Source organism: Tetrao urogallus, assembly GCF_951394365.1.
Source record: "Tetrao urogallus genome assembly, chromosome: 6".
In the NCBI taxonomy this organism is placed as follows: domain Eukaryota; kingdom Metazoa; phylum Chordata; class Aves; order Galliformes; family Phasianidae; genus Tetrao; species Tetrao urogallus.
Genome location: NC_136819.1, coordinates 22,502,053 through 22,574,141, shown reverse-complemented (window position 1 = coordinate 22,574,141; position 72,089 = coordinate 22,502,053). Strand labels below are relative to the sequence as shown.

The 72,089-nt window shown below is 38.3% G+C and overlaps 2 protein-coding genes across 2 annotated transcripts in view; one reads left to right on the top strand and one right to left on the bottom strand.

The window, feature by feature from the left end:
- Window positions 1-37,474: 37,474 nt before the first annotated feature.
- On the bottom strand, window positions 37,475-53,167 carry LOC306947970 (astacin-like metalloendopeptidase; the record flags this gene model as incomplete). The annotated part of the gene is made up of 13 exons (XM_079537432.1): window positions 37,475-37,584; window positions 43,172-43,397; window positions 43,832-43,947; window positions 44,963-45,090; window positions 45,622-45,706; window positions 45,826-46,004; window positions 46,771-46,888; window positions 47,561-47,695; window positions 48,501-48,572; window positions 49,513-49,537; window positions 50,233-50,249; window positions 52,844-52,868; window positions 53,099-53,167. 13 exons carry the CDS (start codon window positions 53,165-53,167, stop codon window positions 37,475-37,477), a joined length of 1,305 nt encoding a protein of 434 aa, XP_079393558.1.
- Window positions 53,168-69,603: 16,436 nt separating this feature from the next.
- The window catches only part of SYT13 (synaptotagmin 13), a gene marked incomplete at both ends in the record, with an annotated part of 12,163 nt that continues 9,677 nt past the window's right edge, over window positions 69,604-72,089 (top strand). The window contains one exon of the mRNA XM_079537431.1: window positions 69,604-69,786. Coding sequence (XP_079393557.1) covers window positions 69,604-69,786 — 183 coding nt within the window. The remainder of the gene's footprint in view (window positions 69,787-72,089) is intronic.

The following is a 72,089-nucleotide window of genomic DNA, read 5'->3' as shown; positions in this document are numbered from 1 at the left end:
GGAATAACTCCATTTATTGTACTAAGAGTTTCTCTAGAATCAATTAATGGCAAGTCCCTTACTATTTGCTTCCAGACAGCTCTTGTCCAACAAGTATTACCTTGCTAGTAATTCAACATCTTGAATTTATTTGCTGACATGTGTGCTCTCATGTATTTTAGTGTTAATTGGCAACTTGTTCATTTTCCATTTCATGCTCAAAATAATGTATTTTCTAATAAGTGCTATGTAATTTTTCTGAATACAAAGTACATTTGGCTTAGTGAATATGTGAATACAGTTGCACAACCAGGACAAAATACAAGAGGATTTCAGACTATAAAATAATTAGATATGGATGACAATTAAGGCTACCATCATGAGTATACGATAATCTTAACCCATATGCCACAAGAAGGTAGATGAATTGCTACCTAACTACAAGAATGAAGAAGGATCTGATCAGAAGTCTATATTGAAAGATTAAAAGAGGAAGAATGACCTACTACAAAAATCATAGCTTTTAATAAACCATAGCTATCATACATAAATATATGTGTCCTAGCAGAGTACAATACAGGATGGCAACATTCAGTTGTTCCTTTCAAAAGGCTTCTTGTGGTAGTCTGGCTGAGCCACGTACTTTGAGCAGAGTGAACTTAACTACATTCACTATGTGCAGAGCAGCAAAAGTAGAATGGACACATGAGAGCCCTAGTAGGGAAACAGGAAAGAAAGCGGGGGAAAAAGAGGCATGCATTTAAAAGCCACATGTTGAAATGTAGTAGCAGTGTAACATAAATGAACAAGGTTAGCGTACTGTAATTTGAAAGATTCTGAAATAAAGGGTTTTGAAAACTCTTAAAGCTTTTTTGTTTTTGATTTTCCATAATGGAGTATTAGACCTTCAGCAAAGGCTTTCTAGATGTAAATTCAAAAAATATTTGCTATTAATCTTAAACTTACTAAAATTACTCATTAAAATTACCAAGATAATTCCAAACATAAAAGAGGTGAGGAGACTGGACAATAGATTTATTGTGAACACAACCGTATTTACAAAGAAATTAAGCAGTCTTTAGGCACTGACAAGTTGAATGTACACGGTCTAATCCACATCCACTGTTTAAACAATGTAGATGGTCAATCCAGTTTCCCCAAAACACAAAAATTTTTTTTCAACACATTTTGTAGCAACTAGTGAAATACTTCCATAGAAGAGGTGAACTTGAGAGCTGTTCCTACCTGATTGCTCCTGTTCTGTCAGCATAAGAAAGCAGTTTTTGGCGATCTGTTATTGCCATCACATTTGCTGAACTTCCATTAGGTACTCCTTATAATGTCTGGCCACAGAGGCTGGAAGCAGAATAGAAATGGGTCAGGAAGTTAGAAATCAGGATACAATTTTTACCAATCTTCAGAGAAGCAATAAGTAGTGTCTCTAGGGTTAATTGATGTTGATATACTTCTGATATGCTATACTATTTGAATAACTAAGTTAATGAAAAATATTCGAAGTAAACAGCTCGACTATCCAGCACAAGTAGAACTTAAATTGTATTTTCATTTTTCCAATTTTAACAGGAAAGTTGTAATAGTTGAAAGACAATCAGCTTTGAGGTTGATTTTTTTTTTTCCTGCTGTTATTTATTAGTTTATTCCTAACCTTGATTCTAGCTAGTGGTAGGGAAGCAGTCTGGCATTTGCAAACTGCGAAGAACTCATTACAATCTTGTCATGGTTTTATGATATTTGGTTATTGGTATTCCACATCATAGCATCACGTAGTGCTGCACTGAGAGTTGAAGTGTTAATGCTCCAGTTAAGGTACCTGTTCCCAAAGAGAAAAAAGGACTACATTTCCCAGAAGACCGTTCACTGCGTTGCTATCATTTCTGCTTGGGGAGGAACAGATATAAAGCCTTGATAGGTCATCTGACAGCCCTTCTTCATCAGGCTTTTTTCCCTGCTGCATCTCACCTCATTGTTATGGTGAGGTCTATCCATCTCTCGGACACTTTCTCTCATTATATATGTTAGCTTTGATTCTTATTATGTTGCATTATAGTATGTTATCTTGCATACCATATTTAGCAAATTAGTTTATTTCTCCTCAGATTGTTGCCGCTGTTTTTAATTATTTTGGGGTCCCTTGTTTCCCTTTTTCAGAGGTGCAGATTCACAAAATCCCTCCACCCTGCTAGTCATGGAACCAGGCCGAACCAGCCTGTAAACCACTGATAAGTCTAATGATGCTTTAGGAATCTCCAAATCAATATTTTTTGGCCTTGATCAACAATTTTCTTTAAAACTAAGATGTGCCTTCCATTATGTTGGATTTCTACTGCACATGAACACACATTCAATACTGTATAAAAGTTAATAAGTACTGAATAAACCTTAAATTTTATCTAGATACAGCAGTTTCCTTCACTACTTGCCTTAAACAGCTCTCATTTCTCACCTAAGAAAGGTTGTTTTTTAGTTTTTGAGATAGTTCATGAATACAAAATACTTTTGACCCTTAGGGAAGAAAACGTGCACACGCTGTGCTACATACACATTAAACATACCACATGCTTTAGTTCTGTAGTATTTCTGTTACAACTGACTGCAGTTTTCCTCCTGCCTGCTTTGTCTGTTTCAGACTGCAGAGAAAATTAGCACATTCTGAATATCTAGCCAGTCTGTCACTTCGTCTTTTGCTTCTGCACATGAAAGTGAACAAAACCTGACATGTATTTGTGAAGACAGTTTACCCTGCAGTGCATGTTTGTTCATCGGCTTCATCTGAGCCACTGGAAAACTCCGCCTGTTGGAGAAGGCATTCCTCTCACTTGGCTGAGCCACCGCCACAAAGCAGGGAAAGCCCCAAAGCACAGAAAGAAAGGCATCTGACAGTGCTATTGCAATCAACGGCAACTACCCTGAGGAATCTGAAACATGGTACATGTCTGAAGAAGCACAGAAGCTGCTATTTCTTGCAGGCTTTGTGCTCAGTATTAACAACATCTAATCAAGTTTCAGTAAGGAGCTGGAAATACTGCTGTGGACATCAAGAGCAATGGGATTGAATACAAAAATGAAATTGGGATTAAGCAGCTGGAATTTATTCCGGATATTAGCAAATCTTTTGAGTAGTGAAATTAAGAATGGAACTGTGCCTCAAGGATGTAAAACATTAAAAAAAACTTGTATTGAATGACAAAAATTGAACCTAGCACACAATATTCCTATCAGACAGTAGTTTATTTTTCTCTGCATAAACAGATTGTACGAATTAAGAGGCTTCTCAGTCTACACTTTCTAAGATTAACAGCCTTATTGCTCAGAAGCAAATAGGGATGTTTTTGTCATACAAAGACAAAAAGTAGAGGAAAAAAAAACCTTTAATTTCTTGTGATATTAAGTATTGCTGTTTTAAATGTTCATTATTGGCTTCCAATGACACATTTCCACTCACTAAGCTTGACTCTTTCATGAGTGTCTTTCTTGGGTCATCTCCTCAAATTCCAAATTCTCCTCAAATTCTCCTCTTGCTTTGGTTCAAATATTAACAGGATAAACTTTAATTTACTTTGAATTCTCAAGCTATAAAAAAAAAAAGTCCAGGAACATCCAAAGTTCAGAAAATGCTTGGGATAGGGCACATTAAATGGACCTCTGGGTTTCTAAATGGTAGCAACAATCAGATTAGCAACATGGACCATTTTAGCAGAATTATGTACTTCAAATGCAGTTCAGCCACCTCAGCTTGGAAACTCTTTGTGAATATACATCGTACTTAATACTTAAACCTCATCTTTCATCAAATAATTGGACTGGTGATAATGCAGACTATTAGTAATGCATGTGTATGCAAATTTAATTGCAGAATGCTTAACCTCACTGCCAAATAAATTATCATTGAATTGTATAATTTTATTGTTTGAAGTATATAATCTCCATAGAAACTGGATATGCATAAACACTGTTTAACTGCAGTATATTTTGCAAAGGTTATTTCACAGACATGAGAACACGTTTCTTTTGAACCTGTTCTGTGTTATCAATATGGACATTCTGCTGAATTCCTCTTTTATTCTTTCAAGTGAGAAGTCTTCAAAGCTTCCTATGTGTTGGTGCTCTTCCATTCACTTTTTGGTCCTCTGATGATTTTTGTCTATCTTTTTCAGTATCTTATCTAATGATCACATCCTGGTCCTGAGAACTCCAGAGACTTATTTTTCAAAGGGTATGAATCACAGGCTTTTCTACTTTTATTCTGTTCTCTTTAAAAAGCCTCCTGATTTCTGACACATTTCCATTTCTGATATTTACTTCAGTTTTTCTAACTTCTTCTCTTTCAAAATGTAATGTCTTAATGAATTATACATCTTTTTCTATGTAATCTGAAGAGCTGAATATTAAAATATTTGCTATTTACTCATGTAATCACTTTATCCTACTCCTTGGCTAACTACAGTAAGCCTTCATGTACACAAAATCTTCAGTTTTTCTCCTCCACTGCTAATATTTTCTGGTTGACTTGAGCACTGGTCTCCAAATTTGTCTGCGACTACCCACTCCTTCTCTGAGTATCCATATATGCAGCGGTACTCTTGTCAATCTTCTCTCATGCTGTGGGCATAAATTATCACTGCTTATTATGAACTGTTACTGCATTTGCCTTGCTTTTCCAAATAATATTCACTTCTTCAACTTGTGACATTTGTTACAAGAAGCATAATTTACTGTGCTGATTTCTGCCTTCAGCTTCTCTTTGCCTGTTAGCTCAAGGTTTTGCAATTAGTTGTTTCATCTGTGCTACAGTTAGCTCCCTAAATGCCTAGAATGTTCTCACTAGCTTTGATAATTTTCATAACCTTGCATGTTTTCATTTTTTTATATTCTCCCATACACATAATTCATACATTTTAATATAGCATGCAGTGCTCCATGCAGTTTGATTATACAGTCTAATAATAGCAAATTTTAATGGAATTAGTGGAATACTAATGAAAAGATCAAGCACTTCCAAAACAGTTAGTATCAAGAATCTGAATTCCCATTCTTTTATGTTGCTTTTTCTCCCCCAAATTATATACTCAATCCTTTTCCAGCTACGCTTCACGAGTTTTTCTTACCAACTCCATGGCCCATTTCCATGAATAATTGGGTGGAGGGACCTGCAGACCCACACCCTGGGAGAGGGAGAATGGGGTAGAAAAAAAACATAGGGAAGTGGATCTAAAAAACAAAACAGCAGCAATGACCTACAAGAGAAAACGAATTTACTAAATATTGTAGTGAAACGTGAAACGTACCTCAAACTGTTTTCCCAGAGCAGAAGAGAATGAAAAAGATGTTTTAATTCATCTGCAACAAACATTCATTTGTTATTAGCTTCACCCCCAAGCTCTCGTATGTAAGAAGGATGATAGGAATTTACAATTCTTTAAGTACAAGAATTACGTATAAGTTTATGAATACAATAAGTTGCAATGGGAAATCATATCAAATCCAGATGTGCTCTTTCATATAATATTGAGAAAGTGTATTTTTTAGAGAAATTTTGAACCTTATTTCCTTAATGCTAACAATAAAGAACATCTCAAATGTACAAGACAGAAGAGTCTCAACAATGCATAAGGACTACACTCTCATTAGTTTTTATTCACAAAGATAATAAAGTAGGAAACACCACGTAGTTGAGGATTTACAGTCCTAGGAAGGTAAATAGAAGTAACAGTTTAGACCAATATTATTGAATTCTGCCATTTAAAGTCCTTTCTGGTGGACTTAATAGGCAACATACATCATTTTTAGAAGAGGTGTTAGAATGATTACCATCTAAATCAGGAGCACATTTAGTCAAGTAGGCTGATACAAATTCATCTTTTGACTTGATGGCAATAATGCATATAAAATTTGGAGAAATTTATGCCAGGACCCAAGGAATATAAAATTCATCTTGAATTAACTAATTTTTGCCATAAGCATACTGTGAGTGATACAGTGCTGCCAGGAAAGATTTGTGGCCTGTCTAAGCTACCTTCTGTTCTCTACAATAAAAACGTCTAGTAATAGGAGTGATAGCAGCAAATTTTACACATCACTAACGATGAAAATGAATATACTTTCCATCATGCCTTGGAACAAAATTGTAAATAGTGTAACGTAAAATGTAGGAAAGAAATCAGTGGGTTTTGTGAAAGAAAACTTCATTTAGTATTTTTACATACTTGAATTTTCTTCCAGTGACGCTTCCCATCTAGACTGATTTTTTCAGTCAGGTTACAATAGAAAAATCATTCTTGGCAGATCTTAACTGTCTTTGAATAAAAGGTAAGCCGTGGTAGCATAAGCTTAAACCAGTCCAGTATGAGCTAAAAATTCTTTCTAAACCAATGCTTCAAAGCTAATCAGATCACATTCTTGGCACATGGTACTGTAAGTCTTTCAGCTTTCCCAGGATCAGTCTTATGTTGCCGAAATTTATCACGTATCAGGCACTGACTGCAAAACTCTCCCATATGATCCTCTCTCATACACTCTAATCATAATGGTTGCAAATAATAGATTCCTAACACAACCAGTGGTTTTTGCCCATTGCCCCTGTTCTGCCTCTACACACCCATTGAAAAGAGCCTATCTCCATCCACTTGACTCCTGCACTTCAGATACTTATAAAACAGTGATAAGATCACCTCCTAGTCTTCCTTCCTCTCTCTTCCTTCAGTTATGTCAACTGTACCACTCAACTTGGTGTCATCAGCAAGCTTGCTGAAGGTACACTTGATCCCGCTGTCTATGTCACTGTAGGGGGACTGGAGCACCTTCCCTACAAAGGCAGGCTAAGGAAGTTGGGCTTGTTCAGCCTGGAGAAAAGAAGGCTGCAGTGTGACCTAATTGCAGTCTTTCAGTACCTAAAGGGAGCCTACAAACAGGAGGGGAATCAAGTCTTTGAAAAGTTAGATAACAGCAGGAAAAGGGGAAGTGGTTTTAAGTTGAAGGAGGGAAGATTTAGGTTGAATGTCAGGGGGAAGCTTTTTACAATGAGAGAGGTGAGGTGTTGGAACAGCTGCCCAGAGGCTGTGGATGCCCCGTCCCTAGAGCTGTTGAAGGCCAGGTTGGATGGAGCCCTGAGCAACCTTGTCTAGTATTAAATGGGGAGGTTGGTGGCCCTGCATGTGGCAGGGCAGTTGGAGATTCATGATCTTTGAGGTCCCTTTCAACCCAGGCCATTCTGTGATTCTGCAATAAAGAGGTTGAAGAGAACATCTCTTGGTTTTATTTCTTACAGATTGCCAGAAGGTGTTCAGCGCAGACCTGAAACGGTAAATGAGCATCTGGGGGTGAGAAGAGAGTATAACTACAACTGTGATACCTCTTTCATAGGCAATATCCTCATGCATAACACTGAGGTGATACTGAGCTAACCTGTGGTTGCACAAAAACTTCTTCCCTCTCACATTTTTAAGTGCACATATATATTGTTTACCATAATGTAAAAATGCAATCTTTACATTTTTTCTGTGGCCTCCTGCTAGGGTCAAAGAGTTTCTGTGCTTCAGCAGTCACTGGAGTCCTCTGCTCAGAGAAGAACTCAGTATGAAAGAGATACATAGTGGGATACAACTTCACATGCTACTTCCATGTCACTTCAGTTGTCCTTGAGACATAGGAACAGGTAAGGCAGCACAGAGGGGAAGCTGCTGTATAACACTGGCTTTCATGGACTACTACTGGAAGAAGTTTCATAAACAAATTTGACACAAGGAACAATGATCAGAAAATCTACACATTAGATCCAGGATCTAATTATAGTAAGATGAGGTTAAAATAAAAGGAAAACCTACAGCTGATTGTTATGGGATGCACAGTTCAATAGTCATAACCTGGAGATGATGGAATTTATAACTTTTTCAAAAAAGAAAGATCTGACAAGCCAGAGACCCTAACCTTCAGTCTCAGCTAAATTTCCTTACAGAATAGATAATACAGTTGTTTCAGAAAAAGTCTTAAATGCCTTTTCAGCCCTAATTATTCTACTTAGAGGCCAGAACTAAATGATAAGTGAAGTATATCTTCCTTAGTCGCTCAGTGGGTAACTGTGTATATGGAAATCAATTATAAAAAAAAAAAAAAAACAATTAAGATAGCGCGGAGCCAGCTGACATCCTTCTACCATGCTAGAAAACAGTTAATAGCTTGTAAAATGTTTCACTTATTATTGCTGTTACCTGATTTAACCTTCCTTAAGCTTGGAAAACAAAAGGCAGAAAACACCTCTTCATCGAGGTGTTACAAAAGCTTTATTGATTTTGACAACTTGATACTCTTGACACTATGAGGAGTGAAAATGTGGCAGAAAGTTCAGCCTGAAAGGCCAAGGCATGCCTTAAGATGTACAAGAGGAAAGGCCTGTAATTGACAACAAAAGATACCCGCAGATAAATCATGAAGAATTAAAGTTGATGGAATGTGCCATGGAATGTTCTTCCTGGGAGAGAAGGCCAGTAGAAACACTCATGAAAATAATTTCTGGAAGAATTCTATAATGTTGGGCAGGGAGAAGGTATTTTCTTTCTACTGTACAATGAAGTTCATTGTGCTGATATTGGTGGAAGATAAAATATCAGATTTTCCACTCTTCTAAATTTTCTGGAGTCATTTATGACCACGCTGATTCTGTAGCATTTTATAGCTACTTTGCACTATTATGAGTTACAGGCAATGGAGAATAATGGAGAGCAGAAAGTGTACACATACTGCAACATTAAAAACCAAGGTGAAGTCTGTTCTGCCTCACCTTCAATATCTATTAATATTTTTGTGTAGGTAGCTATAGATCACAACCAGCCTGAGGGGATGAAGTAACATCACAAGCAGGCTAGCAACACCTATCTCTCTATTCTCTTTTCCATAATAATCAGCAAACCAGAATAAGCGTATCCATATGTACTTTAACATGCACACCCAAACTGGGCTACATGAAAGAAAACAGACTGGATTCTGCTGCATCATCTGAATTTCCTGTTCCTATCTAAATAGAGTACTTTAGCCAGGAACACTGTTCACACATACAAACTAAGCAGGCTGATCTGTGCACAGTTACTGTTGACAGAAGAAAAAATTCATAGAATGAATTCTGATTGGAGGGTGTTTTTTAATCCTTTGTTCTGCTGTAGTTACATTTTCATGTCTGCAGATAAATAGGTGTTTATGTTCCATCCATTCATCTCACAGATGTAATGTGCAAATTGGAAGTCACTCTCATTTACTTGGTGACTTACATCCTACAAATTCTGCTTATGAACTTTCAGGAAGATAACTTTCTGTGGTACTGCAGCATTACTTTCACTTAAATTTTCTTAAATATTCTTACCCAAGTATTGGTAAAGATTTATGCACTGTCTGTTTTGTGTTGGAAAAAAAAACAAAAAACAAAATCTTGCTTGTGGCAGAGAACTATGCAAATGAAACCTAGACTTTTTTTTTAAAGCATGCTCATATCAGCATCTATGGTCCTAACACCAACACTTATTTATTTCTTTAGGACTAATTTTGTTTTCCTCTCTCCATCAGAAAGGGAGCTGGGGACAAAAAAATAATGGAATTAACAATGTTTCTGAAATATTACTATCCCACAAATCATATATTCCAGGTACTAGCTTTGCTGAACAGAAAAAGAAAATGGCATGATTTCAGTCCTTTACAGTTATCTTTGGTTATGAAAAGATAAATAATTGGTTATGCAGCTGTTTTTCTTTTCTTTTTGAAACACAAATTCAATAAATGTGAAGGTAAGTTATGTTGTTGGGAAAAAAAAAAAAAACAACAACAACAGAATTTCTCTTTTCTGTGCTCTCGCCTCTCTCAAGTGGTGTGAATAATAGCCAAGCATTTGCTTACACGGTACCTGAAACAGATCATCATTACACAAAGATTGGAAAATTGAATCAAAACTGTGTCAAATTAAGCTCAATGGACTCTGTAGCAAACTTGAAGTCAGATGGATTAACATTAACCCTTCTCCAACTTAATTTACAGCTACACATGAAATGTTACATAAAAACTTCTTGGTATGCATTATAATGAGAAGTAAAACAGTTCACTCGGTTATTATCAGTACTGACAAACAGGATCTGCACTAGCATACACAGTGCACAATTCTCACGTACGCTGTAATTTTTCTGAACAATTAAGGCCTTGGGTCATGAAGGCAATTTGCAGCCTCATGTCCAAAGCAATTAACGATTTCAGAGCAAGTGAAACATCAAAACTTTCAGTGTTTGCCATCACTGGAACCCTGCTTGGAAAGGAGCAACAAACAGGCATCCTCAACTTTTCAATCAAAGCAGAAGTTGACCTTGCTCCATGTCAAACTCAGTCAGCTGAGAAGTCCAAATTTCAAATGCTTCTGTTATTTTCTGCTGGCTCTGGTAAAATTAGGGCAGCAGACTTTACCTATCCAAAGGTAAATTACACTTCTTCATGTAGAACTGTGTAATTTCATTTATTGCTAATGTCTGTGTAGTTCTATTTTTTTTTCTCTACTGTCCTAAGTGCCACATTATAGCTCTCAGGATTATAGTGAAAATGATCTGGCCTTCACAACCAACAACATTTATATATTTCCCTCTTATCTTCTCCCTAACCATCATTGCTTTTGAACCTTTCCTTCCGCCCAGCAGCAATCTGCAGTCTGGATTTCACATCCAGTATCTTTTTCCTTCCTTCTCTCAAACAATTAGCCATTAAAATTTTATGTTTAAAATCTAATGAGCATTACTTTCCAAGGAGATAAATAGGGAATCAGTGCATTCATATTTCTGAACTGTTGTTTCAGATTGGATGCTTCTAACCATAAGCTTATAATCATAACAAGAAAAGCAAGTTTCAGACATCTTGCAGGGCAACTTGACACAGTATTTTAGACTTCATAAGATTTTCTTACAATTCTTTCATTTATATTATCTCTAAAATAAGCATCAATGTCAACAACTGAAGGTCCCTAAACGCCTTTTAAAATATGTAATTAAACATGGAAATTCCTTCACAATTTTTTAATCTGTCAAAACAGCTCTTTAGTTCACTTTCTCTCCCTCATTTTCTAGTGATTTCCAGTCTAGGTATTTATAAAGACTGAACTATTGTCCTTTCAGCATCCTTTGGAAGGATGAGCTAGCCAAGATCCTTCTGGATCTTATCTCTGTAATAGGGCTAGCCTGAAGCACGGCAGTGTATTCACCTGGCTCATCTCACCCATTTTTGCTTAATTTTTTGCATACTAGCATTAATACAGCATGGTGCCTGTGCTAATTACTGTTGCCACTAGGCACAGACGTATCGTTAGCCACAACAGAATGCTGACATCATTCTATTGCTTCCAAATTGTCTTCCATCATGGCTACTCTGTACAGCGCAGCAGTGCAGTGCACGCACAACTTTACCAAACTCCTGTAGAGTCGACTCTCTTCCTATCACCAACTGGTCCTTCCTTGCACACCTTTTAGTTTGGATTACCTTACTTCAACACAGATGACCAGGGCTATACTCTAGAAGAAATCTTAGCAGAGCCTTTTTCAATGGCATTATTCTTTTCTTACCTCTGCTGGCAACATCATACATAATGCATACAAAAATCAAATCTATCTCCTCATGAGATACCTAGTAAACATCTTTCAACAAACTGAGAAGTATTCCTCAAACTATCAGTGCAGAAAAATAAGAGAAAAAATTCATCAGTTTTCAACTCCTCTTTTTCCCCCACTCCTCCCGCCTTTTCTGGAAACCGCCTCCTTTCCTGCAGCCATATGAATAGCACAGACGTCAGACTGAACCACTGGGGGCAAAAGAACAAAACACAAGTGGGATTAAAAGCAGCAGCCTAGCCCACGGTCACAGTAGAAGCAATCATCTGGCTGCTTAGGTGTGGAGGCTTTTATCCCTCCTGTTTCTACTCATTTTCTGAGACGACAAGACAATGTTTACATGGACCATATGGCTATATCAGCATCATAGCGAGACCAGATTCATTTTCATAGGAAAGAAGGTACGCTTTCTGAAAGTGGAACAGCTGCAGTGGGGCCAGGCTGCAGGCACAAAAATCAACTCCACTGAAGTAATGCTGTTGAAAAAGACAAGTACACGATCTGCAGGGAATAGTTCCAGAAATGCAAGAAATAGCATGGCATAGAGGTGGCTCAAGTCAAATTCACAGGAAACCCCACCTGGGAGAAGGGGTAAAGGATTTGGGGTGGGCATCATTGCTGGTTTTGCTGCATCTTAAGGTGCAGGGGTATTGGGATAGGTAGGACTAAGCTGTAGAAACTCTCACAGAGCACATAGAAAGTATGAGAAGTTTGAACTAATGTCTTTCTCTTCTTGTCATTTTTTTGACCTATGGTTCATGCAGTAGATCCTATCACTGGTCTTTACACACATGGCAATGTATTTTTTTTTTAAGCACATTCATTACATTTCTGCTATCCCAGCATCACACAAATCACTCAGATGCAACAACTTCCTTATCCTATTTCAGTAGGCACACAATACCTACATACTCAATCCAAGGTCAGAAACCAGTACTGAAAAACTAAGGATTCAGAAGAGCTTCTTGACAGGAGAAATCACTAACAGCAGACTGAGCCAGAAAAAGAGTTTTACTGAGAGGAAACTATCAGGGAAAAAAAAGGTTTCATAAAGCCTAGTGATTATTGTACCTTCATAGAGTAAAGGTTGCAGCAGCTAGTACAAACTATTTGAACTTGTGGCATTCATCTCCCATGTATAATTCACCTAGACACTGATTAGTAACAGCAGACTATTAAATTACCATGAGTTAAGAATATTTAATTGTACACACAAACCACGTGTTCTGAGGAGTGATAAGAAAAAATTAGCTTCATTTTGAAAAATTGCATTTTTTATTTCTATATTTATTTTTATAAAAAAAACCTACAAACCACCTGATAAACTTTAACTGTCATTCAAACATCAGAAAAATTAAACAATCTTAAAATCATGCTCTGGGTACTCTTCAGAGTGCCGTTATTCAACTGCTAATCTTGTCAAAACGAAATATGATCAGTACCAATGGCCCCATTTCGCATTAACAAGAATGATTACACATGTGGCATAAGCACTTCCAGCATACTGTGGCATTTAGCTAAAAGCCTGATTTTTTTTTTTAATATTCATAGCATAATATGTGAACATTATATTTTTTTCACCCTGTAAATCATTAAAACTTCTTCTTGGCCTTGGAAAATAATACTGCCCTGGGCTGCCATTCAAGAAAGAACTTTTTAAAAGGACCAACAAGTTTGGATTAATCCAGAAAGAGTGGATGGAACACCATCATCTAGAAGACAACGGACCTGGAGGTACTGGTCAATGCTTGGCTGAACATGAGCAAGTAGTGTGCCCAGGTGGCCAAGAAGGCCAAAGGCATTCTAGCTTCTATCAGGAATAGCATTAGAAGCAGGGATGTGATCACCCCTCTGTACTCATCTCTGCTGAGGCTGCATCTCAAGTACTGTCTTCAGTTTTAGGCCCCTCACTACAAGATATTGAGGGCATGGATTTTGTTCAGAGAAGGGTAGTAAAGCTGGTGAGGGGTCTGGAGCACAAGTCTCAAGAAGAGCAGCTGAGGGAACCAGGATTGTTCAGTCTGGAGAAGAGGAGACTAAGAGTTGACCTTATTGCTCTCTACAATTCCCTGAAAGGAGGTTGTGGGGAGGTGACTAACAGTAGGAGTAGGCCTAGAGGGAATGGTCTCAAGTTGCCGCACCGGAGATTCAGGTTGGACATCAGGAAATACTTCTCTAAGAGACTGATCAGCTGCCCAGGGAGGTGTCACCACCCCTGAGGTGTTTAAGAAACGTTTAGATGTTGTACTGAGGGACATGGCTTAGTGGGAAGTACTGGTGATAAGAAGATGGTTGGACTGGGTGACCTTAGAGATCTCTTCCAAACTCGGTGATGCTATGATTTCACACAAAAAAAACAACCAAACAAACAAAAAAAAAACCACTTGATCATTGTGAAATAAATAAAACAGAATTAAAATCACTTCAGTTTCTTGGTAGGCATACTTGCTGGTAGAAGTGCCTGGTGGCCATCCCTGGAGAACTGAACTCTTGAAGGACGTGCATCACAGGTATTTGGTATTGCATCTATCTCCCTTTTATTGTCTCTTTTCCAGGAAGCATAAGAGGCCTCGAGAAACTCTATTCATTCTACTATTACATTCCTTTTGATCCATTTCAATGTGTTTCCAGAGCTCCTACACCACTGGCTTATGATTTCTATGCTTATTTCCTAGAAATCAGGAATATATAGGTATACATAAAGAGCCATGGGAACTGGCATTGGCAAGAGAGGTGGTATTGGAAAAAATAATTTAACCTCAAAAATTGTAACAGTTCTTGCAGACTCTGATGAAGTAAAGCCTAAAAACCAAATGAATAAAGCTTCCATGATGTTTTTGCAAATTTTGACTTTAGTCAAAAGAACCTCAAATCCAAATGTCTCTATGTGAATTTGTATTGTCACATTACATCTACATCTGATTGTTCTAGACCAGCTCATTTGAACAGCAAGTGAAATTATTCCTGCCTGCAGCAAGCAGGATCATGTGCTTGGTGCTTCTAAGTATAACTGATCTCTACTGATGTGCACCAGCTGGGGTTTGGGGCTAGCTCCAACTGAGGACTTTGATGCCTGAGGCAAGACTTGAACAGAAGTGAGAATCCTAAATCCAAAGTTACAATCCCAAACACCCACAGACAGCTGCTGTCCATGCTTGGAGGCATCTAAACTAGCTAGCTATCTCCTTGTTTAACCTTAAAGTTTCCTAAGTAGTTAGAATTCTGCTTCAACATGTGTCCTGGAGTGCACCAGCAAGAGCAGCACAATGTTTAGTGAAGCATATATTATCTCCCCATCTTTGAGTTTTACTGTGATAGCAGTTGCAGAGCATACCAACATACTAGAACTCTTCCTCTCAAAAAATACAATCAGTAACTTCTTTTTAAAATACACACAAGGACACCATGCTGACCTTCCATAAAATATCCATGAAGTTAAAACACTTGCCCAGGTAGTTGGACATATTGATTTGTTTCTCAAACAGAAAATAGTGTTTGCCAGCTGCCATGCTGGGCAGGATCCCCTTTCCTGACACCTGTAGCTGTGATACAACTCAAGGTTCATACAATCAAAAAGAAAGAGTAAACAACTGAGCATAACTTTATATCCTGATGAACAGCAAGTTCCATAGTGTTTCTCTTTTGCCAGAGATGTTATTGATAGCATCTTTCCTTAGATCAAGACACTAGCCAACACTTACTAACATGAAAAAGGAGAGATAAGTGCTATGCAAGTATAAATATGCTTTAATTATTGTTATAACATGATTGGACTTCAAACATGAAAAGCAGATTAAAACCCAGACAGATAAGCATGAGAAATCTCTCTGGACCTGATAATAAAATTATTCAGAAAGGCAACAAAAATGGTGAACAAGAATAAGAACTTTGAATTAAAAAATACAAGCTGAAAAATATTGGGCAACCATGCTGAGAAGAGCAGAAATGGCAGAAAAACCTCTGCCCAAAATAAACCAAACCAGATCCAAGAAGGTTTTATGGACTAGATGTAACCAAGTACAGTCAGCAGTAGCAAACTATGTCTTTGCCTCCCCCAGTAATATGTTCAATTAATGAGACATGAATTTCATGCAAAATGAACATTGCAGTAAGTAAATAATTGTAATGCAGATACTTTAAACTCTGAGGGCTATGTTATGTTCTGGCTGTCACCACTTGTCCCGGAAAAAAAAAAAACAGACAATTTCACATGTCAGCATTTGTTGAACATGAGGTTTTCAAAATGAAACTCAGCCAAATTCACAATGTGCTACAAATCTCAGAAGGGCTTTACTCAAGACTTTTATCCCAGCTCTATAGGTGCGTCAGACAACCCTGTACAAACACCACATTATTAGTCGAGTTTTGGTGGCAGTTGCATCCAGGCTGTTTGTCAGGGATAAATAAAGGCTTAGCAGATTGGGCACAGATCACAAACAGAAGGTTTCCAAAATAAAGCAGAACAATAGTGTTTGACAAGAACTTAAGGAGAATCAGACTGCAGTGAGACATACTGTTTGGAATGCAGTTAAACCGCGTTTAGATGCTAAAAGCTTCATCTACTCAACACTGCTCTCTTGACAGAGCCTCCTGCTGTTCCTTCAGATCTGTCAACAGTTTATACTTAGTTGCCTCCAGTCTAGATTGTTAAAGAAATTTGTACTAAAGAGCAACATAAAACCTGCCATAAAGCACACGTATATTACACAGAACTGGATCGTTTGATGGACTTTAGTTTCTAATTAGCAATTGCAGTTTGTCAGCAGATATAGCGTACAGAGTGAGTTATAGTGTGGAGATCAGGATGGTAAGATGAGCTCCTGAAAACAAAAGCTATTGGGGAAACAGGTCTAACAGTATATAACAGGACAGCCTTAGTTGTGGGAGCAGCAAGTTATTTTAAATGATGAGATGGAGCTAAGAGCAAGAGTTGGAAGTCTGCTTTGGGATAAGCTTGGAAGAATGCATGGGATGTGGTAAAACAACTATAAAGTCTGGAAACCAAAAGGAATTTTGTTATCAGGAGATACACAAATAACAGTCACGTGGAACTAGGCTGCTTGATCTGCTGGGATTCAGTCTGTGGTCTAGCATCCAGACTGGGAAAGGTGTCATATCATTTAAGGAACAAGAAGAAAAGTAGGATCATTTCTGGTGGGACTGCAGCAAGCAAGTGCAAATCTGGAAACATAGATGTCCTATGACCAGATGATAATTAAAGATCCCTTTCAACTCAGATGGATTTTATGATTTTATTACATGCTTTCTTTGCCCAGCTGTGCCATAGCTTTAGTTGGAATCCTATTTTATATGATTTTGATTATAGAAATTGACATCAAATGTAAGAACACATCCTTGTTGTTTTTTCAAAATATTATCTCAGTTGGCAATTAGCTCAGTGTAGCTATTTTGGATACATCTAGTTGTAAGAATTATGCACTTTCCAGACAATGTTAAGAATAATGAACTAAGTTATTATGGTAATTGTACCTAAAAATTTAGAAGCGATGAGCAGCATGCGACTGTAACACCCTGGACAGCACAGAGCTCCAAGAAATGCAGTACATCCACCTGCCTCTAATGAAGTCCACATCCCTTTTTGGGGATTCTTTTGTTTTGTTCTAATAAAGCTAATACTGACAGTCATTTACTATTATTTACTTCCAGCTTCTCATCTTTATGAAAACTAACAGAAATATTAACATTCTTGAAATTTCTCTTTTTCTCTCCTCCTCTTCAATTAAAGTTGTGCTTTAAAAAAAAAAAAAAAACACACTTTTAATTCCTCCCTCAGACAGCATGTTTATGGCTTTTCACAGAATACCTTGCAACTCTGATGTTACAATGCAGTACGTTTTGATGGAAAATTAGTCTTTTTCAATCTCCTTAGCACTTTAACAACATGAAAAATTTAAATGACTTTCAAAGTGAATGATGCATTCATTTATACATAATAAAAATACCAAAAGGATTTCTATAATGTATGCAGAAAGTAATTAAAACAGAAACAAGAATTTTAGGCAAATATCTGTGTAATACTGAATGTAATCTTTCATACTCACCAAAGAAGTGTAATCTTACAAGGCAAGTTTCATATGCTTTTGTGAGTTATGAGCAATGTTTTAGCCATTCAAAACAATGCATTAAATAGACTAGTATCATTGCTTCTTTCAAGGATTCTCTAAATTGGCAACGGCCTTTCAAAGTCTACGCAATTCTAGGCTTTTCAGCCTCTATTGCTATTGACTTACATGCCATAGCCTCCTTTAATTTCTATATAAATAATTATTACTTTTGGTGCAAGTAGCTTGCTGAATTTGGCCTTTTGAATGCAGGCCTAAGAGGATAAGGTGATAAGTCACAATGTAATTCAATTTATGTGTGAGAACACGTAAGGTCTTGTAAATGGTAGAAAATAAAAATCAGCAAATAGGCACAGAATTCTCTACAAAAAATTCTGAAACCCTGTCAAGCCACAAATAAAAGCTTTCTTTAGTCTTGTCTCAGGAACACAGCCTGCTCATTATGCTCAGCATCTGTGTTTGTCTATGTATTTGTTCCCTCTTCACAAAAACTATACCTCCAGTTTGAGCAGCACCCACCTAAAATCCTTCTGCCATGACACCACAGTGCACCTGAGCACAGGAAAGTTGATCTGCTGGAACTTTAACTTCTTTCACACATTTGAGGAAAGAAGTCTGGAAGCTAGCAAGGGAAGAAGTCCATGAATGAAGTATATTTGTGCCTGACCTCTAGCAAATGAGTTCAAATCACACTTTCAGTTACAATAGAGAAAATATCAGCGGGTGGCTCCAAGTCCCATATGTCTATTGCCATTTGTAAATTATATCTACTCTAGACCAGTGATGTTTTTATTTCAAAGAACAAAATTGATTCAGATTACATTTGCCTTTACTGGACTGTTATCCCACTATGGTCTTCTAGCATGTCTAGGCGGCCTTCTGCTTCTAACAGAAGGATTTTACTTCTGTATTTCCAGTAGAGACTCTCTCTGCTGTAAGCTCTGTATGTTACATGAAAACAAGGTTTTGGAGCTTATGACTAGTCAGAGTGATTAAAAAGTCATAAGATCCAGCAAGTCAACCTCAGAGACTTTAAAATTTCTGCAAAACAGTAAGACTTTTCTGTAATTTTACCTGTTTACTACTTACACTACTTTTATTTATTTATTTATTTTTTTAACTGAGAACTATGATTTAAGGATGCCATCCTACCAATCTTCCCCATTTAGCACAAATGCAGTTAACTTTAGTTATGGGTAAATGAATAACTACAGTTTCATGCAATTCCAAAGTTCCTTGGATTCTTTTACAATGAAAGTTTCTCACAGGGGTATAAATGCTGCTTGGTAACAAGCTCAAATTGCATAGAACCAACAGATGAAGAGAGATACTCTGTATTTTGTTGGCTCACACTCCCCCAGTGTTTCACCTAATTATATAATTATTCTCTCACCAATAAAAACTTTGCACAAAGAATAACATTGAGGTTATATAAAGGGGATAACAATTAATTGCTAACAACTGCCATTTCATTGCTACCCATTTGATAAAGTGCCAATTACATACCTATTTGTTAATGTATTAAAACAAAGTGCAATCATATATTTACTACTTTATAACTTCAAACATAACTGTAGCAGCTTGAGGTGTACCTTCTGCATTCTGCACCCATGCTGAGTTACCTGAAGATCCTAGTGAATAGGAAATTAAGGTACCAGAACTAGCCCCCTAGAACTGAAATAAAATATTCACTTGGAACTCTTCAATCTCAACCATCTAGAAATATTCAGTGAAAGGTGATACTAAGTGGCAGCACAATTTCAGATTGTATACTAGTAAGCAACACAATGCAGTATTTTTGCAATGTGTCTTCCTTTCATGAAACAGAGGAGGAAGACTGCTTTATACAGGGTGTTCTTCCTATTTGACAAATACGTGAAGGATTCTATGCCATTACTTTGCGTAGTAACGTGTAGATGAGGATGACAGCACAATCAGAGAAGCACAAAGACAAATGTATAAATTGGCATACTGTGACTTTGTCCAGCAAAATTCCAGGTAGAGGAGTTTGTCCTGAAGGCATGAGACCTTAAATGAAGATACTCACACTTACTGTACATGATGACAGTCTAAGTTCCCATACTTTTATGAATAGATTATGCATAGCTCTTTACATCTGAGCTCTTGGAAATTATTACCCCTCCTACCATCCAGATAAATAAGTGCTTCTAAGTTAAACAAAACAGACTTCTAATACTGCTTTCTTATTTCTGCTATTCTTCACATGCTTGTGCACTAGAAACTACTACATATCCAAGGGACATCAGCATGTTTAAAATTGTGGTTGCTGAGTTTACATTTACATCCCTCAGCAGTTGCCAGGTTGAAGAGAAGTCTTTTTCTAAGAAACTGCAAAGTGTTGGTACAGAAAGGGAAGGGAAAACGAAGGCTTCCATTCAGTCTTTATAGATTACAGCAGCCAGGCTGAAACTGTTGATTTCAGTACAGCGTAACAGAAAGTCATTGGCAAAATTCTCCTCAAAAGAATACAAGATAAAAGTCAGTGATTAGAAAGGGAGTAGAGAGACTCAATTTTGCTGTCCATGAGAACTAAATGACATTTTATCGCATGAAAAACGAAGGAAGAAAAAAGCACTGGCATACTAAGCAAATGTGACATAGCTAGGTTTCTCTGAGACCTTTATGATAGCTTCTTTTTTCTTTAAGCAGTGATTCTTTCAGACAATCTGGAGCTCAGAAGGTTAACTTCATCTGCTTTGCAGCTTACATTCAGCTCCTCTTATATTTTTCTACGCTCTACTGATGTAGTGTTCATTCTACTATTCTTTATACTGTCCTACTTAACAAGTTCTAAAAAAAAAAAAAAAAAAAAAAAAAAAAAAAAAACACCTAGACCAAACAAACCTGTTTCTGTGTATTTCACTTTCTCAATTTTTTCCTCTTTTTTTTTTTTTTTTTTTTTAAAAATTTACATTTCCACCCTTCTACTTTTCTTTCTTCCAAGTATTTGACACATGAAAATTCAAGTAATTAAAACATCATTTGGGTTTAACAAAGGTAAGAAAGGAGAACTGGGATTAACGAACAAAGATTAAGACAGATTTTCAGTTGAACATCAAGAAAAAATAGCAAAATCTATTGAATTGTGAAATATTTCTCTACTGAAAGTGACATAGTCTTCACTTTAAATCATTCTTACCATACAGTACGGAACAAAGTAGCACCAACATCCAAAGGCCAAGTTTTCAATAGCCTTGGTCTTCCCTGCCCACAGTCCACACAGAAATACCATCAGATTTAACCTCATATTGTCAGTTTTCAAAATTGACATTTTGTTACATTCAGTTCTTCCATGTCTTGGGAGCACAGAATTAGCCATAGAAATAAAATATACAGTACATTTAGCAGAATTTGAGTTTTGAATAAGTGAGTTCAAGAAAAGGTGCCGCTCTGCTCATTTTCATCACTGCAAGTTTTCTTACACCCCATGACAAACAAAATACAGCCAGTTGTTTCTCTGTCCTCCTCAGCATTTTGCTTAAGAATTCTACTGAGAATAATTTCACCATTATTAATATCTTTTGTAGTCTTATGAAATGCAGTAATAATCAGAAAGAAGCATCACTACCATTTCATTCAGAGGCTGAACACAGCCTCTGTAAGAAATGTGCTCTTAATACTTACTGGACATGACTAATCATCAGTTGGTTTCCCTGCAGTCATTATAGCTATGATCAAAGCCAACAAGCATTAAAGAATAGCAGCATTAGCAACACAGTCTCAAGTTAACATTTAAGGGAGAATATGTTTCTAAAAATCAAGTGACTGACAGATTTTATTTTATTTTTTTGTAAAGATCTGCTGTAGATAAAAAGATGTTGCAGTTCTACTTATGTGCTGCTCAGGATTGTCAAACCGCAAAGTAATTTGTGAAAGTAGATCATTTATTCACCAAAGCCTATCAAGGAGACATCAAATATAAATATGTAACAATTTCCTTAAGAATAAACCATGCCAAATCCTTGCAAATCTCTGTTCTTCATGGTTATTTCTCAAGGTCTAAGCATGCTTAAGTACAGTGGAGCTGCAGAAGACAGGCAATAGATGGTATACTTCAATCTACTGAAGTAATTGAATTTACCCCTCAAAATCTGCTAGCAAGTCTCTACTTAGTGCAATAACCGATAATGTCTGTCCACTTCAGTAACACTCAAAAAAAGTGTAATATAAGGAGAGATAAAAACAAAAAGTTACTTCTTTTTATCATGTCTTTAACTTGGTAAAAAAAAAAAAAAAAGTTGCCTAATAGTTTGTCATGTTTGGTTGTTTTGAAAATGAACAATCTTCCTTCATTCAAGGATGCACGATATGTTCAGCTGTGTGTCTTCAATGTAACAGGAAATTCCTTGGGCTGTGTGATTAGTATCGCTCAATAACAGACTAAGATATTAAAAGGAAGGTACCCAAATACAGAAAACAAGAATGTCTTACAGAATGCTTACTTGTGGTCACTGGTATTGTAAATTGAAGATACTCTCAACTTAATCTTAACTAAGTTAGCTGGAGCACTACTAACAGTCTAGTTCTGATATCATACATCTAAGCGGAGGCTATAAAAAAAAAATAACAGATGCCCGGTAAGTATTTGAGCAATAAAACCAATCTGAACCTTAGGTTTCCATAAGCACTCTAGCATAAGAGTTGCAGCTACTAAGCCTGTTCACACTCACCAAGCCACTATATTAGATATAGCTTCGGAAGAGTACAAATGTATAAACAAAACATTCTGTTCTGCTAAGAGTCACATGTGACTTCAGAAGACTTAGATTGTGTGATCAACTAAAATCATTGTGAAAAAGATCCATTTCACCATCACTGAGTCCAATAAAAATACTGTGTAAAATCTTGCCATGTTTTCAAGCCCATCATCTGTCTGAACAAGGTGCAATAGGACTTGTCCAATACACACTTTGAATGAAAGAAGCAATTAAGCTTGCACTGTAACTGCTTGTCACTATGTCTTAAGGCTGAAAATACCCAACAACTTTAGTGTTAAATAAAAAAGCAAAAGATGAATGAAAAAATACATGCAATAGTAATTTACTAATGAGATCAGGTATTTTTGCACTGTAAAGAAACTTGCGTGGTCTAGGTCTACAAAGCATATGTGACACAGTCTGGAAATCAACAGCTGCAAAGAAGCTGGAATTCAGCAGTGGGAGAATTATAATTCACAAATATTTACTTTATAACTCTGGAATAACATCAAATATTTCAGTTTAAAATGAATATATAATATTATTTCTTTTGTATTATTCTAAATATCAATTAAAATGCTTTTCAACTTTTTAACAAATATTAGTTGTCTGTAATTTTTTTAATCAGAACCATGCTACATTTTAAATCTGTCAGTCACAGTAATCTAATTTTACAAAAAATGTTTAGGTTTTAACTTTATAGTGACCCTTCTGATTAGAATAAATTATAGCTATGATATTAATATAACCACAAGTTGGCATTTCACAATTTGTGAAGTAATTTTGAGTGTCCGATATTTTGCTTTTCCATTTTTAATTACTTTTGTTGCATTTACCTGTCACAGCTAGAGTTTTTCATCTTTCTTTGTTAAATATTCTATAGGCAGATTCTTGGTCATTCAATAATTCCTAACTCAAATAAATGAAGTAAAGGGTGGAAATTAACATCGACCATCAAGGTAATTATACTGCATTTTTTCCACTTAGAGAATGAAAGGCAAACAGATAAGAAGGAGAAGAAATATTCACAGGGTAAGAAAGATGAAGAAAATTATTAGAATGAATAAAAATCATGAATAGAGTTAATGGAAAAAAGTAATAGTGTTGAATCTCAATAAAGTGCTTATTCCCTTTCTTTCTCTCTTGTCCTGCTCCTTTGGTCAAAGGACTGTCGCCTAGCTTAACCTTTTGGATGATCTACGATTTACTATTATTTTAATCATAAGCACACTACACTGCATGTTCCCCTTGCCACAAGGTTACAGAAAATGTGTTTTGATATTGTACTGCAAGTACTTCTATTGACAACATCAAAAAACTAGCAGTTTCACAAACAAAGGTCAAATACTACAACACGCAGCTGTAAAATTGGGGTAGGTACATAGTATAGTTATCATCTCATTTAAAATAATAACAGTGGGCAGAGGGATTCTCATCTAATAGAGAAGAAATGATTCTTCCATATAGTTGGCATAATAGTTCTTTGTAGCTCTAAAAGCATCAGAAGTACACAGCTCACATGTTTCTTGATAGTGACCTCTTCTGAATTTCTCTCTCTCAAAAGAGGGGATATAACCCAGAGGGTAACCTTCATATTGCCCGATATCAAGGAAGTTGCAACCTACAAGAGTAAGTTATTGTGTTCTCCAGTCTCACTCAGAATCAAGGAGCAAGAATCAACCTAACTTTCCTATGCTAATAAAACTCTGCAGCAGTTCTTGAACATATTGCAAATCAGCATTAAAGAAAAACATGTTTTGATTTTAAAGTTTGAAAAACTGCTAAATGAGCATTTAAAAACAATGAGGAAATTAACGACTCTGCAAATTTTTAGTACATTCCTCCTGTGGTTGTTCTTAGCTCTTTAGGAAAACGCAACTGCCTACTAAATCTGAAGAAGAGCATTTCAGATTGTCTCCTCTACATAAATCCCTACAAAGGCAGAGCAAGGAACTGCTGCTCTGGATTATTCCATTGCTGACAAAGGCACTTCAGGTTTCTCAGTCAACATTCTGAATGGTCACTCAGATGCAAAAAAGCTGTCAAAAACTGGTTTGCTTTTTAACAGTCAATAGCTGAAATAAGGCCACTGCCTTAGAAACATAAGACACTTCTTATTACAAGAAGTGTAATCCGAGAAACAGAAGTATGCCTTCCTCATCAGTGTTTTATGCCTAGTCCATCATATTCTTGCAATTTTTGTTACCTCTTTTAGAAGCAAAATACTGGAGAAGACAATCTTAGATCTTAAGATAGTTAGGTTGCATTTAATTTCCTCCAATGATACAGTCATAGCCCTAAATCCCTATACAATTTCATTACAAAAAGTTTAACACAGTGATGTCATGATAATTTTTTTTACACTAAAACTTTTAGAGCCCATTGTAATATTTCAAGATTATCTCAGACCTGCCTCATTTTGTTAGATTCCCAACTAGAATATTAGAAATATTATCTTCCAAATACACTGTAAGAGAAAATCCAGATCAAAAACATCTCACTTGGTAAAATAAGCCACTTGAAAGTGTAATAAATCCGTGAGTTTGTAGAAGATATCTGGAGTTTTAAATCATGTAAAACAGGCTGGTAATTGCTCAAGTGAGAGTTGTTGAAATAGTGTCACACTTCATTCTTTTTTAGATACCTGGGAGCATGGCAATCATTGTTCCAAGGGCTGAAGTTGTATGAATCTACTGAGCATTAGGCTTCCCAGATTCTGCTACCTGATACGTTTCACACTCAGCATACAACTCATGTGAAAGGACTACTTAAATCCGCAGAATAAGATATGAGACCAATGGTGTGAACAGTATCAATAGAAGAAAAGCGTTCAGATCTTAACTTCCTCCCTAAAGCATAGCCACAGGGGAATTAATGAATTTTAAAAGGAGTTAATTTTTCCTAACTAATCTTTATGCTTTGTTTAACACTACTGAAGAGCAGCTACCTCCGAGAAAGCTGGTATTCACATTGCTGATCCAAACAGTGAGCAAAGACAGCTTTGGCTACAAGATGCAGCAGATTCCACTGAGATTACAAACAAACACATAGCATGCATTAAATGAGTTTTCAAAGAGCTGCGACATTTTAGCAGAGAAGGTTTGGTTATTAAAATCCTAACATGAAAAGGACATTGTATGGTATTCTAAATTTCTTTTCCAACATTAAATTATTATTGAATAACAAGTTCAGACTACATAGATAAGTTTAGTGCATTTTTTCACTCCACACCAAGTATTTCATCAGTAAATATTTGGTGTACAGCCAATGTTGTATATGCCCACACACACTTTTCTTAGATTAGACAGATAGCTTTTTTTTTTTTAATTTTTTTTTTTTAAAAAAAGAAAAACAGGAGAACTTGGTGAAATTCAGGCAACTGGCAACCTGTCTCTCACTTCAAAACTGAAGTGCATGCTTCCAACATTTCTCTGTGTTAGTCTCTTTTCTGTGATAGGATATAACCAGGATTTGAGAGTTTTACGTGAAAACCAGAGCCAGCAGTAGAAGAAAGGCTTAAATATTTTAATCCTTCAAATACTGCATTGATTTTTGTCTGTGAAGTTCAATAGAGCAACAATATCCAACAGAATTTTTTTTTTAATAGGAATATATCAAAAACAGGGAGCATATCCAAGATGCTGAAAAGATAAGAACTATGAGAGACTTCTATCTAATTGTTCTTTGATTATCTTGATTAGGAATTGAGCCCCTCCTGTGGGGCTTTTATGCACAAATTCCTATTCACAGAAACCAGGATGCTGACAGAGTCCTGATTACACCGAAGATTCTAATTGTCATCACCAACCACATCTGAGGATTCTGTTCAGGAAATTCTACCATTGGCCAGGGAGCTGCATTTAAGCTCTGGAGTTAGTCTTGGCCCTTTCCTAAGCAGCTTTGCAGACGTGCTGTACCTTGTGGTTTAGATTTCTGCCTTGACATTACAGACTGGAGATCAGTGGACTATTAGCTGACCACATATACTATACTCTTCTTGATGGTGCATGGTGAGCCTGTGCTCTGCCTCCCTTATAGTCACTGTGAGTTTCTGGCTTGCTTTTCCTTCTGAAGCAGACTGTTCTCACTGCTCCCTGGCAAGCTGAATCTCACACCAAAACAGACTTAGACTGTACCTCTGACAGGAAGAAACTTCATTCTTGCCCCCTTCTGGTGCATGGTCTCTTTGCTGCAATTAGGTCATTTTCATGCTAATATCCGATTGTAAACTGATGAATTTAACACTGAACAAAGCAGGCTGCAATAACATCAGCTGTCAACAGATCTTATGGCTCCTGCCTTGTCTCACTGCAGCTAAGTTTTTTCAGTTTATTCTGCTGGTTTAGATTTGGTCTTATTATTTATAGGGAGGATTTTATTCCAGTATGTGTATGCCAGGTAAGGCCAGGTAGCACAAAAAGATAAAGGCATCATAAGAAACAGAGCTGGCACAAACACCATTCTGTTCTCTGGCCAAAGATCAAATTTATATTGCTAGATAGCTTGGCAGTCTCATACAAATCAAGTTTTAATGAACAACTTCAGATTTTATGCTGCCACAAAAATGTTATATTTTCACCCTTTGTAATTCAATTGCAAAAGAAGATGCAACCATACCTCTTGTGTCAAAGTGATGTGTCAACATGAAGACTACCTGTGGTTAAATCCATTCTTTATCAAGTAGGAATATCTCTTCCTCAACTGTGAATTTTCAAAACTTCACATTTACAATTTCTATAGAACTAATTGCATTGATGATTGAAAATTTTGCAGCACAATTAAAAACAAGAATTTCTCACAAGATGTATTGCATTTACCATCCATATAAATATGAAGTATATTTGTTAATCAAATTCTTTATTTGATTATGGGGGTCAGTCCTTGAATTTACTTGACCTGCGTCCAGGAACATGTGAATCTATATAACTGAATTCTGCACTTATTGAGTCTTATGTTCTAAAATTTGTACCTGATATTTCTCAGTATTGAAATAAAAATAGTAGCAGGAAAAATGAGATTTTAGAGAAATGCCTTCAACATTTAGTTCGTGAGAATGGAGTATTCCCTCAAAGTTTTTAAATTAAAATGGACTGTGAACAAAAAAAAGCAGTGGAAATGTAGGATGCTTCATTAATTAAGGAAGAACTGGTTCATTAATTAAGTCTCACATTTCTATGTTAAAATTTACGCATCATAGCGAACAAATTCTGGAGACAGAATGTCTTCATAAATAACCATTGGAGGCCATCCCCCAGAAACTAGAAAGAGACACCGCATTCTCTTTTGGAGTTTATAGTTTTTTTGTCTATGTTCTTCTGACTAGCCTTGTATCTTCAGTGATTCCTCTCACCAAGGTGTCCTACTGTACAGAATAGACTTAAAGCAGGTTATTCTTGACTGTCTCTTTGAATGTTGGGTAGGGAAGGCCAACACCTTTCCCCAGCTTGTCCTCTCCTTTTCAGTCTGTTCTCTTTCTCCTGCTCTCAGTGCTCAGATTTTGAGATCTAAAAAAATCTTTGTAACAGGACCACAAGTGTTTCACCAATACATACTGAACTACCTGCTAAGCCAAGAATAACATAGCTGACTTTTTCCTATGCTTCACTAAAAACTGTTAACTAAATCCCACCATGCACCATAGGAAAGCCAACAGAAACATGACAAAAACTGTAATTGTAAGAGAGTCCTTTTAAGAGGACCGCTAAACAAAAAATGTCACAGAAAACCCGCATGAAGCTAAATAACTTCCAATCAGAAGCCGCTCCTACAGAATCGCAGTCTAACTCCTGGGCAGTGTGCTGGACATTTTTATGTAGGTCACTCCAGATGTGACACCACCTATTTAATTCCATAGAAATAACAAAGAACACAAGAAATACTATTTAATAGAACAAATTCTCAGCCACAAATCCCTATTTTTCAACACAATCCCCACCATTAGCTGTGCATTTTCACTGGTGATGAAAATTTTCCTGCATGGAGAAGTACAGTTCCACTCGTTGCTTCACACACTCTTTCATGTCAGACACCATTTTGTCAGACTGCCCCCTGCTGCCATCCATACAGCAGCGAAATGTAACTACTGTTGAGAAGGCTTAACCCCTATTGCCTTATCACCAACATCTGCCTCTGACATTGTAAGCCAACATCATAAAATAGAGGGCATTACTTTCAAAGCAGCCCTTGTAAATAGTAGAACATTGACCCAAGTTGCCAAAGAGATGTCTTACAATGAGCAGGAAATGCACAATTGCCTTGTTCTCCTGCTTTGGTTTCTTTTAATCATTCAGTGGAGATGGAAAGGGGGAGAACTAACCTGCATCTCTGCACACTCGAATGATCAGGCAAAGACCAAGGTGCGCAAATCACTAAAAAGTAATGCCTCCTATTGATTTCCATAAAAACTACAGCAGATACAAAGACACTATTTGATAGAGAGAATTCTCAGCTACAAATCCTTATCTTTCAATACAGTCACCACTATTAGCTATGCATTTTCACCAGCAACAAACTGGAACGTGCATGCCAAGTTTGTAAAAATCTACACCAGTGGTGGTGGCCCACTGTTACTGTCACTCCCTGCTGAAATGCACCCCTCACTGTTCACATCAACTGTTCGGTCAACAAGCATTGATGAATGTTAATGAGTGCTTTACTCAGGGGAATTAAATTCCACAACTTCACCTCATATGCACTTCCATTTCAGACTGCCCCTCTACTGTCATTTGTCACATGGCAACTTCACATAGAAAGTTATTGTCTGGGAAATTCAACGTCTACTGCCATACCACCGACATCCACCCCTGATCTTGTGGGTCAGCATAAAACAGGAGGACATATTTTCCGATACTCAGCTGAGGACTGTGTTTTAGCAGCCAGCTGTAAAATCCTCCTAAGAGATCAAATATGGCTCTTTGCTTCCTACTATTTTATTTTCCTTTTGCACTCCTCAGCATCCTGGAAGGAAATCAAGGTGGCAATCCAGACTATCACACAAAATGAGACTATGAAATGTACTTCACAGCTTAACATGCTATATATTTTAATTGTCATCCAAAGCAGATGTAAGGCTAATATCCCATTTACTAAGCAGTTCAGTTACAGCGTCAGATTTCTTTCAACAGTTTGTCCCTTCCCATCCTCTTATTCTGTACATGCAGTAAATAAAGGAAGTAGGAATGTACAAGATTTTTCTAGCTTAATAAAACTGAACATTAACATTAATATTCTGTGCTGGTCCAAGTCAGCCAGCTCAAATTCCTGCTGCAAGCTTGAAGGATGCAAAATGTTTTGGGAAAAAAGCCACGCACACACCTCACACCTACAATATCAGAAACAGAGGGGTAGGAGATTCCTTCTTTGGGAACTCAGAGGTATTCCACAAAGCACAAAAACATCCTTTTGATAATTGACAAGTATTACAGATTTCCTGTTTAATCTTAAAAGCAACTCGATAGCATGCTGACTAAAAATAGAACATGCTAATTGTCCTCTTCTTAGAGAATCAGTCTCTTCAGTATGATATTCTGGCTCAAACCACACCAAGTACTATGCCATGGTGTCAAATTATAAAGCACTGCTGCCATCTGCAGGGCTTTATCCTAAGCATGTTTTTGAACTGGGTAAAGCTTACAGAAAATATTCTCTGGAAACTTCTCCCTCCAGCATCACAGTGGGGCCAGTACACTGCATGTCATCACAATTGCTCTTTCATTTGCACCACCCTCACTTGGTGAAAAAAGGCTAAATAAGGTGAAATAAACTATTCAAAAGTAAACTGTGTTTAAATACAGCAATTTCACAACTGCCCTTCTTGTTAGCTTATTTCTAGGACTACAAAACTGACTACTAGCCTATTATAAAATTTTGAAAACCTGATAAAATATATTTTGACTTCTGTTCCATAAAGAGAGTTCTGATCGTCTTTTATCCAAAAAACATTCCTGCCCCCAGTTTGATATTAGTTTTATACTTGCAGGAAACGAGTCTATGAGAACAAAAATATTATCAAATGTGCTTTCTTTAAAATAAGCACTAATTCTTATCTAGAATCTGGGTTGTGAAAATGTCCCAGAAAGATGGTTTAGTATTTAGTGCAGATAGGTTAAGTGATCCAGTCTCTGCCAGTGGTGGAACACAGATCTATATGCACCAAAACAAACAAGACATGTTGGCTGGAAAAAGTCAAGGATGTGATCACGTGAAGGGAGAAGGAAAGAAAAGAAATAGATAATACTAGAACAACAGATGGGCTGAGCAACAGGGGAGTAAATGAGGTTATCCAGTGCTAAAGGTACGTGTAAAATCTCTGTGTCAGATGTAAATCCTTCAGATACTACAGGAGAAAGACTTGTTCTACCATCAAACACACAGGCCGTTAGGACTAACCAGTTAATAAAAAACTCAGGAATACAAATGTAGCTCCGGGAGCTAGACACACTAGATCAAGCGTCATGATTCTTCAGACCTTTCGATTACCTGGATCTGTATGTTCTGTTGTCAGAGATACTCCAGGGATTTCTTTCTTAAAATTATTGAGTTCAAATATCAGGACAAGTACACATTTCTGATGTCTTTACATGTTAAACTTATGAAGAAAGTAAAATAGCTAGAGCAAGCACACTCCTTTCTTGCCTTTCTTTCACGTAGAAGTCCTTGGTGCTGAAGTCCTGCTTCTTCTAGCCTGAACAATAGCACTGGAGATGCAGAAGAATGACTGACTTCAGAGTTTTGACTTTTCTTTTGTATCTAACAGGTTGTTTCTCTCTTAGATAATTCAGCCTCGCGTTGATTTATTTATTTATTTATTTATTTTTTAAGAACAGGTTCTTACTGTACCCTACATTCAGCATGAGATCACTTTAACAAAAAAAGAATATAATTGCCTATTTAGGGCAGGCAGAAATAATGTCTCTCTGCATGAACTTAAAGTTAGAAAGCCATTATCAAATTCCAATTTCATTTATTTGGTAATTGCTTCTCAAAGTCTAAAAGCCTAATTTAATAAATAACATTAACAGCAGCTGATGGCTGACAAACCTTTGTAGCTTTACAGTACATTACCAAAAGCATACCAAAAGCTTTGTTTCCCTGAATGTAACTGTAAGGAACAGTGGCAAATCCAAGCAAGCTTCTATAGATTGAACTTCAGCAAAAAAAATGGTTCTGAAAATTTTCATCACCTGCTGAGCTGACCATGGCTTTTCCACGGCTATGTTTGCACCATAAAGCATCTAAGCTAGCAAATTCCAAAGACCTACACATGGTCCTCAAGGATCCTGCAATGGTGTCTCTGAATACAAAGCACAGCTAATCTGCAACTCACTGTTCATAATTAATAACTGCACTGCTAGTCCAAGGACACTCAGATTGTTCCCATATCCATGTTCCTTCTCCCATAACCCTGAGTTTCTCTGTTTTCTTTTCTGCATTCCATGCTGCTCTCTGCCCAATTCTATACATTCAGTGCTCTCCAAGACATTTGAGAGATGCTGTGGGGCATCTCACTTCTACTCTGTAGAATTTTGCTTAAGGCTTTCATTATATTCTTTAATAATTGTAAAGCAATTAAAGCATCATCCATTTTCCAACCCAACAGTCTAGAAAACTCAAAATGTTAAGTGGTTTGTTTGGATAAAAACCTCTTGTTCTCTTTTGCAGTAATTCTTAATTAAAAAAAAAAAAAACAAAAAAAAAAAACAGAAGCACAGTGCAAGTCGGGTCAGAGAATCCAAACAGCTGGAGAATCTGAGCTCTGTATTTTAAGATCTCAGATTACTTACTAATCATTTCCTTCATAAAAATGAAACCACATTTTTACTATGCATACAGTCTGTGCAAGCTATCAACAAAAAATCTCTCTGAATTCTGGAACTGGGAAAACTACATAAAAACTACTGCCAACCTATTTCAAGCAAGATTGAAGATATTGGGCAAGTTTCCCAACTTTCCAATTGCTTAAGTAACATCACATTGTCTCAAAGTAGCGTTATTTCCAACATTGTTTTCAAATGACAATGTCTGCAGCTAAAAATTAGTTTTAGTCACTTTCCTGTCAGCTAGAAAAAGCATCTCATCAGTAAACTCAATTATTTATGCAAGTTATAGGAATGAATTAATGAGCTTAAGATAGTTTCCAGTAAACAGATATTAATGTTCTGGTAACATACCTGATACAACTTGCACTTTTTCAGCAGAATTCAAGTTAATTCTATCAGCCACATTCATAGAAAACCAAAAACCCAAAAACCCCCCAAAACCCCCCCCCCCAAAAAACCCCCCCCCCAACCCCCCCCCCCCCAAAAACCCCCCCCCCCAAAAAAACCCCCCCCCAAAAAAACCCCCCCCCAAACCCCCCCCCCCCAAAAAAACCCCCCCCCAAAAAAACCCCCCCCCAAAAAAACCCCCCCCCAAAAAAACCCCCCCCCAAAAAAAAACCCCCCAAAAAAAAACCCCCCAAAAAAAAACCCCCCAAAAAAAAACCCCCCAAAAAAAAACCCCCCAAAAAAAAACCCCCCAAAAAAAAACCCCCCAAAAAAAAACCCCCCAAAAAAAAAACCCCCAAAAAAAAACCCCCCAAAAAAAAACCCCCCAAAAAAAAACCCCCAAAAAAAAACCCCCCAAAAAAAAACCCCCCAAAAAAAACCCCAAAAAAAACCCCAAAAACCCCAACCACAAAATAAACACAAACAGCTCTTTATTAACTGGGACATTACTACCCAAGTCTTTCAACAGAATGAGCTTCCACTCATGACCCCACTCTACTCCAACATATATAACTGAACTTGCCATATACGTAGGACTGCATTTTTTTCCCCCTCTACATGCCACTGTTATAACATACAAGCTGCAGCAAGTTATTAATACGGAAATTCATTCTGTATTACTTTTTTTGTGTTGCAATCATGGTATCCTAGCAACTGTTGTGCCTGCTATTCTCTCTGCAGAAGATTTGCTGACTCATGCAGTTCCAGTACAGCAGCTTTACTTGGTTGATTAGCATTACTGTATCTGTGCATGTCTGATGTCACACCTAAATATAGCCTTTACTTCTCCTTCCATGCAGCACTGAACTCCACAATGTGGGCCAATTCCAGAAGATGAGACAAAGATGGTTTTGCCCTTTGCAGTATATAGGATGCAATGGGCCTAGGGAATAGAATTAAGGTGTTAAGATGTTAATGTGTAAATGAATTGGTGTAATCTGTAAAGATAAGCCATAAGGTTCTTTTTTTTTTTTTGCTTCTATTTTAATGCCAGCAGTCGATGATCTATTATTCTGTTCTGTGAGCATGTACAATTCCTATGAATCCTATACAAATCACAGCAAACATCAGTATCTGTACAAACCATCATCTAAGAAAGAATAACCAGCAGTAAAACATAGTAAGATAACCTATGTGTATTTCAGTTAAAATGATAGGAGTTTAAACTATAAGAAAAGATCTTAAAATCTGTAAAATACTGATGATCTGGGGCCTGTTTTCTTTCTCTTTGTTTTAATATTGCATCAGTCAGTAAAAGACAAGATGAACTCTGCCAGATTGATTGGTGTTCTATACACAACAGCACAAGAAAAGTTATACAGCATTAACGAGAAGGGGAAAGTGGCACCTGTACCCTGTTCCTTCCACTTTTCTGCTAGGTTCCTCCTTGCACATTTCATTGTTTGCCTTGCTTCTGCTACTTGAAGCTCTGCATTGTATATTTTAAACTGAGCTCAGCAGTTCCATCAGTATGCCAGTACTCTGGCAGAGAAGAAAATACCTGAGATGTGGCCACATGAATGATAAGGATTACTGCTCTTCGGAGTTGTGGTGTGAAATAATCTCAGAGCCTAGGTTTTGTTGGACCAAGAGAGAAGGAAAAAGTGTTTATCTTGGACAACATCACTTCAAGATTTGCCATAGTTTGAGAAAGTTGATATATTACAACACCCTTTCAGTATGAATAATTCTGTCTTTGAAAAAGGAAGAGGCAAATCTCATCAGTAAAAAGCTATCATATTCCCAAACATACAGGAGAAGAATAAACTTCTCCTGTACATACAGAATACATTACAGAGAGAAACCACTCCTGCATTCCTGAAAGAGTAAGCCAATTCAAAGATCAACTGTGCATTTGTGTGGAGAAATTACGTCCTGCTGTCTTGTAGATATATGAGATTTGCAAATGGTTCTTTCATCTAAATAGCATAATCCCCTCAAATGATAACACTAGTGAACATGTCTAATGAGAATATCAGAGGAAGAAGTGGCTTTGATCAGAGATGAGAAAAAGCATTGGGCTATTCTAATACAGTGCTGATAATACTCTGATGCTTCAGCTGACAAAGTTTCAGATAAGTAGTAATCAATTGTTGCAGATCATATAGACAGAAAGAAATCTCTCAGTTTCAGTTCCAGAACACTGCTTTATGTCCAGAGATAAATTAGGCCTTTTCTCAACTCCTCAGCTTCATTCTTTCTCCCAGTCACATTTAACTATAGCCTTCTTTCTATAGTTCACCATATTTTTCCCATGCCTACACCCACAGAATCAGAATAGTTAACTCAGAAGGTCATTAACAGTCCAGTCCAGTCTCCTGCTCAAGCAGGATCACCTACAGCCTATCACCCGGAATTGTACCCAGACACTTTCTGAACACCTTCAAAGGAGGCTCCATAACCTCTTAGAGAACTTGTACCAGTGCTCTGCCATCCTCACAGTAACTGAGTTAGGATTACAAATCCTTAATATCACTTCATTCCCACACTAAAGACATAGTCTTCTTCATTGTACAGAGACAGATTAAACCAGCAATGCTAACCAACAATACAGAATTCAGTTACTTAGGAAGCACATTTTCCCTCCTATATGGCAAAAGAAAGTGATGAGAGTGCCTTCAAATGGGATATAGGCGCTATAGAAAAAGAAAAAAAAAAAAACAAAAAACAAAACCAGATAATAAAGAAAAAAAAAAAAAATGACTCACCTCCTCCAACAACCACTGATAACTTGAGACAAGTGCAGTCTTGACTCAGAGAAACACTGCTCCCTCAGCTGCTAACCCTTAAAGGAGGGTGAGGGGTGGATCCAGGCTCCACCCCGTCCGGTCATTTGGGAACATTGCTTACACCTGAACTCCGTAGGCTAGCCATGCCTGCTCACCTTGTGCTCAACCATTGGTTCTGGCAATTCCATGGCACCAACGTAATCCATTGGTCTGCCATAACTTCAGTGAAAAACCTTCTGTGATATTCTGCTTCCCAACTATAATTACCAAGAACATATGTATTTTCAGACATTAGCAATCTGCAAATTTAACTGAAGCTTATCAAAAAGCTGTGAAAATGAATTGTTTTGTGTAAATCAGCTTCTACGCATTTCTACACATTTTGCACTCCTAGTAGTGAAGGATATCCAGAAATTGCAACTGGGAACAAAAAAGCACTAGTTGGACTGCCTAAATATCACAACTTGATTCTTCACTTATTTTATTAAGCCCGTTGCATATATGCATCTGTAACTGACTTTCACTGACACAGGTGATCTCTAGCTTTGAAAAATAATTTCTATTCAAACATATACATATACAAATGCATAATTTTAAGCAATATATTTTATACTTAAGAGACACGAATTTTCCATTGTTTAGAAAGAATTTGAAAAAAAAAATCTTGCAGTTTGAGATACCTTTCATCACTGAATCCTCCCAAAAGGCTTCACTCCATGAACAGAATTCTCTGCAGTGTACTGTGACAAACGCTTCTCAGCATGCAGGAACTCTTCAAAAATGGCCTAGAAGATGAAGAGAAAGACTTGTTTACTCAGCTGAAACTGAAGGGAAAATAGAGGTCAATAACACACAATTATCAGAGCTGAGTGAGCAATGAAAAAATGCCTGCTAATGTTCATTAGAATTATTAAAAAAAAAAAAAAAAAAAAAAAAGAATTAAATAAAAAGTAAAAAAATTAAAAAAACCAAGCTTTACATTAGCTTGCAAAAATAAATTTAAATGTGAAGCTTAAATAGTCTCAAAATATATGGTGGAATGTGATTATTCACACTTGAAATGGAAAATGCGTGGCTGAGCTACGCGAGTCAGTCAATTACAGTGCAGAAACTGTACTATTTAGGCACATAACCAACGCTGAATTCATGTTAAAATGTGAATAAACACAATAAACGGTTCATAAAATATTCATGCAGAGACAATATTCACAATCTGAGGCATTAAGTTTGGAAGATTTCTGATCACTTGGTGAACAGAGGAAAGGAAAGATGGGCTGAATAAATTATCCACCAGAAGAAGTCCCTCACTTTGTGATTACTGACTAAATTAGCAAGAGCAGCAAGAAGTTTTACGGGGCTGAGTAGAACTGATCTGATGAGAAGCACGGGTGGGACAACTCCTGCAGGACATGAGGAGCACGATTGCTGTACTGCTGTAACCAGCATTATTCAGCTAGGATTTCCAAAGCGGCTTAAAAAGTTCACGCTGGAATAAAAAATTATTATTATTTTTTTTTAAATAATAAAACAATGACGTTTTACTTGCGTGCTTTGGCTGGCTCCCTCCTGCCCCCACACGGCGCTGTGAGGGAGGGCAGCGTAACGGTCGGCGCGAGCCGGCAGGGCGTCCTCGAGGCATCCTTAAAGGCGCGGGAGGAGGCGCAGTGCGGAAGCTGTGGGAAGGAGGGTTGATACGGAGTTTGCAGTGATGCAGAGAGAGCAGAGCATGAAACAGAATGGAGGATTTGGCTTATGGGTGGAAGAATTCGGCGTAGGACTGATGAGGGAATCGCGGTGTAAAGGCGGTGTGTGAGGGTTCAGCAACACAGCATCAGAGTCAGGACAGCCCTGAGAAACTGTGCTGTCCATTGAGAAAAAGATTGACATCTGTCTGAAAGTCATCTGTCTGAAAGTAGTTAATATGTTCGGATTAGACTGTATTCCATAGGACTCACTTAGATCCAGCAGTAAGCTTGAGCACCACGTAGTTTATGTTGTACCAAGTGCGAATTAGAAACTCGGGTCAGAAGTGAAAGTGTTGCTCTGAAAGTGGATGTTACCTTATAACCACAGCGTGAGAGGGAAAGTGGAGCCCTCAGCTGCCTCCAAGCGGAGCTGCAGTCGGAAAAAGTAGTTGGCTACACAGAACATCATTTCTATGGTGCAGATGCCTGCGGGGCAAGCATTGTCCAGTATAGCATCAGTCTGGTGTGATGGAAACAAGATGATAACTATATTTAGGTCTATCCTAAAACACAACTGGATGGATCTTGTTTTAACTTCAGTTTTACGTGCAAAAATGGTCATCAGAGTGGATGCCTCCTTTGAGTATTGATTGGAATGTCTGTAGCTGGTTAATTTTCATTTGATCTTTTTAGGAAAATAGATATTTATCTATATATAGTGTTACTCTATATAAGTAACACTTCATACAGTTTTATATTTAAGACAACATCTTCAATACGTACATTGCTCCATATTCCCTATTATTGTCATCTGCACACCCTCCAAAAAGACAGAAAAAGGATTTAAAATTGTATCCATTGTTCTGGTAGCCAGAAACCAAGTTTTCAATTTATTAAAAAAGAAATAGTGTTCTCCAAAACATCTTTTTTTTGTGCAGAATGGTCATTTTATGCTTCCAGGAGATGGATACTCATCATTTTTTATTTCATTGAGATTGACTGCTTTTTGAAAATTGAGCTGCGGTTCAGTCAAGATAATGTAAAATTGCAGTATGTTGATTAAGTAGTAAATTTAATATGTACTAAAATACAAAAAGAATTAATACAGGGCAGCACATGATTTTTCTCATGGTTGCTCCAGGCAGTTATGCATAAATAAGAAATTTATGCTCATACAACACTTTTCAGCTGTAATTTGTAGATTGTTGCGGTTGGAGCCCTTCTTGGTCAAACAGTGTTAGCTGTCATTGTTTCTAGATGCTAAATTTACCAAGTTCCTTACTTCAGAGACAACAGTCAGTGAAAAAATACGACTAAAATAAAATGTGCAATATGTTACATCAAATGAAATGGATTTAACTTATCAAAAATTACAAGATATAGAAATAAAAAGAATAAAATCTGTGGGGTTATCTACGTACAAGTAAAGAAAATGTGATAATTAACAAGAGGGAAAAAAAAAAGAATAAAGAGTGTTATTTCTAATACTAGTTTTACAGCTTTTGAGAAAGAGGGATAAAACATACAAATGCAGGCAACGTGCCTTTTCCCTCTCTGTTTCTCCCCATTCTAGGAATGACTTGAGATAAGTGGGAGGGGAATGAGGACATGCAAAGGGATAGGGAAAGAACTCCAGGACAGAAAGAAGTAGAGGATGCAGGTGAAGAGCCAACACTCTGCATCATCCCTGCCAGCATGGGTGGTGTGACATACGGCAGCCTGATGAGCCCCAAGACTGTGCACTGAGTACGGGGGTCCTGATCTTCAAGGTGAAGTTGTCTCGTGTGTGCATAGTTCCTACTGAAGAAGAGTTCAGACCACTGAAATTAACACAGGAGTTACAGCCTTATACCTCCCTACAGAAGACTCATAGTGTCCAAATAATGTTGTTTATAACTGCTGGAAGGATTTGCCTTTTTTCCTGCTGGGGTAACAGGAAAAAGAATTGTACATTTAGTAGCTGCAAGCCTGCTGGCATAAGGGTGTATGATGTTTCTCTGGCAAGTCTATGCTGTTGTGTGAGGATAGGCCCTGTGGTGATGCCAGAAACAATGCATTCCTCCATGATCCTCCTGGGTGCAATGTCATGGGAATAGCGTCATGGGAATGGTGTCCCTTGTTATCAATACAGGCTGTTCTTGTAACCCTTGTTCTGCTGCTTCTCTCAGGCTTTCTCACACGTGCACATTTCCATCCCTACAGCATTCCTACCAATCTTTGTATTTGTGTTAAGAATCTCTACGCAAAGACTGGCCTGGCTGGGTTGCTATGGATGTAATCTGGGAGAAGAACTCGTGTCCTGAAAGAGATATTCCCCATCCATGGTGGGTATTGTGCATGTGGAGGCTTCTATATGCCCAAATTAGCCTTGATCAGTGGCTAGAACTGGAATAATCATGAACTTTTTCCTCTGAATCAGCACCCCAAAACTAGAAATCAGGAGAGTCATGCAGTATCTCTAGTGCTGTGTAGCAATTGATGGAGTTATACTGAACAAGATGGTTTCTAGCTGCAAGTAAGGGTTAGGTATGAGACAAATATTCTGAACCTCTTCCAGCAGTCTACAAGTTGCAGAAAGTTTTAATTCCTCAAATAAACGAGGGACTCTGGGGAGTATACTGTTTCGTCCATAAACCTTAGGAACACATCTTTGCTTCCTTATGGTGAATACCTTCACAAACAAGCCAGACCTCTTTGAAAGCCATTGAAATTCCACCACCATTAAATCTGGAGGGGTAAATAGCACAGCACAGGTTATAAATGTCCATGCTCAGTGAAGGCGGAGGTCACTCCTGACAGGAGAAAGAGATTTTGCTCCATGAAGCTTGCATAAAAGCTGATAAACCAGTAAGTGGGCACTTTGTCTTGGAAGCTCTTCAAACTTCTTCATGTACTAGGATTTCTTTAAGCAGATGTTCCCTTTTCTGGCATTCTGTTCTCAGAAGTTTGTTGCCAGATCTTATTCAAGCCATGAAAAATTTCTGTGAAGCTATATATAAATATGTTACTGTAAACAAACAAACAAACAAACAAACAAAAAAACATTATAGAGGCTCATACAGAAAAAATCAGAATACATATATTGTATATATATATTGATATAAATATATACATATTTTGACAGAGACTTTACTTTTAGAAGACTACACTCCCATACATAACAATTTCATATCTTAGAAGATTCATATAGATAGCCCTTTATCTATAGACAAATAGATATCATATAGATATCCATTATCAGATATCCATCATACAGATAGCCATCATATAGATAGCCATTATCTACATAAAAATTAATGCAATTTGTTCTCACTAACCCAGTTGTAGGTTTTGCAGCATTTCCTCCATTTTGTTTCACAGGGACTCATGCATCATCACTGTAAAATATTTTTCTCTAGAACCAAATTTTTTACAGCATTTCAGAAGAACTACTCTTTATTTGATGTGTTGATAGCAACAGTTGAATGCTAATAACTGGAACAACTGGAAGCTGAACCTGTGTTGCAATCTCTGCAAAACTGAAGAAGCACCTGTTCTAAAGCAAACTCAAAATTACTGTCTTCAAAGCCTTTTACACAGCCATTTGTTGCTGTGGATAAGGAAGCAATGTCCAATGCAATGAATGTTTCTCTTCTCAAGTGATTGATTACTCATCAAATATTATACTGACCAAGCTTTGAGCAAACTCTTGCAAATTCAGGCTTTTTGATGCCTCCTATAACAAAATAAAAAATAAGTCAGTAATTTGCAATACAAGCCTTACTCTGTGGTTCAGATTGATTTCCCTCTGTTCTCTTCTGCAGAAATGCAGAAATGCATTTCTGCTGAAAAAAATTCCAAGATTCCCAATGTTACAACAAAGGAAGAATCCTTTCTTCCCCCCCCCCCCCCCCCTTTTTTTTTTCTGACCTAAACTTACAAGTATTAAATAGAGTTGGCCATATTTTAAGTCTGTCTATCATGTAAAAGTGAAATATTGGTATATTTTGCTCTCAGATCTGCTAGGAAAAGACAGGGATTTCTCAGTCAAATGAATGCCGTTTTGAAAGTGTGATTACAGGCAAATTCTAAGAAATGAGCTTTCCAGGAGCTCAGCCAATCTTATAGTTCTCTGTCTTCCTCGAGTAGTCAGAAAAGGGAAGTTTACTTTCTTGCCTCACAAATTTATTTGCTGAAGAACTGATGCTGTACATTAACTCTGGTTCCTCTGTCTTGTCTACTCTCATCCTGTGAGCTTAAATGTGTCCGTGGACTAAAAACTGACTTATGAATAAAAAGCTCCCTTTAGCTTGCCCCTGCCTAGCAGAACTATACAAGAGGATGTACCAGTCCTTTATGGCAACAACTTTGTCATGTCCATGTCTCTTGTGATTTAAGGATATAACAGGATCATTTAAGAGAGATGCCATTTTTGGAAGCTTGAATATCAGGCTGGGAAAAAAAGGCAGTAACTAAAACCTTCTTTACTGCTGAAGATTGCGGAGAACAGAACGTGTGTTTGTAAAGTTGGAGATGTTCTCTCCAGCCAAATGCCTAAACTCATTATGAAATCAGTGAGGCGTTTAAGAGTGTGCAACAGTGTGGCTGAATGAAGGTGTCTGAGAAATAAGATACCATTGATCTTGTGCATAGTTTGAGGGACAATCAGAAAACAGAAATGGAAACAGATTATTTTTTTATGAAGCTTTTAATTAAATTGTTAAATAGAAAGAGGTAATAAATTAATTGTGCAGACAAAAGGGATAATACACTAGGATGTATAGAATTCATACATTTATATGGCTTGGGGAAAAAACTTTCCCAAGAAGATGAAGAATTTGATTCTTAATAGAATTAAATTGCATACTGATCCAAGCCAAGATAGGAGCAGAGTTGGAAATCCATAATTTCAATATTCACAGAATAGATTCTTCTCCATTAAATCAGTTGTGGATGCTAAATCTTCTTTGGATCCTTGCTGTAAGTGAAATGAAAGAATATTTAGCTTTCAGAGCACTCTGAACAAACAGTAGAATCTCTGAATTATGTAAAAGTTAAATCACATTTTATCCAAAAACCCGATCACTTTGTAGCTGATGATACCCTGCACATACCAGGGGGGTTGAAACTAGGTGATGATTATGGTCCTTTTCAACCCAGGCCATTCTATGATTCTATTCTACTCTATGATATATAAAAGCGGTGTGGAGATTTTTCTTGTTTTTCTTCCTTCCTATAGCTAGAATTGACAGAAATAGATACTACAGAGGCAGTACCGCTGTTCAGGTTTGGATATACACCTAAATTACTGCATTTCTCTGTATGGATGTTCTTAGCCCATGACAAATGCAAGGTCATGAGCTTGCTGAGCTTTCCTTCAACTAATGAAGCCAACCTGCATTACTGAATGTATAGTTTGCTGTTGGCTATAGAAATGTGCAGAGACATTTCCTTATTCCAGCTGACACATACTAATGTGACAGCCTGTGGCAACTGAATTGTGTAGTTGTGGCTCTAGTTATTAATTAGATGGGACTGAAAAGAATGTGTTTCAGGTGGATCCTGGCCATGGAAATACTTCCTCTCTCCTTGCTTCAGGGCTGAGTGACTTGGTTCACCATGAATCTTTCTTGCTCTTAGAACTGTTTGATTAAAAACTGCACCTTTTTCAGAAGAGCAATGTAATTAAATTCTACATTATGATTTATTCTCATTCTACTGTGCTAGTAACCCTATAAGTAATTTTAAAGTGACCATGACCCTAATGTTGCATACTTTGGAATAGTGTGTATCTGAAAGACAAGGCAAATTGTGAAATCTGGAAATCACTTGGCTGACAATTTGCTCTAAGCATTGCCCCAACTTCCTGAATGAATAAATGGTATCAGTGTAGTACTGATCCATAAGGTCAAAAGCAAGGCAGAAAATAATGGTTCCTGTAGACATCATTTCTTCACTGTTTTCCCAAAAGACTAGCAAAGAGAAAGACAGAACCCCTACTGATTTGACAGTGGGTTTTTTTGTTTGTTTGCTTTTCTGTTTTTTGTTTTTTGTTTTTTTTTTTCTCTGTCATTTTCCATGTTCTCAGACTTACCAGAAGTAAAGGTGGCTTGGAAACCAGAAGCTGTATCAGCACCATCTGTGACAAACTCTATGAGCATAAGATTGCTAGAAGAAACTATGTCAGTGGGTATCTGTGATCCACAGGTTTTGTCCATTAGAACTGCAGAATACTTGCTGGATCCATCGTAAACTTTAACATAATCACCCTGACAGCCTCTGGTTGTCCTCAGCTGGAAGGCACGAAAGTGCAGAGAAATCTGGAAGGCAATCAAAAACAAGCCTGTCATACACACATACGTGACTTCTTTGTTTGAATGTCCTCTAAATGAGACAGAATCCAAGCTGCGTCCAAAACCAAACTGAAACTGATTGCCCCTACTTGCCTCTCATCCCCTGAAGATGCAGGATTCAGATCTAATGAGCCTGTGACTGAATGCTCCCATGCTCAGACTGCTTTGTCTTGATTTTGCAAACCTGAAGCCCAATGCATGGAGGTTTTCCAAAATCACAACTCTGCAGTTGTTTTTCCCATACCTGGCTTAAGGACATGAAAAGTAGAGACTAGTTTGAAATCTCTCTTATGGAAAAAAATGTTATATGGAAACTGGTATGCAGAAAAAAAAGCAAAATGCCTTACAAAGAAAGATACAAGTTCAGTCATATACCAAGACCGTTATTAACTTATGATTACCTTTCTGGATCGGGTTCGGATAAGCCAGACACAGTTGGTGTTATCTGAATAGTTTCTTGGGTAGTTGGCAGATTTCAGTGACCCAAACGCTGCATCAATAATAGTGCTGCAGCGACCTGAGGGAGAAGCATTTATCTCAGTACCACGCTTGCAGAAACTTCCACCCATTTAAAATTACAGTATCTTCAAAATGTAAAAGTCATGATTTTCTGATATGGCAGCATTCATTTCAAGGTATCAGTACATCTTGATTAAAATGAAAAATCACGTCCTAATTTTCATATAATATGTAAGCATCTCTATCAAAACGAGAAGTGAAGTCATATGCGGAAAAAAAATTAACTTTATCAATGAGCATAGTGTAGTAAGGGATCTCAGGATGAAGTATCCTTTCTGCACCTCTTTAAAGAATGCCAAGGCTTCATTTTGCTATCTTTGCTCTTGTGGTCTTCCACTGGGATAAGGAAGTAATGTGGTGTAAGAAGAATCAAGAAAACTTTGGTTTCTCCACAATACTTGAGTTCTAAACTTAGGAGGACTTGTGCTTTCCTCTGTGCAAGGAATAATATTCATTCATGTTCACATTTCTCTGATTGTATAGGAGAATTTCTTCAAGCAGAAGTTAAAATTAAGGAGTGGAAAATACATAGACATCTAGAATGACAGCTTAAATATTTGAAAACTATTAGGTTAAAAGATGCACAAGATATGAAACTGTTTCAGTTCAGAGGAGCTATGGCTCTTTAAGTTTGACTCGGGTCTTAAATACAAACTGCAACAAAGGAAAGTGATGTCTGACTTTTTGAGGGGTTTATAGCTGTCTCCTGAGCCCTCACAAACCCAAGGACTCCATGAAGTTTACAGAGTGATATGCAGTTAAGTCATTGCTGCAGCATTGCAACAGTGAATGTATTTCATTTATTTTTGAGGTAGAAAATAGTACCTTACTAATCACAGTATTTCTCCAGCTTGACCTTTGCGTTCTCTCCCATAGTGACCATATGGGTACCATGAATTTAGAGAGTAATCTCATAGTATTTGATGATAAACTGCTGCCACTGCATACTGCTCATACACCTCCACCAAGGAGCTGAGTACCTTCAGGTGAAAGGACAGCTTTGAGGAACTTACTGCAATTGTAAAGCCTGTTGATTTTGGCCACATCCAAGTTGCTCAGCCCCAGCCTCTGTCCAATATGTACTGATCCATCAGGAACCGGTACAATTGTTGCTTTTCCAGTGGTATTAGTGAATGTGTGTCTGGGAAAAATAAAAAATAAGATAAAAATAAATAATAATAATAATAAAAAAATTGTTCTTCAAGTAAAACAGCATTTTTCAGGATTTAATAGCACAATCTGTGTCTTATAGAGGGAAAATAGCAGTTGTATGAATCAGAGGAAAAAGACAGTTCTTCCATACACACCTATCTATGACTGATGGCTAGCAGGCAGTCTTCTTAGCTATCTAACTCTTTTTTTTTTTTTTTTTTTTTTTTTTTTTCCCCAAATAGCAAAGGGAGCTTCTGATGCTTCTATCTTGGTTGTTGCTGTGGTTCTAACTGCTATCCAATTAGGTTTGATTAAGGTGCCCATCAGTAAGCTGATGCCTTTCTTTACCCCCAAGTTCAGCTGTGAATGATTCCATAAAGAAAATTAAAGGATAATCATTTAACCTTGAGGAATGGACGAACTGAATTGACTCACAATGTTCTACTAGTTGGAAGAGTGCTATAAGAGTTCTAATGCAAGATTTGAGTTCCAACAAAAGCAACATCATATTGCTACTCACGGGCCATAGTGCATTACTGAAGAATAGTCATAAGGAAGGCCTAGATTGTTGGAGTTTTCAAATTTCTTGAAGTCTGGTCTGTCAGCTGTAACATAAGGTACTGTATTAGTGTATGCTTCTTATTCACTCACTTTAGGGAATAAGGAAGAGCTGGGAACAGGATGATATATCTGCCCCTACATAGAGGAAGTCAGAAGCACTTACCTGGGCTGATGTACTCCCACATGATCCTTACATATCTGTCCCTGTCACTTCGAGAATGCTCATGCAAAAATCCCAGAGCGTGGTCCAATTCGTGCTGAATAATTCCTTTCCACATGCAGCCTCCTTTCATCACAGATACCGTCTGCCCACCTCCTACTTTTCCATAGTTGGACCAGCATCTGAGATTGAACACCAGCAGAAGACTTACAGGATTTTTATTATCAGACAGGCAAAGGGACAGTACGGAGAACTTTGCTTCACGTGAGCCTTGCCTCATGTGATGTGGGAGTGGAAGGATTGCATTCTGTCCCCTGGGATAGTGTCTACGAAAAGGCAAAACTGGCCATGATGTAGAAAATGTCAACTATTTATGGTCATCATTAAGGTCTCCTGGAAGACTTTCATTAGCAAAGAGGCTCCTGCATGCTAGCTTTCTGTACATAGTGATTTTAACTGCCTAGATAAAAACATTTTTATCCAAATGATTGAATCCTGTATTAGAACTGGAGTTAAGAATAGCACTTTAAAGTTGGCATATGTTGAACAGTTCTCCCACAGGATCAAATTCTGATCCTAACAATCAACTCTGATTCAGAGAACTCTTTATTTTTTAAGTCACAATTGATCTTGTCTGCACAAGTGAGGACTACTGTTATAACCTGTTACATATTGTTCTCAAGTGGATATTTTCTGTGTGGTGTAATATGTATATGCAACATAAGATACACTCTCCATCTCAAGGCTTTTTTTTTTTTTTAATCATCAGTCACTTCTGAGTCACTGATGTAACAGTTGTGTCTTTGAACTTGCAGGATACCTTGCACTGTTATAAAACAAAGATTCTTGTCTATATCCACACCTTTTTCCTCTTCAAGGTCACACAAGATGTGAATAGTGAGGAATCAGCTTTGTAGGAATAACTTGCTCATTTATCTTTCAACTCACCCATCAGCAGATCTAATGATGAGGTAGTCACGTTCTGTCTTGCGCTTCACAAAATTAATACAAGTCAGTGTTTCAAATTCTGCCATGGCTTCATGAATCCCTTTCACATGGTTCTCCTCTGGAGAAGAAAAGGTTAATTTGGGGGGGGGGGAGGGGGGAGGGGCGGTCACTCAACAATAACAAGTGCCATTAAAATACGGATGCACAAAAACAGGGTAGATGAGGGACATAAGCTGGACTAGGCTCTTTCTTGCTTCTTGCTCAGCAATTTATTTCATTTCAGTTAACCTGGCATGAGATTCTCCTTTTGCAGATTAGCGTCCAAAAGGATTCAAGTGGGAACGTTTTATTCTTAACTTCTTGGTTTAAATTGTAACAACAATTATTGCTACTTCTGTTCATTTAGAGGCAGATGTAGGAAGATATTTTGCTAATAAAAACTAGGCTATTCAAACCACATTGCAAATATCATGAATCTTATAAAGGCAGGTGTTCTGAAGATACAATTAGAGAATGTGATTAATGTTATCTCTAAGAGATCGTACTCAAAACATTAAGGATGCCAACTGCTCAAGGAAATTTGATCTGTTGATTTTTTGTAATTTACAATTGATCTGTACTTGCATAGCAGAAATGAATCCTTAGAATAGATTTCATCGACTATATGGCCACTGGAAGTAGGTTTCTATCTAATGCTTATTGGACAAAATCCATTAAAAAATAATAATAATTAAAAAAAAAAAAAGGGGGGGGGAGAGAGAAGAAAGAATGCAATGAAATTTATACCCACCATAAGTAGGATCCAAGACATAGGGAATGCGAACAATCCCATCCCTGGACTGAGGCCAATAGCAATTGCGACAGTTGATGGCACTGCGGCTCCTTCGAGGGACTATGTCACCTTCTTGCAAGTACTGAGAGCTGTCTGTGGTGAAAAAGAAGGGATGGAAATACCTGAGCCACAGATTGCTGGGAGCTGTCTAGGGCATATTTGAAAAAGTATCATTCTACTTGTGCTCCTTCATATTTTTCCTTCATATCTGCTCCTGTTCAGCATGGGAAGTGAGTGGACTATTTAGCTAGGTGGACGTTACCTACTTCCCTACACTGTTCTTAGCTAAGAGGCCTGATGGGGAGGGACAAATTGAAAGGAGTAATATTTGTAGAAAACTGTAGGAAAGTCTGTTACTACAGGCAGAAATAAAGTTTCAAGAATGACATTATCCCCCCCCCCGAAGTGTGAAAAAGCAAAGCTGATAGGAAGTGGTGAATAAGAATGAAGGTGCAGAATATCTAGGGCAGGAGGCTTGAAATTGACAAATTGACTATTGCTTATGTAGGAGTCTGTAAGGCAAAGTGATATGGTAACTGAATGCAAGTGATGCTTGCACTCGGGCAGTTAAATAACAAAGCATCCAATTATCCAGTTTCTCATTTTGTGTCCATAGAAAGACCAAGATGTTGAGGACTAAAGCTGGAGAAGCTGCTTGTATAGCTCAGCTGCCTTCACACCTGATATCATCTTCAATATTGAGAAGACATTTGAAGTACCTAGGCCTTCAGCAGAACCCAGACAAGGTGCTCCCTGTGGCCAGTCTCTGAGGGTTTCTTATGTATGTATAAGACAGAAAAAATGTTTGCGCTTACTGTGCTAAGACATCGTACCTTCCCTGTTGCCTCCCCCAAATCAGCAGAAAGGCCATGTATAAGCAGAACTGTGATGGCATTACCTTTGTTAACTTCCAAAATTCTGTTAAAAATAACTTCATCTTCAGAGTCTATCTCTGTTGGCGATGGAGAGTCTGTGTAGAAAATATAAAGTATCACTCTCTAATTCTCAAGGAAAACCTGAATCCTCATTTTTAACCTGATGAGTTTCCAGGAACTCCTCTTGTTCCGGTCCTGATTACAGTGATGTATTGAAACTCACTGAGCCTATTTATGTGTTGGCACGGTGTTCAGTCATGTACATCTTTGCTCAGTGATACGACCTTGTGAACCTCCCAACAGCTGTGGCTATCTCGGCATTCATCTAATACCAAGAACAATTTCCTTTCAATCAATCCTTCTCTCTACCTTTGTTACTTAGTCATTGTATTTTAAATACTTGTTTTTTGGCTCTTCTTAAGCCTGTTTCATCCTGTATAGGAGGCCAGCTGGCAATTCTTCTTGTCTACACATCTTCTTCCTGGCATTCAATAAGCACAGCCATCCTGCATGCATGCTCCACAAACAACCCACTAACACATCACAATAAATATGGATGGAGAGTAGTCCTGCTCCTTACTGTTGGGTATGCTGCTCTTGAAAAACTCTTGAAGTCAGAGAAATCAGAACTGAATTCCTATTTCATGAATGAGACTGTTGTCCCCACATAAGCTCAACATCAGGGACTTATGGGCTCTGTAGTGAATAAAATCAGCTGAGTCTGAGTGCCTTTCTTTGAGCCTTGACATCAAGAAACAGCACAGGCAGATGCTGTTACTTTCAGAAGTTATTTAAGTTACTATCTACACAGAGACATTTTTAGAAAAATTAACAGATTTTCAGCTGAGCCAAAAAACTGGCTACAATCAAAGGACTCTGCTTTGTATTAAATACTCTGGTGAGTGCATTCATTTAAAATTTCTTCCCCGAGATTAACTTGTGTTAAGCATGTGCTATTTTCTATAGTAATTAGGTAGTTAACAACTGGTATACTCTAGCAAGTACTTATGTACATAGAGATGTAATAATACATACCGTACATATCCTCTTCTGTAGTAACCTACAAGGACAATACATTAGTTTTGTCTCACAGCTGATATTATTACATAAATTAGAAAAAAAAAAAAAAAAAAAAGCAAGGCAACAGAAGGGTAACTATTTTAAGCACCTCTGCAGTTTTGAGTTATTTACTGTATCATGGGTAAGCTAAGTACTACCATGTTGTGGTAGATATTTTTCTTTGCTGTCTTTTCGTATAGATATCATGAGGAAAACTGGAGACTCATGAAATACATTTTAAAGCATGTAGCATGTTTCAGAGCTTCTAGCTTCATTCATCTCCCAGCTAGTAAGAGTGCAAAATTGATGACTTCTCTGATGAAATCCCCATGACATCGTCCCACGTTTGTGATTGGCCATAGCATCTACTGCTTGTAGGGGACTGTACGCTGAAGCCTAGCTTGGGGAGGTAACGTTGGTAGCAAAACAAATTGCCATGCTTCCACTGCCTGGCAGAAATTAAAAGCAGATTTGAGTTTTCTCTATAACTCCAGAAGAGGCAAAGTCTTCCTGGGATTGTGTCTGTATTTGGGTATTGTGAAGCAATGAATGGGATAGGGAAGGAAACCAAGCACTCTGATACTTTTTATCTGAGAAGACTTTCCTGCTGAGATGGCGATATGGATGGAGTAGATGAGTCTTGAAATCAATACTGGACACCAAAGTGAACAAAGGAGCTGATCTAGCTGTCCTTACCTGAGTAGATTCTGTTGCTGCTAAGAGAAAGGAAGAAAAAGACAAGGGACAAATTAGATTCTGAATGCAACTTCAATGTTATAGGCTCCTCAGACAATGGAATGCCTTTGGCAGGTGCCACTGCTTGAAGGGCTTGAAGCTAGTTGCACTAACTGATAAATATATGCACAGAAATTAAATTGAGATTTTGACAAACATCTGTGAAAATTCCTAGCAGTACAGAATCGTGATTATTTATCATCTAAGAAATCCGCAAAGCATTTTGTCAGCTTCAGAGTGAAAAATGACAGAGGAAATTTGGAACAAATATGCTTTGTCCCCAGATTTCACTGGAAAACACGCGGAATAACAGCCCAGCAGTCTTCTCTGGTTTCAGAGAGCCAAAGGATAAAATTATGAAATTGAATGAAGGCTATCATTTAGTGCTAGGCAAATAATCCTGACTTCAGGATGCATCTGGCAGCACCTTGGAACCATCCTTATTTCTAAGATATTTTTCTAGTGTGGCATCTTTTGAATTCTGCTAAAAATTGGTTTCTAGATACCAACACGGAAAGGAAAATCTGATATATAGATTTCTGAGCAGAAAATTCTTTGTTACAGCATCATAAAAGTACAGAAATGGAAAGATTCTCTGAAGGTCATCCAGTTTGTCTAGTTTCCCTAAGGCAGAAGTGGTTTTATCTATGTTACTCTTGACCACTGTTTGCTTGACCTGTTCTTAAGTATGATGGATATGCCACAAATCTTTCTAGTACCTCTTCCATGTTGCTAATAATTGTAGTCTTCTTTGTCTAAATTTAAAACCATTATTTTTATCTCCCCTCCCAACACCACAGTTATGCAAACAATTTGCATATTTCTAAGCCCATCCATGTTGCTTGACTTTGTGACCATGTGTTTTCAACAGAAGGTACAGCCCTCACATCTTGCAGCACCTTTCCCTTTTCACAGCTCCCATTGATCTAGGTGGTTATTGTCCAAATGTACTAAGAGGGTTTCTACTATTCAGAATAGATGTAGATTGGCTCCAAATCTGCTGAACAGTAAAATTTACATCTCTTTTCTTCCATGTCATAAGTGACATCTCAAAAGAAGCACCAGCCACTTTTCATTAGCCACTTACTTCTTCTGAATATGTCAAGCAAGTCTGCCTCTCGCTACATATCACCCCTGCATCTGACAGTTTTTTGGTCCTATTAAGGTCTACCTACAGGTATATTTCCATTGACCTGCTCTGAAAATCTGCAATGATCCCATTCTATTTTGCAAATTGACAAAAGCTGTTCTGTTAAGCTTGTACTATTTGTTTTCTGTCACAGTACAATGCAAAGCTTTCTCTGACACCTGATGTCCCTTTCTTTTACTGCTGCACCAAGGCAGGCAAGAAGGCAAATGAATAGCTAAGTCTTTTCCAAAATTCAACATGAAAATTGAATTTTCAAGTGTTTAAAATCACATCTAATTTAACCTAACAAACCACATCCAGAAAGTAAGTGTAAAGCGCATCTGTTGGAAGTCATGTGCATTCAGCCCAAAAGTAAATTAGGAACAAGAAAGTTGCTGCTATTATGTGCTCTACAGCTGCCACTCACCAGCAAATTGGTCTTATGTGTTTGCCTGTATTTACCACACATTGATGAAATTTAAACTTATATATCTTTTATACCCCTCTGATTCTTTTTTCATTGTTACGTGTTTTGACAAAGTGAAGTCAAAGTTTCTGTTCAATCCTCTGCAGCTGAGGAACACAGTAGGAGGCACTCACACAGCTCTGAGTCTTCACTGACTCAGAACTTTCAACTCCCTCTGCTATCAGTAAAATCAATTTGTCGACAGTTTTGTCTACCACAACACGCACATCACTTATGACATGCAGATACTTTCATCACTGTGTCTTTTTTTCCTCTTTCCTGTGGCCTCTTTGCCAGCACCGTGTTTCAGCCAAGCAGCTCACAGTAGCACATTTATGTGTAACCACAAAACCAGCAGCACCACAACACAGCCTGTCATTCATTTCAGAACCTACTACACTGCACAGAATGGCAACTGCAGGACATGTGGTTCTCTCCACAGCACAGACCTCACCTTCTTTTCTCTGTTCCTCATGTACTAAGAGCAGCATAGATTTTCCTTCGTATCTTTTCTTCTGCTGCACCCAGACAGATCCTTCTGTCTAGCATTACTGCTAGAACCGTTGAGACGTGACAGCCTAAACTTTTCCTACCTTGTGGAAGCTCTGCCTTAAACATATCTTAATTTCTCCTTATTTCAGCTGTTATTTGTTTGTTCACTCCATGAAGACACTGGGAAGCCATACAATCAGTAATAATAACTCTCTAAAATATATACCTTAGTAAGTAGGCAAAAAGAAAACCATACTTTCACAAAATCCCTTATATAATGCAGATTAGTGGGCTGGTTATTCCTGCCAGTATAAAGACTGTAGTCACACTTCAAGCTTGTAAAAATTATATACCTGAAGCTATCACCAAAACTACATTACTTGCATCAGATAATGACCAAAATCCCAAATTGCTGCTATGTAATTTATTTGACACAAAGTCAATAATTAACACTCGTCTTTAAAATCAGTAGAAATTCTACTTACTTGCTGTGCTGTTTTCATAGTTGTCCTGAAAAAAATCAATAAGTAAAAGATGTTAATTTTCTTTGGCTCATGAGGACAGCAACAATAGCATCAAAATCAGATCAGAAAAAGCAGAACAAAAGAAATAGATTAACTTCATTTATATTTCTGGCATTTTAGTTATCAGAAATTTATCAAAATGTGTTTCCACAGCTTAACTCCAGGAAAAGCAAGTCAAGTAGAGGAAAGAGCAGGGCTGCCTGGAACTTCTCTCACCTGAATAGGGAAGCCCAGTACAGAGGCAAGCAGAAATGCAATGAAGATTAGGAGCATTTTCAGACTCATTCTCCAACCCTGACAGACCTTCAATGCTTGTCCTAATCTCTATCAGTTCAGGAGTGCTGCTGCTAGATATACCAGCAGGGCCTGCCCTGACAGGGCTCAAAATATCACCCCTAGCCAATGGGGATCCAAGCAGGAAGCAAATTTCTCTTGTAGCCTCAACAACCTATTTAGCCCCAGGGCATCTCCCAGTGCTGCACTGCTGCTGTCACTGTGATCTATGGCATCCCCTGTCTCCACACTGTCATTCACACTGCTCTCTGAACCTGGATCAACCTCATGTTTTGTTACTGTGATGCACTTTGTATGTTTCTTGTAGGGTATTTCCTTAAGTACTCAATTTGACTGATACCACATGAGAAGACCTTGCACCTGGAGACCTTTTCACAGTTCTGTACTGGTTGGATTTCAGATGGTGGGTGACTTGTTCTGTATCTCATGCACAGCACAGAAGGCTGTGACAGTATTCTGCTACTTTGGAACACGTGAAAAATCACTATTCAGTGAAGTCATGTCTGCATCTTCCCTGAGCAGACATCCTGAGAAGGCCAAGCAGTGTTTTTCATTCCCCCAGCTATAGAATGATTAACAGACCACCGCTTACTGAGTTTACTTCTGCAGAACTGCATGCAAGAATCAAAAAGCAGACCTGGCAAGACATGCTTGGAGGAGGTCTCTTGTCACAGCAGCATCTTGCCATGGCCTCTTTATTGCAGCAAAGCTTGGTGAAATATTTGCTGAATGTTCTATACCTGGAGAATTATCGGCTCTCTGATACATCCTTGTTTTGTGTCAGTGTATATTTTCCATGCATGGAGGAGTTACCCTTGCTGGTAAATGAACCAAGAAAGAACCAAGAAGTAGCACAGTGGGAGAGAGCTTTCCACCTGTTTTTCAGAAGATGAAACCCAGCTGAGGGTAGGAGTCACATGGAAACATCAACTGAAACGCACTGTCAGGGATTATTATTAGGTGCTTGATGAAAGTTCACAGTCACACACCGTCGTCTATTTTAGGAGAGTCTGAGCTGACAAAACCCAGGGCTAAACTATCATTACCCGACAGGGAGGCAGCACAGCAGAATACTGCTTGTTGCCTCTCTTGCTGCAGTACAGTATGCCCTGGATGCCAGAAGCAGGGCAGCTCACGGCCCTTGTCTCCATGAAAGAACAGATTAAGTAGGCACAGTCAGCATGCTAATCGTGCCGACGTGGGCAGTCTTTGTGTTTCTCTATGTGCATAAATATTTGCACTAAACAATGCTAAATGCCTCTCTTTGTATTTGGGCAGGACAGTGATGAAAATCTTCTTTGCGCTGAAGCAAAGTAGTGCAGATCTGGTCTGTGATCCTGGTGAAGTTCTCCAGGCTTCTCCCTCAATCCAAGGACAAAGTAGATGTCCTTGATTCCAGATGTCTCAGTATTCCAAAAAGTATTAAAAAAAACAAACCACCACAGAGTGGGACTTGTGTATAATCTGCTAACTTGCATTAGAATTTAGGGGAAAAAAAGTAAAGGTCAGACTACCCTGAGGGAAAACCCGTCCAGGAACAAAAGGAGAGATCAGAGATACTGAGGGAATGAAACAAGGGGTTAAACTTGGGAAGATCAGTAAACTTAGCATCTTTGTAGGTTGTTGCTGGGAAAATGCTACAGCCTCCCAGGTGACTGATTAATTAACTGCCTGTGCTCAGGAGGGAGTGAGGGAATGGGACTGGCAAGAGGGATGCTGCACGTGCTGTGCTGGATGTGCTAACACTGACATATTAAGTACTTTGTAAGACGGATTGCTGCATGCCACCTTTTCCATATGCTAACACCAGTGATGAGGAGGGAGATCGCTGTTACGATGAAGAATGTGGATGTAAATGCTACAACTGGCAAAGCACGCACAACAGAACAAGGGGGAATGCTGACTGACACATTGTGCCTGCTGCCCATCCTGGAGATCCTATCAGCTTCCATTTGTCCATGCGTTTCAGATTCAATATTTCAGTGTTTTCATAAATGTATTATTCATGGGGAAGGAATTATCAACATCCATGTTTTCACTAGACAAAAAAAATTTATCTGTCAAGATATTGCAAAAAATAATACATAATTTTACAGTGTGCAGAAAAGCTAGTACCTCTGGCAGAAAAGATGCCAAATAATCTTTGAACATTTAGGAGCCAACGTAGCACTTAACAAAAAGGAGCATGTCCTTGCATATAGGAAATTTTGTCCGGACAAAATTGAGTTCTCCTGTTTATATATCCTATTTTCTGGTGGATGGTAGGGACAGGACAAGTTGGGAATGGCTTTTAACTAAAAGAGGGGATAATTAGATCAGATGTCAGGAGGAAATGTTTTATTCAGAGTGCGGGGAGGCACTGGTACAGACTGTCCAGGGAGCTGAGGACGCCCCATCTCTGGAGGCGTTCAAAGCCAGGGTGGATGGGGCCCTGAGCAGATGGGTGGCAGCCCTGCCCAAAGCGGGGGTTTGGGACTAGATGATCTTTAAGGTTTGCTCCAATCTAGGCCATTCTGTGTTTCTATGATACTTTGTACCTGAGAAAAATGATCGGCAGGTGTCCAAAACTAACAGTAAAATAACAAGGGTTATTTGAGCAGTGTCATTATCTGCAAGACATCCATCAGCAAAAAAGAGCACTACTCCTGAGAGAACACTACAACTCTTGGAGTTATTTATTCCTGAGGACAAATACCGGTCTACAGAAATCTGTATGCATAAGCAAGAAAAGACTTTACAGATATAGAAATGAAAAAAATTATGTTGCATGTGAGAGCTCATTCTAAACTAGCCAAAATCAAAACAGCAGGTGTATAGAAGTTACAGCTCTTCTGTAGACATCCTTCAGATTTTGCTCAGTCATATATCCTTTAGACCTATACAATTGTTATTCCCTGTGACATGCCTCATCATAAACAGCCTCCAGAAAATAATGTAAACCACCAAGAACTAGTTACAAAAAAGAAATAAGACACCTATAACTGTTAACTACTAAGCAGTATAACTGCTAGCTACTAAATGCTATGCAGTAAAATGCAGGAAAATATGCAATAACAAAGTTGTTACATTGATATAGGTTGGATATATGTAGATTCAAAAATATACGGTTTCAAAGCTTATGGAAGTCACATTGTAGCTATCACCTCACTCAATTCATGGTAAAATACTGAAAGGTTTGAAACCACACAACTTTAACAAAACCAACCACTGGAGCAATGTTATGGTTCACAGCACATAACTGTTTAGGGTTAGTGACAAGTCTTAACCAAAAATATATTATTTTAGACAGAACAGCTCAATATCATTTTTCAGGAATGCCTGTTTTTCAGTATTTCAGTATTTTGACACTTTTTGGAACAGGAATTCCAGTTTCAGCTCAGCTATGGGTTCATTTATTCTGAAACCGAATCGTCTGGTCAGGAAGACTGTTCCAGTGCAGTTCTTCTATTCATTCCTTTTAATTTCTTTCTCACTACTTCTAGCTATCATAACACTCTATCACACAGAATTAGCTTCCTTTTCTTTGGTATCTTTATTACCTTTCAGCTCTGATTCTTTTCAGCCATAAATCAGTTCTCACACAAGGTTTTTCTAGGTTCACTTAAAGGACTTTCTGACCTTTTTTCAAATCTTCTTGTTCTGCAGTCACATTTGATAGTCTTTGAATTCCTTCCAAATTGCTCAGACCCTTTTGGTAAAGCAATTTTGGCTCAGTTCACATCTGCCTCTACAAAACTTTGCTGGTATTGAAGTTTCTGAGGGTTTCATAGGTAGCCAGCACAGACATCAAGTCCTTGTCCAGAAGAAGACTGACAAGTGTCATAAAAGTCAATTCTAGATAAGGCAACGTGCACTTAGAAGCTGTTTTCCCACACCCAAGAACATACTTGTTGAATCAAAATATATAGCTGCCCTTCATGTCCCTCTCCATATTCCTTCTTCAGATCCTAACTATCAGAGAGGACCTGCAGTTCTTCAACTTGTTTCCTACTCCACTTTCTGTCACGCTTTCAGTTTCTGAGGGAGTTCCATGTTCTTGCTAACACCATCTGCAGAAGCTCTTAATTGTGCATTGCCTGCAGGTTCTTTAGCAACATACTTACATCCTCCATAATATTAATGACCATTCATAGTCCTGGCCTTAGCAATGCTCCTCTGACAAGGCTCGAACCTAAGTGATGAACTTTTGCTTGCTATCGATTAGCCAATTCTCCATTCAATGAGCCAGAAAACAACAGATAATGAAGAAAAACACTATTTTGATTGTGGATTGCTCTTTACAAAAGAAAAATGTGCAGTTAGGAAAAAAAATCTGTAAGAAACAAATTGAAAAAGTCAAAGCATCATAACTTTTAAAATAAATGCATGAGTAAAATTGGTTTTCATTTCAAAATAACATTTCAAGGTCAAATCTAGCATAACATAAATCAGCAATTAAACTAGCACTTAATGTATGATTCAAAGATTATTTAAGGTGGGGGAGGGGAAAGGAGGTGATGAAACTGGAACTTTAATTTAGACCACTCTAGTAATGAACTTCTGTTTGACTTGGGGGGAAAAAAAATTCCTTTCTTTTATCAAGAGAAGAGATCTGATTTGTCTGCTGCCCTTAGGTGAGGAATGGACAGATCAAAGGTTTTGCAGAACAATGTTTCCAGCCTGCAGAACAATGTCAGGCTGATTGCAAAGGAATCCTAGTGATGGGGTAAGGTGAGAGCTGTTGGAGTGTTGCCTGGGGTTATCTTTGGTCTCTGCCCTCTGCAGGGACACATTGCCATCACACATGCTGCCCAAGCTGCTCGCTGAGAAAGTCTCCTACCTCAGTCTCCTTATGATGGGTTGTGCAATGCCAGCCAGCTTCCTTGCTTGGGTTCTTCTCCTCTAAAAAAAGGAAATTCTCTTACAAGCTGGTAGCTTTCAATCTTACTAACTTCTGCAAAAGGTACCACTGTAAACATTTCTTTGATGTCTTAAATATGGGAATTGAGACATTGTCTCACGCCTGCTTCTCAGATGAGTACATGGGAGCAGACAAAGTGTGCCATCAGTGAAAAGCAAAAATCTCTGCCTTACAGTGCATAGATATGTCTGACTGAGTCCATGAGTAACCCTACTCATCTCTCACTCAGGGACAAATATGCTCCTACACATGATCATCTGTATCAGCTAGCTGCACGTCCCTCATTTATTTTGTTTTGCTTTTCACCTCAGCAGGAAGACTGCTTGTACCATCTGTCTCATTACTTTTGCTCAATTTTTATTTTTTGGCTTCCTGACTATCCTCTCTCCAGGATTTCTGAATATTTCAGTGGTAATCTTGAGATGTCATTTTTAGTCTTACTGTGTTTTTTCGATTGCAGATTCTTTTTGCAAGGTGAGCCTCCCCAGGAATCACGCCCATTTACCAGGTAAGCTTATGGCTTTGCTTCCTCTCCTGGAAGGGCAATTTGTCGTTTCTCTCATGCCTTCTGGGCAGGTGAGTTTGGACACTTCCTCTGCGTCTGACTTTATCTGGATCCCCAGAAATGTACTCTGGGAAAAGTTAAAGTTCAACCTTCACAATCCCTGTCTTGTTTTTAAAAGAGCAAGTAATTAAATATTAACGTTGGAACCATCAGTTGACAATAAACTTTAAACCTGTGTTCATTTCTCCAAGAATTTATGAGGGCCTTAGAAGCAACTTCTGTTGCCTGCTATTAGGTGAACTTTTACTACCCTTGAACCATTGCAAATCTGATAAGTTGAGGTTTGAGGAAGAAGCATCACACTGCTACAGTGCTTGGTTTTGTGATGAAGTAACTAAATAACTAATTAAATAAATAGAATGCAAATAGGGAAAAAAAGTGTATCACATGATCAAGTCAATCTTTTTACCCAGTTAACTGAACTATCCAGAAAAACTGTATATTTCACCTTGGCTCAACACGATTTTGGGGCTATTTGACCATCTACACTGCTATTTTAAATAAATAAGTAGCCTCTGAATCTTATCAGAGTGTGGTTTATATGTTCTGTCATTTCTGTGCCTTGATCTGTGCAGAGCTAGCCAAACTGGGAGAAGTTGTAGGGAGAAGTCTCTCCAATCCACCTTGCCATGCAACTGTTTAATATTACACAATGTTCCTGTTTTACAGACAAGTGCTGACCTTTTCCTCTTACTGTCTGGTACCGTGTCTCAACTTCAAGTAGAAATTTTGACACAGAATTCACATATTTTTCCACAATTCAGGTGAAAGGCAAAAGTTTAACTTTGTTGTAACAATTAGTTTTGCACTCCTAAGACCCAGCTTCGGTCCCAAATTTAAATCTGATGATCTCATGAAATGTTCATAGCGGAATTGGAACTTTGTAGATGTTAGTCTTATATGGACAGTAAGAAGAGGCTAGCATTGTCCAAGAAGATGTAAATTGTTCCTGATACGGCATGTTGGAAAAGATTTCTCAGTGATGAGAGATTTTGGTCTGTATCTGATGATGTGACAGAAGCTGGATGATGAAGGTAACTTGGATGGGAAAACCAGGAGTTTTGGTATGACTGTGTTAAACCCAAACACATATGAGCTCCATGAGGAGAAGACATCAATGTCAGTGTGAGATTGTACACTGCAATAATTAAAGACAGTCAGTCTGAACTCAGAATATATGAAAAATATCTGCAGTGAAACTACAGATTGTCTTAGATACTTAATGAAGTATGTAAGAAAATTTATTACGGCTGCCCAGATTAGATGACAGAGAGTAGTCCCTCTGCATATGATTGTACCAATTCAGAAGACTAGCAACAGATGATGGAAAAGAAGACATTCCTGGAGGTGTTCAAGGCCACGTAGGATGGGGCTTTGAGTAACCTGGTCTAGTGGAAGGTGTCCCTGCCCACAGCAGGGGGATTGGAACTGTAATCTGTAAAGTATAAAATAGAACAGAGGGAATGGATCAAGTGCAAATAATGTATAATGAAACAGACTTCTGTCTTAATAAATAACAGATTCTCAAGTGTAACAGAAGAAGACATAAAAAAAAAAGGAAAAAATAGAAGATGGAAGAGGAAAAAGGTGAGAGAATATTTATGAGGGTAGAGGAGGGCTATAACCGAGTTGCAGAGACCACTGATGTGTCCAGAAAAAAGGACAGAATGAGACGGCAAACCAAGCAAAGCAATGGAGTAGAGAATGTGGATTCCAGAGTGAAAATAATCAAGGAAGGGTATTTGTACTAGGGGTTTTACTCTTTGCCATATCTTCATCAAATTTCCTCCTGCTTTATCTATCAAGAAGCCTCTGACCAATTTTGCAGTTTTGGAGCTGAAAAACTGAGTTTTCAGAGAGGGTAGGCGGCAGTCGGGAACACAGGACTGCAAGTCAGGGAATCCACTGCTGAAAGAACAGTCTTCTACAAAGGATAATCTGGACAGCTGGGAAAACAAAGGAAACAATTGCCCAGAGCTTTTGCCCAGAGAAAGGAGCACTTATGGGAGACATACTTTCAAATTTGAATGTTACTTTTCCAGCCTCATTTTAGAAGAAAGTTCTGCCATTTCTAATCTGGAGATTGAGAACTGTGTGCAGAGAAAACACAGCCTTCTGGGGCAACAACAGGTAGGCTCTTGTGCTTTCCACCACAGTGTAAGTGGCCGAATCCTGAAGCTGGTGGGTATCTCAAGATCATTTAGATTAGAACTGTCTGCAAGGCTGTCAATAATGATACTGGTTGGAGTGTGAAGTGTGAAAGACTTATTGCTCTGTTTCACACAGGACAACATTGATTCTGACTAACAATTACCTGTCAAGTTTGACTGGGACAATGACAGATCTGCACTGTGATCTCAATTTGAAAACTTCAAGCCAGCATATATTTCTGCAAACAATACAAACAATTCCCACTTGCAACTATTTCAAAGGAAGACACAGAGATCAGGTGGGTCCCAGTGGTGGAACAGGAAAGAAAAACAGAAGAAAACTTGTGGGTCACACACAGTCTCTAGAGGTGAACATGAAAAGAAACATCATTTTTGAACTCCAGACCTAGAAACGGAGAGTCTCTCTTATCTGCAATATTTTCCTGGTTTTCTTTCTGCCTCTACATCAACAAGCAGGATCAAGCAACCTTGTCATAGGGAAAACAGTTCCTGTGGTGTTCTTGATGTTAAGAATACTGCAAAAATTACTGCGAACTAATTTACCATTTGGAAATAAGTATTACCACATCTGAGCAGCTTCTGCTGATGAGAATACTCAGCAAAAGACCACAGTATGCTGAATGACCAGGCAGAGACTGGGTCACAGACTGTCCAGTGTGATTTCTTACCAGTGCCTTTCTGACAGGCAGGGGAAACGAGATGAAATTTAGACCAAAATGGTAACATGGAAAGATAGAATGAGAGATCAATAATTGCTGCCAAACTGTCACTTTGCATGAGTCAAATAACATTCAAATAAACATTCATAGAACAGAACCTGTTTTTTTCAGGGTTGTACATTAAAAATATAAGAAAAAATAAATTTGTATAGCAGATAGTTCCTCCTATAATAACAACCCAGGATTAGAGCACAGATTCATTGTCCTCTCCCTGACAGGGAATCCCCAGACACACTGGCTAAACATAGTCCTGTGAACAGCAAAACACATACAGCCTTGCCTTCTGTTTCGGTAAAGGGATTTGAGAATAGGTGTAAAAATTGCCAAAAAATAAATCAGCAACCTCAGGCATGACTCCCATGGAGTTTTGCTACAGATGTGAATGCTCAGCTCTTCAGTAAGTCAGACCACAAGGTATCAAGTTGGGTGTACTGGCAATGAGAACGAGGTACATAATGATTGTGTATATTTTTAGCTGCATAAACTGTAAGATCAGCTTGTATTTGGAATCTTTTTTTTTTTTTTTTTTAAATCAGTTTTTTCATTGAGAGGGAAGGGAACATGGAAGACAAACTTCTTTCAGTACATAACACTGATTCATTCACAAAACTCAATCAGCAAATTATCCAAAGATCACTTGAAAATAAAATAGCATATTATCCTGTACATAAGGATTTAAAGACAAGCCTGAAAAAGAATTGGATAGAACTGACAGTTTATAGCCAACATCTCCTCTTGAATTTCATGGCTTTGTGAGCTTAACATGGCTAAAGACGTCATTTTAGCTAACAGTATGAAAACCTAATGCCCCCCTCTTCAAAATATCCTTTACAGGAACGGCACTGTAAAAATTGAAACTGTACTGTAAAAACCAACTCTTATAAGTGTAAGAAAAATATCGTTGCCTCTAGGAGGCAGCATTTTATTGCAAATACACTTAAAATACAATTTAGTGTTTTGACACCTCAGGATTTTCAAATCTCCTGTGATTATTAAAAATTATATAGCAGAAAAGAAATAAACATTTACGCTTGCAATGGAGGTGTATGTGTAAAAATGAGCTCTGCTTCTCCAACCAGACAGATCCAATTCTTAGATGAAATAGAGAATGCCGGGTGCAAAAGTGTTCCTTGCATTCCTGTTCTCCTAGGTTTTCAGTAGCGAGTTAGAAGAATTTGATAGAGAAGCTGAATATTCAGCTCGTTTATCTACTCTCAGCAGGATACCCTCCCCTGTGTAGGAAAACATTTGCTCATTTGCTTAAAGCTCAGCTGCTAACAGGGCACAAACATAAGCTTGCATGTGCCAGTTTCTTCAACTGCACTGGCAGTGATTTGGTTTTCTTTTATTCACACAGCTTTAATCTGAGCTGGAGATAGCATTCTCTTTCAGGACCACCATCACTAAGATGCTAAGATCTCATGCTAAAGCAGTACACCTGGGGAAGTGCAGACCTTGTTTTAGTGCTGCGACATGACCTTTTGAAGTACAGCTGCCTTTCTCTCTGCATACGGCCCCTTGGTGCTCTCAGATGAAAAGCATTGTTTATTTTTTTAAATCTGCCTCACATGTTAATAATCTTATAACATCCCAAGTGTCCCTATTTGAGTGGGGAACAACAGAGAAGGCCACAGTGGTTTGTGCCTTTTGAACACATCAGAAACTAAGAGGCTTTCATAACAGTGAGTTGGCTATACCCTTAACTTCAGGGGTCTCTGTGCTTGATGTAAAACCTTTTTATTTTCTAATTTATTCTCTGATCAGCTCAGCAATGTGAATGATACCTAACACAGGTATTATACAATACAGATTGATACCTAATTAAGATAAAGAATTCCTCACAATTACTTCAGTTAGTTTTTCAGGGAGCTGGTACAACAGTCAGCTTGAGTATACTTTAATGTAGGAATAAAATGACTGTAAACAGGAAGGTCCTTATTGGGGATATACAAAGCAGATGGACCAATTTTTAAGTTTAAAGTCCATGAGGACTCACTGCGGTCCTCTGATCTGATCCTCTGTACCCCTCATGTACCATTCATCTTCTTTAGTTTTATCATAGAATAACCTGTGTTGAAAGGGACATCAAAGATCATCTAGTTCCACCGTCCTGCCGTGGGCAGGGTTGCAAACCACTAAATTGGGCACTAGAATCAGGTTGCCCCAGGCCCCATCCAAGCTGGCCATTAACTTCTGTTTGAATGAAAATAGATCCTTTAAAAGCAAGCTGCACACCATCAGCCTTGATTTCAAAACTGCCCAGCATGGAGAGCCCTCCACGATCCCTTGGAAACATTTCTCACAGAATTTATGCCCACTTTTAAAAATCTGCAGCATGCTTCTAGCCTGAGTTTGTCTGCCATCAGCTTCTGGCCATTAGATTCCATCACCACTTCGCTTGACAGAGAAGGACCACTACTATAAAAGATTTATGGATTCTGACTGAACAAACCCTTAGCTTTTTCATTGACCTTGAGCCACACTCTAATTCACTGCCCTCCAGGCCTCTATCATCCACATACCTCTTCCACAATCTCCTTCCAAACTGCCCAGTGAGTTTGTGCTGTCCTGCAGAGTCGGGTTCAGTGTTGCTTCACAGCAGTCCCACCACTGTCAAACTCAGGTGTTTCATGCCCTTCCAAATTCTGCTCAGAGTTTCTCCTTTTTATCTCCTATGGATCACGCTACTTGGTGGTGTTTGCTCCTACAGTTTTGTTTATGAACTTTCTCATTTCATTAGCTTTGAATACAAAGCTAAGGCTATCTGGTATCATTTAGTTCTATAATTAAGACAGTATTGCAGGGCTTGAAACTCAGCTTCCCGAGTATGGAACTTACGATGCCACGAGGGATACAAGTGCTGTACCACAGCCAGATTTACAGTGGATACTGATAATGAAAGCCACTTAGAGCCCTGTACCCATTTACACCAGCTGTAGCACCACAGCTCGAAGCTCACTTTTCTTGAGGCTAAGTACTGTGTATCTCCTGTTCAGAAAATAACTCTTTTCTATTGTCTTAATACTTCCATTTACTTGATATGTGTGTATAGGTTTGCTTCAGTGACAGCGATGGATAAGCAATGCCCATGGTCTTCTCACAAATCTCTTTTTTTTGCTTATAATAATGTTGAGACAACCGCTTTGTCTTAATGGGACTGCAAAAGATTCTGTTGTCTGTAATATTTCACCATCTGGTGAAGTATTTAAACTCGAAGGAAGACAAAATCCCTTCCTTAAAGCTTTTATAACCTGATGCCAAAACATACAAAAGCTTGAGGAGGGGATATAGACATCTTAAGCATTAGCCTTTTACCTTCTCTTTTGTTTCTGCTGTGCTTCATTTTCTGAAGAAAGGCACAATAGCCGAATATGGTCCTCTGCCATCAAATGAGAATTACAGTGCCTAAGGTTGGATGGCACAAACAACTTGCTATTATCTAGCAAGCTATTTTAGACCATCATCCTATTCAAACCGTCCCATTTCTGTAGCACAGGATCTCAGATTCTCATAACAAGTCAGTACAAGAGAAAACACGAGCTTACACCTTCAGGCTAATCTGACTGGCTCAAGCATTTCTCTTTCCCATTTTTTTCTGTTAACTCGCACTTCTGCCTGGTGAAATGCCTCAGCAAGAATCAGTCAGAGCATTTCTGCCAAATACACCCCTGACAGAGTGGGTTGACTCAGGAAAAATGTCTGCAACAATCATCTTTCATTCAGATGTAGGCTTCCCCCGTGATAGGGAAGGATCCTTGGAGTTTATTTTGTGTCTTCTATTGATAGAACAAAAGCTGCAAACTGTTGACCTCCTTGTTTTAATTGTTGGCAATAGTATTAAGAAGCTTTTTTGTGGTAAGGCATGAACTACCTCCAGGCAGTACAAAAGCCCGTCTAATTCTCCATGTGATTTGTACTAATAATTCTTCACTCACAGAAAGCCTCTTTCACACAACTGATGGACAGAAAACCCCAAAATATCAGTGGAAAATCTCAAAGAAGAAATGGAGAAACTATATGCACCACAGATAGGCCTTACATTTTGTCATCACAGACTGTTTAGATCTTAAGTATCAGAAGCTGAAAAATCATGCTAAGGAGGCATTTAACAACTGAAGTGGACAAGGTACACTTAGCTTCATTTTTTCCTCTGATATTAGCATTATTTTCAGCCCAAGGAAATCAGTTGTGTTTTCTTCTAATGTAATTTCAGCACAGAAACTCAGACTCTTAAGCAGACCTGCAGGACTGATGTTGTCCTTAGGCGATTTACCTCTCATTTGGTTCTGGAAATTATATGAAGTTGTAAAAATCAACAACAAAACTATCAATCCCACAGCACGATCCCAGAGCTGACAGGACTCCAACAACTGCCAGCAAAGAGAACAGTAGAAATTCTGTAGTGCTGAGGGTAAAAGGTGGGACCCAGCACTCCTACTGCATTCCTTCAGTGCGCAAAGGAGGTGAAATGGAATGATGTCTCTATTAATAAAAGCCATGTTTTTCTTTGCTTTGTCTATAAAGATAGACAACTGGCCATTGTTCAAGGCTTGCACTTCTTTTTCTTTGTCTTACACCTCTTTGGCGGTATTAATAAATCTAGCCAAAGCAAATCTTAGTAGTTGAAATGTGTCATACGCTGGAGTTCATCTTATAATCTTGTATATGCTTTTGTCATTCTTACATGTATTCCTGTATCAGAAAATACTTGGTTAGAGAGACTATAAAATGTGTTTTCAGGCCTGAACCTGCCCATAACGTTTAGCTTGCAAATGCAGGATTTCATCTTTCCACATTAGTAAGTCTATTTACCAATTACCTAATACCTATTTACCAAATACCTTATTATCAAAGGCAGATATGACTGGCCAAAAAAAAACAAAACAAACAAACAAAAAAAAACACGCATGTGATTCTGCACGACTGAAATGTGACTGTCCAGTAAGGAAGGTTGTTATGCTCGCCTCCCTTTAGCTTATGACTGCCTTAAAGAAAAAGGCAAACCTGTATTATTTGGTATTGAAACAAGCAGCAAGTGCAAACCTGACTTTGAAATATGTTGACAGCCCACTTTTTTTTTTTTAGAACAGGATGTGCTGAAAATAAGCAACCTTTATAGATAGATGCAGTGACTGGGCGTGCCAAAGCTAACTGAATTATGTATCTGTACCAGTTATATGCATCAGTACACCCAGAAAATTCGGCAGTCTTTGCCCTGCTGCTCGTAGGAGCTCACATACTGCTAATATTCCCTGTTTAGCAAGAGTTGTTTTGTTTTCCTAGCAATAGCAGCAAAAGGTTGCTGTATTGCTGTTATTATTAAAATATGGTATCTTCTGTACATCTTACATTTCACAGTGTAAGACATTTCTGGCAATGAAAACCTAATCTTCATGTATGAGCCACTAGAAAACATCTTGGAGATATACATTATTAAACTACTTTTTACAGAGATTTTTATCTGCCCTTCTTTCCACAGCCTGCTGTAAGCAGTTTTTAATGTAATTCTCAGAACAGCTTGTAGCAAACACATGAAAATTGCATCTCATGAATGAGCTGGATGCCCTCTTGGCTCCAGATCTCTGTCAGCACATTCTACCCTTAACAATGTTTTCTTCCTTTCTTTAGGATTTCCAAATGTCAGGGACCTCTGGTTTAGCTGTCTCAGATTCCATTAGCACTCTTAAAAAGCACCCATTCTGTGGAGGAAATCAAAGGCATTATAAACACTGCATCCTGTCCTTTTTGTTCTCTTTCAGATTCTCCCCTCTCCTATCTCCTTTTAGCAGTGATGAAAGAATGAAATACCCTGACAACATGGCAAATTCACAGAACCATAGGAGCATAAAATCATTAAGGTTAGAAAGACCAGTAAGATTATCCAGTCCAATGATCAGCCCATGCCTGTTACTGCTTTAGACCACGTCCCTCAGTGCCACATCTGCACCTTTCTTAAACACCTCCAGGGACAACAACTCCACCGCCTCCCTCGGCAGCCTGTTCCAACACCTCACCTCTCTTTCTGAGAAGAAAATTTTCCTAACATCCAAAAATTACCTTCAATTTCAAGGTAAGGCCTTGTGGCACTCTGATTACGATGTTACCACTTCAACTACGGGATGAATGAAGAACCTGCATGTATTTGCTAAGTAAGAAAACGTTGCAAAATTCTGTCTGTGTCACGTAAAGATCAGATCAGCAAAGTAAAGCATGAGGATGTGTTCAAGGCATTAAAAGCTCCTGAGCCACAAAGACTAAGAAGCAAAGAAAGCGTTTATCAAACTATTTGAATGTAGAGTTCTTCCCACTACTGAGATATGTCAGTGATTCAGCCTGGTTCGGTGGTTCGGTCACTTTTATGTTCTTGTATGTATATGCAGAAGACAACACTCTAGATTTTCCTTCTGTGGACAGAGCTGGAAAAGTCCGTTCCCAAGGGCTCAGCAGTATATCAGTGAATTGTCTCTGGATAAGGAGTACATCACAATCCCCTTCTTGAAAGGAACCAAGGGAGTTGGAAAGCAGGGGTCGAGGCTTGTATCTGGAAAACCTTGGTGAATGAGCAGGCAACGAGATGATAGAATGTCCAGTTTTAAAGAGAAGTCTTTACAAATTAAAATGTGAGTTGGATGTGTGAGGGAAACTTTGTGAGAGGGAGGTGAACATGACTTCTGCAAGTGAACAAAGGTGAGTGGTCATGATAAAAATCAGTAAAAGAACCAAAAAAAGTTTTTTTTTTTTTTTTTTAAAAAAAAGCACATCAAAACTTGAGCTACAGAAAGATAGAATATATATATATTCTTTTCTTAACAGTTCTATTTATAGAGTTTACTCTTTTTCCTGATCCACAGACAGAAGCTGTATTCCAAAATTGAAGGACAAAGGAATTAGATCTGACTACTTTTCCAGACCCATATAGGGAACATTTGGCACCTTGCTTACTAGTTTCACTACGGCCCGGTTACATACTGACCCAGAATTACAACCATCTTCAAGCCACTGGGTAATCTTTGTGAAGTGCCCCAGGAAACAGTTATTTGTGCCACAAGAAACACATTGAGAAGTGGAATTGATTTTCCTCTCCTCCAACTTGAGCAGTCTGAGAAAGAAGGCAAAAATAAATGAGTCAAAGGAAGTCTGAGAGAACTGTGTGGCCCTTCAGGTCTATTCAAGTGGATTCTTTCACTGTGCTCGTTGGCTCACTGCCTGACACTGGTGTAGTAAGCAGTGTGACTAATACTCAGCATATGCTGTTTGCTCTCTCATTCTCTCCAGAAGAAAAAGCATATGCATCAGTGTGCCTTGTTTGATAGGATTTTCTGCTGTCTTTTTGAACAGAAATGCTGGTCTGCACTAAAGCTGGAGAAAGCAGGTCTGAAAGGTGCAGACCTGCACTCTGAGGGGAAGGAGGTGAGGTGTGGGACAGTGTTTAGCCCTTGCAGGTGTCCATTCCCCACCCTTTGAAGAAAGGGGAAGTTTTGCCTGACAGAGGCTTTGTTCTGACTATAGTGCTCTCATGCATATCACTACCAGGGGACTCAAGCCAGCACTTCTGACAATCACTATCTTTATGTTAAAATAGAAAAACCTCAACCTCTTGAGCAAATGAGCAGGCTAGCCCTCAGAAAGACAGCTGGAGAGCTGATCAAATATTTGGATGCTCTTTCTGTGAGCTAGCTAGCAAGGCCCAGCCCCTTCTGCTGACGTCTTTCCTCTCTATCACACATCAGACTTTTCCCAGTGGAGCTGGAGAACAGGCTTCAATGAAAACTGCCTGTTTGCAGCTATATGGATATTACAGCTACCACAAGCACTACTTCCTCTACCTGACCTGGAGCAGATACATCATTATCAGGATAGAAAGGGAACCTTGTTGCCTAGCAAAGGTGGGATGATTTATCTCCGTCTCTAGATTGGTCCCTTTTCTTTCCTGCACAAAAGAATTGTTTTCAGACTTCCAAGGAGAATGAAGCCAGGCTAGAAAACGGAGTGAATGTAAAACAGCTGCTCTCCCACGGAGGAGAAGGAGTCACAGGTTTTCATTGCTTTTCGTTCCTGTGCAGCTCAAGACAATGGTTTTGTCTGCCCCAATTATTGCCCTTGGGGCTACCTTAGGGACTGCAACTAGCATCCTTGCCCTCTGTGGTCTCACCTGCTTCTGCAAATGCAAGCAACCTGGGAAAGGACTCTCAGAAAAGGACCAAGATGAGGACACAGAAAATACTAAGCCCAGTGTGCTTCAACCAGCCCAGCAAGTAAGACACCATCTCTCACTCTATGCTTTTTCTTTAAATGCTGAGGGGGGGATGCAACTTCTCTAATAAGCTGTTCAGCATGTGGTTTATGCTGCTTACTTATCTGCTTACTGTGTTCAGAATGTAACATCATGTTAATGGGAGGAAGACTGAGGGGAACGGAGATGGGAGCTGGGTGACCCACAGAATTACCAGTGCAGCAGACAGCTGCCACACTGCCAAAGAAAAAGCTGTTAATGGTAAAAATAGGGAAGGAGGGGAGGAGAAAAGGCTGCTCAGCTGTCAGTCTGGTCACAAGGGAAATCATTTCCCGAGGACAGAAGACTGGACTTTACCAGGTGGCACACAGCATTATAAAGACAAGACTCCTGCTGAGAGCTCCTGTACCATCTATTTATCTAGCTCTGTTCACAGCATCTTATGGTTCCTGCAGGATAGTTCCCTCTCAACAGCTGGTTTCTTGAGATAAATCATCCCTCTTCTTCCCTCTGCCCGTCTAACTGGGGGGGAAGGGGAAGATTAATTATTGGTGAAGTTAAAACCAGGGATTGAACTGATAATAAAAATGCTAGTGAGAATCTGTGTTGTGATGACTGAACAATCTCAGCATGCTGTGGATTCCTCTGTTACTCACTGTAAGAACAGTGTGACATACTGGTAACATCAGTAGTCCTTGCATGAGCCTTCTTTCTTGTTAGAATCCAGAATATCCCTTGATTCATTCCTGAGACCAGTGCAAGGGAGAGCAATGGGAATTACAGGACCCTTCTAGTACACTTATTAATGAGAAGCTCTTCTCCAAAGGGAAACATTTGACTGATTTCTTTTGCTGATTACAGTCTTCAGCATGAGCTATAGCAACCCATCAGTCCCTGGAAATAATACCTGTTGGCTCTTGAGGCTTATACGTGCCTAAGCCCACATCACTTCCACCTGGCTGTTCAGTCAAATGTTATGCCACAGCAACCAAGTCCAAAGGCTGGTGATCCACTGCAAAAGAGTCTTCATTTGCCTTTTAATTATCAGAACTGCCTATCATTTTTGTACTAAAGAGCATAGCAGGAGTCCTAGCTGAACTTCTCTGTAATGTATATCATTATGTATTCAGTCTTTCTCTGGGTACTGCTCTTCAGCTGTCAGTACAGTGCTTCACCCATTCTCCTGTTACAGATTATTCTGAGGAAAGATGACCATATCTATAAGTTATATTGTAACACATGAAGCAGAATAGCATCACAATAGCTTCTGATGGCAGGAGGATGGGAGGAGGCTCCACTGACTATGACTGAATGAGCACCTGCACCAAGCTTAGGACTTCTCTGGAGATCCCTGCTAATTCTGACCATTCTTCCACAAGCGTGGTCAACACTTTCTAGTGTTGCATTGGCTTACATTTTCCTAAGATGAATTTCAGCTGCTATCTGCCCACTTTGATAGTTTGTGAAGTCTTCACCAATCTCCCTTCTTGTCTAAGCCATACAACTTCTGTATAAAACAATGTGCAGTAGTGTTGAGATTTTTGAAATTTGCTGTTAAAGTGCATGAGAAGTGTGGATCTTTGACAGTCATCATCACTTTGCATAGCATTTTTTTCCTAATCTCTTTGTACAAAAGATTTGTTGTTGTTGCTTTTTTAATCTCAAAAACCTCTCAAATCATTATTTGAACTTAACTTTTGGAATGATTATTTGATTTCACACAGCCTTCTGTGAAATGTTTTGGGAAAGCATTAATACACTCTGAGCTTGTCCTTTAAGGCGTTATCCTTTTTACACGAGTGAAATACCAGTGAGTCACCAAGAAGTCCAGCCATGGCCCCAAATACAATTAAGACTCCAGTACCCAGCATTTCATGGGTTATAGTCCTCACAACATTTCTACATCAGGTCTTGCCACAACATATTCCAGTGTTTGATCAATACATCAAGTTATTCAACCTATCCTCAGCGTATCACTCTTCTACAAATGACTTAATGTTTTTAGCATTATAGACCTTTTCTTTGTTTCTTTAAGAAATCTGGACAAATTATTGCAGCCAAATGAGCATTCTGTAACAGAAAGAGCAAAGTGTTCATAGTTGCGTATTCTTTAACAATTCTTTCCAATTTAAACAGTTTTGTTGCCAGGCACATGCATTCTCCTGTGCTTTCACTGAATCACAATTAGCCTTCTTTCCTTGAAGGAATAAATCTCAAATTGAGTTCTGCGCTTGTGCCTTAGTTACATCCTCTGCAATCTACATTTGTGAATTGCCCTATTGGGACAACTGCATATCCTAGTCATTGTTTGGCATACTTAATTAC